At 62.4% G+C, this 67,813-nt stretch overlaps 4 protein-coding genes across 9 annotated transcripts in view; 1 reads left to right on the top strand and 3 right to left on the bottom strand.

The window, feature by feature from the left end:
- Positions 1-230: 230 nt before the first annotated feature.
- Positions 231-38,075, bottom strand: AHNAK2 (AHNAK nucleoprotein 2). Its single transcript, XM_081127678.1, has 12 exons — positions 38,016-38,075; positions 24,179-24,237; positions 23,995-24,093; positions 23,470-23,571; positions 22,235-22,376; positions 21,787-21,971; positions 21,376-21,684; positions 20,173-20,568; positions 19,669-20,121; positions 19,165-19,617; positions 10,114-19,113; positions 231-9,636 (listed from the first exon to the last, which is right to left on the bottom strand). Exons 1-12 carry the CDS (start codon positions 38,068-38,070, stop codon positions 472-474), a joined length of 20,418 nt encoding a protein of 6,805 aa, XP_080983804.1. The 5' UTR covers positions 38,071-38,075; the 3' UTR covers positions 231-471.
- Positions 38,076-44,186: 6,111 nt separating this feature from the next.
- Positions 44,187-49,242, top strand: CLBA1 (clathrin binding box of aftiphilin containing 1; the record flags this gene model as incomplete). The annotated part of the gene is given in 5 exon segments (XM_081127691.1): positions 44,187-44,484; positions 44,487-44,671; positions 45,845-45,987; positions 47,949-48,030; positions 49,117-49,242. Coding segments are annotated over 5 exon segments (834 nt in total).
- Positions 49,243-51,354: 2,112 nt separating this feature from the next.
- CDCA4 (cell division cycle associated 4) lies at positions 51,355-58,767 on the bottom strand. 5 transcript variants are annotated; one of them, XM_081158714.1, is made up of 4 exons: positions 58,710-58,745; positions 55,828-56,016; positions 53,199-53,274; positions 51,355-53,071 (listed from the first exon to the last, which is right to left on the bottom strand). In XM_081158714.1, the coding sequence occupies exons 3-4, from the start codon at positions 53,232-53,234 to the stop codon at positions 52,352-52,354; spliced, it is 756 nt and encodes a 251-aa protein (XP_081014840.1). In that variant the 5' UTR covers positions 53,235-53,274; positions 55,828-56,016; positions 58,710-58,745; the 3' UTR covers positions 51,355-52,351. The 5 variants fall into 5 exon arrangements, with proteins under 5 accessions (XP_081014840.1, XP_081014842.1, XP_081014843.1 ...); XM_081158716.1 differs by lacking the exon at positions 53,199-53,274 and having other exon boundaries at positions 58,710-58,741; XM_081158717.1 differs by lacking the exons at positions 53,199-53,274; positions 55,828-56,016 and having other exon boundaries at positions 58,710-58,767.
- Positions 58,768-64,958: 6,191 nt separating this feature from the next.
- Positions 64,959-67,813, bottom strand: part of GPR132 (G protein-coupled receptor 132) — a 19,354-nt gene continuing 16,499 nt past the window's right edge. For both annotated transcript variants that reach the window (XM_081144984.1, XM_081144983.1), the window contains exon 3: positions 64,959-67,298. In XM_081144984.1, the coding sequence (XP_081001110.1) occupies positions 66,202-67,298 (1,097 nt within the window). In that variant the 3' untranslated portion in view covers positions 64,959-66,201. The remainder of the gene's footprint in view (positions 67,299-67,813) is intronic.

Consider the following 67,813-nt stretch of genomic DNA (forward strand, 5'->3'; position numbering starts at 1 on the left):
TCCTGCGAGCATCTGAGCAGGCCACTGAAGTGCCCAAAGCTTGGCGTGGGCGACAGTCAACAAAGGAGCGAGCTGGTTAAAAGCGCGCAGGAAGCGGGGTCCCCAGGAATACGCGGGACTTGTCCTGAAACAGGGGAGCTCCATCAGCTAGAAAGCAGCAGCAAGGCAGGGCCACGCCCACGCCCACGCCCACGCCCAGGCCCACGCCCACGCCCACTGTTGCCCCCCCCCCAGGGTAGGTCCCTAGAAACCCACTGGATAAGCCCTCCTCCAGCAACGCCTTCAAGGACACGCTACCCAGCGTGGTCCTGAGTCCTTTGCTTGCAGAGTTGGGCCCCATTTTCGGAGGGCTCCGCGAGGGCGGCGGGCTTTCTGCTTGGTTTCCTTTCTGTGAGTCGAGGTGGGCAGTGCCCTCTGTTTTCCGACTTGGTTTGCACCTCTGTCCGCCCCTGAAAAGTCGCGCCTGTGACCTCACTTGGTCTCTGGCCTGGGCGCAGGCTCGGCGCCGGCGTTCCCGCCCTGCTCCCGCCCGGCTAAGTCCGTTCCTGCTGCGGGCACGGCCGTGGGGCTGGGGCCTGGCCCAGCGCCTGCGGCCTCGGCGGGCTCCCAGTCCTCCTTGTCCTCCGCGGAGAAACTTTCTCGGGCATCAAAAAAGGTGACTGCTTCTTCCTGGGGCCTGGGCTCCACCAGGCCCGCCTCATCCCCAGCGCTCTCGCTCTGCTTGCTGGGGGCCGAGGAGAAGCCTAGTCTGGGAAATCGGAACCAGCCTGCCTTCTCCTGCTTCCTGGGCAGCTCTGCCTCGGGGCGGGCCTCGGGCTGCGCGCGGCCCGGAGCAGGCGTCTGCTCACCTTCGGCGGGATCCGCGCCCGCGTCCGCCGCAGAGGAAGAGAAGCCGATGCTGGGAAGCCAAAACCTGAACCGGCCCGAGGGCCGCTTACTCTCTGGTTTCTCCTTGGCAGCCCCGCCTTCGTCTCCGGCGTCCTCGGGGGGGAACTCGAGGATTTCCGCAGGCTCCTCGTCCGAGAAGCTGTCTGCAGCCTGGGGACCAGAGCTCACTTCGAAGGTAAAGGTCTGCGTTCCGGGCACCTGGACGCTGGAAGAGATCACCTCAAACGGTTCTCCGGGGTCGGGCTGGGCTGCTCCAGGAGAGGGCTCAGCTCCCAGGGCCGCTTCTTCGGGAGCCGCCTGGAAGCCCTTCGGAGGCAGCTGGGAGTCCTGAGTGACCACGTGCACCTGAGCCCGCAAGGGGCTCTCCGGGACCTTCCCCTTGAGCAAGGAAAACCCGTAAGAAGGCACCTGGATCTCGGAGGCCGGGATCTCGGATTTCCGCACGATCTGAGTAGAAAAAGCCTCGGATCCTGACAGGTCGGCAAACTCTGTCGTGACCCTGCTGTGTACAGTGACCTCTTGGCTCTCAACCCGAGCACCTTGAATGTGTACTCTGACCTTAGAAATGGGGTGAGCGTCCGCAGGGAGGTCAAGGACCACAGGCTGCTGCCCGGGGACCCCGGCGCCTGCCTTCAGGACGCTCGCACCCCAGACTCCAGGGCGTTCCTTGAACAGGGCCAGGTCAAGGCTGCTGTCTGGGATCCACACCTCTCTCACGGCTGGGACAAAGACGTCGGCCTCGCAGCTGGAGGCCGGGAAGGTGAACCGAGGCACCTTCAGCGCGGGGAACTTGACAGTGATCACAGAATCCTCCCAGAGCTGCCCCATGTCAACCACGGAAATCCGGGCCGGCACGTCCGTCCTCAAGGCCTTCAGTTTGAGGGGGCCTTCGGGTGGGGGAGACGGGGGCTCTGGGCTCCCTGCCCCCCGGGCGGGAGCCTTGTCCGGTTCCCCTGGAGGAGCTTGGGTTTCTGAAATTCTCCCTCCCGGCGTCTGAAGGGGGACAGAGCCTTCGCCTGGGCCGAGCCCGGCCTCTTCAGAAGTGGGAGGACCATCAGGGGACATCCGGGCGGGAGGCCAGTGCAGCTCCAGGCCTTTGCTGTCAAGACTTTGGCTGAGAACTTTGGCCGCATCTGCCTCTGCCTCTGGGGGCGACAAGGACACAGCTGCCTCCGCCTCTGACAAAGGGGCACAGACCCCTGGACTCTTGACTGCAGCTGGGGCCTCTCCTTCCTGCGGGGCCCCCGGCCCCCCGGCCCCACCCCGCTCCTTGGAGGAGCGCCAGAAGCTGGGCAGGCGGAGCGAGGGCATCCGAAACCAGCTGTCCTGCGAGCTGGTCCGAGCGGCGTCCACCGCCACATCCGCCTCCGGGCTTCCCGCCGTTGGGGCTGCAGGGCCCGGTGTTCCACAGGACGCCTGGAGCGGGCCCTCGGGGGAGGGGGCCCCCGGAGCCTGGCTTGCTGAGCCATCCCCAAGCCCGTCCTCTCTCCTGCCGTCTGCAATAGACAGGCCGTGTTTGGGGAGAGGAAGGTGACCTGTGGACTGGCTCACCTCTCCCTGGACCTGGCCAGGTCGGACGTCAGGTTTGGCAAAGCCCACACTGGGAAGGTGGGCCTGTGGCAGGTGGAGGTCCCCGCCCGCTCCTTCTGGGGGCCCAGATGTTGTGCTGGTGCCCCCAGCAGCATCCTCCCTGCTGGCCCCCACTGTGGCCCGAGAGGCCGCCCCTGCTGTGGAGCTAGAGAGGGCAGACTCCGGGTCTCTGGGGGGTAGGCCTGCCCCACCCTGGGAAGCCTGCATTTTGGGGAGTGTCGGTTTCGGCGTTTTCACCCTTCCCTTCTCTCCGTCCTGCTCAGCAGTCACGTCCACGGGGGCCTCCATCTGTGGAGCATGCACTCCAGGCCCACCTGCATCTACAGCTAGGCCATGTCCAGGGTCCCCTCTGGATTCTGTCCCCTTTCTTGGGGACCGCCTGAAGGATGGGAGCCTGAGCCGCCGCATTTTTGAGGGACCTCCTTTCCTGTCATGGTCACTGTCTTCAGCTGGGCCCCCATCTGGAGCCACTGCTGGTGTCCCGGCACTGCCTGTGGGACCTTCGGTCCCCTTGGATGTGGAGACACCTGCAGGGGGCAGTGAAGCACCTGCCCATGTGAACGCTGCGGCGTCCTCAGACTCCAGTGCCCATGCAGGGCTGGGAGAGGACAGGGAGCCCCCTGTGACATGGGACTCCCCCGTGGCCCCTGCTACCTCTGAGACCGAAACCCGGAATTTTGGTCGATGAAATTTAGGAAAAATCACCCGGCTATAAGATGTGTGAATCGGGGGGTCCACTCGGTCAGGGTGGCTGTCGGGTTGGGATGAAGGAACACGCTCCCAGGATGGGAGGTCCCCAGCACCTTGGGCACCGAAGAGGTGAACATCAGCCTCGGACTCAGAGAGGGTTTCCTGAGGCAGCTCCGGAGAAACAGTGGCTCTGGGGAGAGTCACCTGGTATTTTGTAAGCGTGACACCCTCACAAAAGGCAACGGCAGAGGTTTCAGCATGGTGACGACTGATACGAGGCCTGGATGACGAAACACTTGGCCAACCCGGCGGGGGCATCTGCACAGACGGCTCCGCTGTGGCACCTGGCTCCCCGAGAGACATTCCGACGCTCGCCACTGACCCAGTGGCAGAGGAGCTCCCGGGGAGAGGGGCCCCAGGATCCTGGTCGACGGTGATCGAGGCTGTAGCAGATTTCCCTGGAGGAGAGAAGACTTTTGAAATTTTAAAATGCGGTCTCTTAATTTTGCCCTGGTCTACAGGTTTTGTGGGTGATGAGGCCCCATCCACTTCGACCGTAGAAAACTCATCGGCTGGATCAATGACGACACCGACCCTATCAGAAGGCAAGGAACCTTCCGCAACGGAACCAGCATGAACAGGACGGGACACTGAATGAGTCCTACTGGAAGATGATCGGAAAAATGGCATGCTAATCTTGCGCATCTTGACCTTGCTGTCCCTGGTGGCCACATCCATCTCCCCAAGGCTTTGGTCTCCCTGAACCTTGGCACCAGACGCCTGAATGTCCACCTCCACGCTAGGAAGGGACACCTCCACGTCAGGAGGGCTTACCTCCCCTTTGGTGCACTTAAGGTCCAGTTTTGGACCTTTGATGTCCACCTTGGGCATCTTCATGCTGGGCATCTGCACCTTGGGCAGGTGGCCCTTGAACCTGGCCCCGTCTGCTTTGCCCTTCAGCTCGCCCAGCGTCACCTCTCCCTCGGGGAGGGCCACTTCCAGCTCTCCCCCAGGAAGCGGGATTTCAGCAGGTGGCAGTTGGACGCTGCCCTCTGGGGCGCGAATCTCTCCTCCCAGCGAGGGCAAGCTCGCCTCCCCCGTGGCCTTGGGCACAGGCGCGACCACGGACGTTCCCCAGTCCTTGCCTGGAGCCGACATACCAAAGGAAGGCATCTTGAACTTGGGCATCTTGAACTTGCTGTCCTTGGCCGACACCTCCATGTCCCCCAGGCCCATGTCACCCTCCAGCTTGGCGCTTGGAGCCTGGATGTCCACCTCCACGCCGGGCAGCGACACCTCCACCTCGGGGGCGGTCACCTCCCCTTTGGCGCCCTTCAGGTCCAGTTTGGGCCCCTTGATGTCCACCTGGGGGCCCTTGAAGTCTACTTTGGGCATCTTCATGCTGGGCATCTGCACCTTGGGCAGGTGGCCTTTGAGTCCGGCTCCGGCGGCGGGTCCCTGGAGCTCTCCCTCGGGCAGGCGGCCCTCAGGGAGCTTCACGCCCAGCTCGCCTGTCTTGACATCCACTTGAGCAGATGGCAGCTCAATGCTGAGGTCACTGGTCTTGATGTCGGTCTGGACGGAGGGCAGGGACACGTCCGCTGTGGCGTCCACGGACTTGCTTGGTGTAGAAACGCCAAAGGAAGGCATCTTGAACTTGGGCATCTTGAACTTGCTGTCCTTGGCCGCCACCTCCACGTCCCCCAGGCCCATGTCGCCCTCCAGCTTGGCGCTTGGACCCTGGATGTCCACCTCCACTCCTGGCAGTGACACCTCCACCTCGGGGGCGGTCACCTCCCCTTTGGCGCCCTTCAGGTCCAGTTTGGGCCCCTTGATGTCCACCTGGGGGCCCTTGAAGTCTACTTTGGGCATCTTCATGCTGGGCATCTGCACCTTGGGCAGGTGGCCCTTGAACCTGGCCCCGTCTGCTTTGCCCTTCAGCTCGCCCAGCGTCACCTCTCCCTCGGGGAGGGCCACTTCCAGCTCTCCCCCAGGAAGCTGGATTTCAGCAGATGGCAGTTGGACGCTGCCCTCTGGGGCTCGAATCTCTCCGCCCAGCGAGGGCAGGCTCGCCTCCCCCGTGGCCTTGGGCACAGGCGCGTCCACGGACGTTCCCCAGTCCTTGCCTGGCGCCGACATGCCAAACGAAGGCATCTTGAACTTGGGCATCTTGAACTTGCTGTCGCTGGAGGCCACCTCCATGTCCCCCAGGCCCATGTCGCCCTCCAGCTTGGCGCTTGGAGCCTGGATGTCCACCTCCACGCCGGGCAGCGACACCTCCACCTCGGGGGCGGTCACCTCCCCTTTGGCGCCCTTCAGGTCCAGTTTGGGCCCCTTGATGTCCACCTGGGGGCCCTTGAAGTCTACTTTGGGCATCTTCATGCTGGGCATCTGCACCTTGGGCAGGTGGCCTTTGAGTCCGGCTCCGGCGGCGGGTCCCTGGAGCTCTCCCTCGGGCAGGCGGCCCTCAGGGAGCTTCACGCCCAGCTCGCCTGTCTTGACATCCACTTGAGCAGATGGCAGCTCAATGCTGAGGTCACTGGTCTTGATGTCGGTCTGGACGGAGGGCAGGGACACGACCGCTGTGGCGTCCACGGACTTGCTTGGTGTAGAAACACCAAGGGAAGGCATCTTGAACTTGGGCATCTTGAACTTGCTGTCCTTGGCCGCCACCTCCACGTCCCCCAGGCCCATGTCGCCCTCCAGCTTGGCGCTTGGAGCCTGGATGTCCACCTCCACGCCGGGCAGCGACACCTCCACCTCGGGGGCGGTCACCTCCCCTTTGGCGCCCTTCAGGTCCAGTTTGGGCCCCTTGATGTCCACCTGGGGGCCCTTGAAGTCTACTTTGGGCATCTTCATGCTGGGCATCTGCACCTTGGGCAGGTGGCCTTTGAGTCCGGCTCCGGCGGCGGGTCCCTGGAGCTCTCCCTCGGGCAGGCGGCCCTCAGGGAGCTTCACGCCCAGCTCGCCTGTCTTGACATCCACTTGAGCAGATGGCAGCTCAATGCTGAGGTCACTGGTCTTGATGTCGGTCTGGACGGAGGGCAGGGACACGTCCGCTGTGGCGTCCACGGACTTGCTTGGTGTAGAAACGCCAAGGGAAGGCATCTTGAACTTGGGCATCTTGAACTTGCTGTCCTTGGCCGCCACCTCCACGTCCCCCAGGGCCATGTCGCCCTCCAGCTTGGCGCTTGGAGCCTGGATGTCCACCTCCACTCCTGGCAGCGACACCTCCACCTCGGGGGCGGTCACCTCCCCTTTGGCGCCCTTCAGGTCCAGTTTGGGCCCCTTGATGTCCACCTGGGGGCCCTTGAAGTCTACTTTGGGCATCTTCATGCTGGGCATCTGCACCTTGGGCAGGTGGCCTTTGAGTCCGGCTCCGGCGGCGGGTCCCTGGAGCTCTCCCTCGGGCAGGCGGCCCTCAGGGAGCTTCACGCCCAGCTCGCCTGTCTTGACATCCACTTGAGCAGATGGCAGCTCAATGCTGAGGTCACTGGTCTTGATGTCGGTCTGGACGGAGGGCAGGGACACGTCCGCTGTGGCGTCCACGGACTTGCTTGGTGTAGAAACGCCAAAGGAAGGCATCTTGAACTTGGGCATCTTGAACTTGCTGTCCTTGGCCGCCACCTCCACGTCCCCCAGGGCCATGTCGCCCTCCAGCTTGGCGCTTGGAGCCTGGATGTCCACCTCCACTCCTGGCAGCGACACCTCCACCTCGGGGGCGGTCACCTCCCCTTTGGCGCCCTTCAGGTCCAGTTTGGGCCCCTTGATGTCCACCTGGGGGCCCTTGAAGTCTACTTTGGGCATCTTCATGCTGGGCATCTGCACCTTGGGCAGGTGGCCCTTGAACCTAGCCCCGTCTGCTTTGCCCTTCAGCTCGCCCAGCGTCACCTCTCCCTCGGGGAGGGCCACTTCCAGCTCTCCCCCAGGAAGCTGGATTTCAGCAGATGGCAGTTGGACGCTGCCCTCTGGGGCTCGAATCTCTCCGCCCAGCGAGGGCAGGCTCGCCTCCCCCGTGGCCTTGGGCACAGGCGCGTCCACGGACGTTCCCCAGTCCTTGCCTGGCGCCGACATACCAAACGAAGGCATCTTGAACTTGGGCATCTTGAACTTGCTGTCGCTGGAGGCCACCTCCATGTCCCCCAGGCCCATGTCGCCCTCCAGCTTGGCGCTTAGAGCCTGGATGTCCACCTCCACGCCGGGCAGTGACACCTCCACCTCGGGGGCGGTCACCTCCCCTTTGGCGCCCTTCAGGTCCAGTTTGGGCCCCTTGATGTCCACCTGGGGGCCCTTGAAGTCTACTTTGGGCATCTTCATGCTGGGCATCTGCACCTTGGGCAGGTGGCCTTTGAGTCCGGCTCCGGCGGCGGGTCCCTGGAGCTCTCCCTCGGGCAGGCGGCCCTCAGGGAGCTTCACGCCCAGCTCGCCTGTCTTGACATCCACTTGAGCAGATGGCAGCTCAATGCTGAGGTCACTGGTCTTGATGTCGGTCTGGACGGAGGGCAGGGACACGTCCGCTGTGGCGTCCACGGACTTGCTTGGTGTAGAAACGCCAAAGGAAGGCATCTTGAACTTGGGCATCTTGAACTTGCTGTCCTTGGCCGCCACCTCCACGTCCCCCAGGGCCATGTCGCCCTCCAGCTTGGCGCTTGGAGCCTGGATGTCCACCTCCACGCCGGGCAGCGACACCTCCACCTCGGGGGCGGTCACCTCCCCTTTGGCGCCCTTCAGGTCCAGTTTGGGCCCCTTGATGTCCACCTGGGGGCCCTTGAAGTCTACTTTGGGCATCTTCATGCTGGGCATCTGCACCTTGGGCAGGTGGCCTTTGAGTCCGGCTCCGGCGGCGGGTCCCTGGAGCTCTCCCTCGGGCAGGCGGCCCTCAGGGAGCTTCACGCCCAGCTCGCCTGTCTTGACATCCACTTGAGCAGATGGCAGCTCAATGCTGAGGTCACTGGTCTTGATGTCGGTCTGGACGGAGGGCAGGGACACGTCCGCTGTGGCGTCCACGGACTTGCTTGGTGTAGAAACGCCAAAGGAAGGCATCTTGAACTTGGGCATCTTGAACTTGCTGTCCTTGGCCGCCACCTCCACGTCCCCCAGGCCCATGTCGCCCTCCAGCTTGGCGCTTGGACCCTGGATGTCCACCTCCACTCCTGGCAGTGACACCTCCACCTCGGGGGCGGTCACCTCCCCTTTGGCGCCCTTCAGGTCCAGTTTGGGCCCCTTGATGTCCACCTGGGGGCCCTTGAAGTCTACTTTGGGCATCTTCATGCTGGGCATCTGCACCTTGGGCAGGTGGCCCTTGAACCTGGCCCCGTCTGCTTTGCCCTTCAGCTCGCCCAGCGTCACCTCTCCCTCGGGGAGGGCCACTTCCAGCTCTCCCCCAGGAAGCTGGATTTCAGCAGATGGCAGTTGGACGCTGCCCTCTGGGGCTCGAATCTCTCCGCCCAGCGAGGGCAGGCTCGCCTCCCCCGTGGCCTTGGGCACAGGCGCGTCCACGGACGTTCCCCAGTCCTTGCCTGGCGCCGACATACCAAACGAAGGCATCTTGAACTTGGGCATCTTGAACTTGCTGTCGCTGGAGGCCACCTCCATGTCCCCCAGGCCCATGTCGCCCTCCAGCTTGGCGCTTAGAGCCTGGATGTCCACCTCCACGCCGGGCAGTGACACCTCCACCTCGGGGGCGGTCACCTCCCCTTTGGCGCCCTTCAGGTCCAGTTTGGGCCCCTTGATGTCCACCTGGGGGCCCTTGAAGTCTACTTTGGGCATCTTCATGCTGGGCATCTGCACCTTGGGCAGGTGGCCTTTGAGTCCGGCTCCGGCGGCGGGTCCCTGGAGCTCTCCCTCGGGCAGGCGGCCCTCAGGGAGCTTCACGCCCAGCTCGCCTGTCTTGACATCCACTTGAGCAGATGGCAGCTCAATGCTGAGGTCACTGGTCTTGATGTCGGTCTGGACGGAGGGCAGGGACACGTCCGCTGTGGCGTCCACGGACTTGCTTGGTGTAGAAACGCCAAGGGAAGGCATCTTGAACTTGGGCATCTTGAACTTGCTGTCCTTGGCCGCCACCTCCACGTCCCCCAGGGCCATGTCGCCCTCCAGCTTGGCGCTTGGAGCCTGGATGTCCACCTCCACTCCTGGCAGCGACACCTCCACCTCGGGGGCGGTCACCTCCCCTTTGGCGCCCTTCAGGTCCAGTTTGGGCCCCTTGATGTCCACCTGGGGGCCCTTGAAGTCTACTTTGGGCATCTTCATGCTGGGCATCTGCACCTTGGGCAGGTGGCCTTTGAGTCCGGCTCCGGCGGCGGGTCCCTGGAGCTCTCCCTCGGGCAGGCGGCCCTCAGGGAGCTTCACGCCCAGCTCGCCTGTCTTGACATCCACTTGAGCAGATGGCAGCTCAATGCTGAGGTCACTGGTCTTGATGTCGGTCTGGACGGAGGGCAGGGACACGTCCGCTGTGGCGTCCACGGACTTGCTTGGTGTAGAAACGCCAAAGGAAGGCATCTTGAACTTGGGCATCTTGAACTTGCTGTCCTTGGCCGCCACCTCCACGTCCCCCAGGGCCATGTCGCCCTCCAGCTTGGCGCTTGGAGCCTGGATGTCCACCTCCACTCCTGGCAGCGACACCTCCACCTCGGGGGCGGTCACCTCCCCTTTGGCGCCCTTCAGGTCCAGTTTGGGCCCCTTGATGTCCACCTGGGGGCCCTTGAAGTCTACTTTGGGCATCTTCATGCTGGGCATCTGCACCTTGGGCAGGTGGCCCTTGAACCTAGCCCCGTCTGCTTTGCCCTTCAGCTCGCCCAGCGTCACCTCTCCCTCGGGGAGGGCCACTTCCAGCTCTCCCCCAGGAAGCTGGATTTCAGCAGATGGCAGTTGGACGCTGCCCTCTGGGGCTCGAATCTCTCCGCCCAGCGAGGGCAGGCTCGCCTCCCCCGTGGCCTTGGGCACAGGCGCGTCCACGGACGTTCCCCAGTCCTTGCCTGGCGCCGACATACCAAACGAAGGCATCTTGAACTTGGGCATCTTGAACTTGCTGTCGCTGGAGGCCACCTCCATGTCCCCCAGGCCCATGTCGCCCTCCAGCTTGGCGCTTAGAGCCTGGATGTCCACCTCCACGCCGGGCAGTGACACCTCCACCTCGGGGGCGGTCACCTCCCCTTTGGCGCCCTTCAGGTCCAGTTTGGGCCCCTTGATGTCCACCTGGGGGCCCTTGAAGTCTACTTTGGGCATCTTCATGCTGGGCATCTGCACCTTGGGCAGGTGGCCTTTGAGTCCGGCTCCGGCGGCGGGTCCCTGGAGCTCTCCCTCGGGCAGGCGGCCCTCAGGGAGCTTCACGCCCAGCTCGCCTGTCTTGACATCCACTTGAGCAGATGGCAGCTCAATGCTGAGGTCACTGGTCTTGATGTCGGTCTGGACGGAGGGCAGGGACACGTCCGCTGTGGCGTCCACGGACTTGCTTGGTGTAGAAACGCCAAAGGAAGGCATCTTGAACTTGGGCATCTTGAACTTGCTGTCCTTGGCCGCCATCTCCACGTCCCCCAGGGCCATGTCGCCCTCCAGCTTGGCGCTTGGAGCCTGGATGTCCACCTCCACGCCGGGCAGCGACACCTCCACCTCGGGGGCGGTCACCTCCCCTTTGGCGCCCTTCAGGTCCAGTTTGGGCCCCTTGATGTCCACCTGGGGGCCCTTGAAGTCTACTTTGGGCATCTTCATGCTGGGCATCTGCACCTTGGGCAGGTGGCCTTTGAGTCCGGCTCCGGCGGCGGGTCCCTGGAGCTCTCCCTCGGGCAGGCGGCCCTCAGGGAGCTTCACGCCCAGCTCGCCTGTCTTGACATCCACTTGAGCAGATGGCAGCTCAATGCTGAGGTCACTGGTCTTGATGTCGGTCTGGACGGAGGGCAGGGACACGTCCGCTGTGGCGTCCACGGACTTGCTTGGTGTAGAAACGCCAAAGGAAGGCATCTTGAACTTGGGCATCTTGAACTTGCTGTCCTTGGCCGCCACCTCCACGTCCCCCAGGGCCATGTCGCCCTCCAGCTTGGCGCTTGGAGCCTGGATGTCCACCTCCACTCCTGGCAGCGACACCTCCACCTCGGGGGCGGTCACCTCCCCTTTGGCGCCCTTCAGGTCCAGTTTGGGCCCCTTGATGTCCACCTGGGGGCCCTTGAAGTCTACTTTGGGCATCTTCATGCTGGGCATCTGCACCTTGGGCAGGTGGCCCTTGAACCTGGCCCCGTCTGCTTTGCCCTTCAGCTCGCCCAGCGTCACCTCTCCCTCGGGGAGGGCCACTTCCAGCTCTCCCCCAGGAAGCTGGATTTCAGCAGATGGCAGTTGGACGCTGCCCTCTGGGGCTCGAATCTCTCCGCCCAGCGAGGGCAGGCTCGCCTCCCCCGTGGCCTTGGGCACAGGCGCGTCCACGGACGTTCCCCAGTCCTTGCCTGGCGCCGACATGCCAAACGAAGGCATCTTGAACTTGGGCATCTTGAACTTGCTGTCGCTGGAGGCCACCTCCAGGTCCCCCAGGCCCATGTCGCCCTCCAGCTTGGCGCTTGGAGCCTGGATGTCCACCTCCACGCCGGGCAGCGACACCTCCACCTCGGGGGCGGTCACCTCCCCTTTGGCGCCCTTCAGGTCCAGTTTGGGCCCCTTGATGTCCACCTGGGGGCCCTTGAAGTCTACTTTGGGCATCTTCATGCTGGGCATCTGCACCTTGGGCAGGTGGCCTTTGAGTCCGGCTCCGGCGGCGGGTCCCTGGAGCTCTCCCTCGGGCAGGCGGCCCTCAGGGAGCTTCACGCCCAGCTCGCCTGTCTTGACATCCACTTGAGCAGATGGCAGCTCAATGCTGAGGTCACTGGTCTTGATGTCGGTCTGGACGGAGGGCAGGGACACGTCCGCTGTGGCGTCCACGGACTTGCTTGGTGTAGAAACGCCAAAGGAAGGCATCTTGAACTTGGGCATCTTGAACTTGCTGTCCTTGGCCGCCACCTCCACGTCCCCCAGGGCCATGTCGCCCTCCAGCTTGGCGCTTGGAGCCTGGATGTCCACCTCCACGCCGGGCAGCGACACCTCCACCTCGGGGGCGGTCACCTCCCCTTTGGCGCCCTTCAGGTCCAGTTTGGGCCCCTTGATGTCCACCTGGGGGCCCTTGAAGTCTACTTTGGGCATCTTCATGCTGGGCATCTGCACCTTGGGCAGGTGGCCTTTGAGTCCGGCTCCGGCGGCGGGTCCCTGGAGCTCTCCCTCGGGCAGGCGGCCCTCAGGGAGCTTCACGCCCAGCTCGCCTGTCTTGACATCCACTTGAGCAGATGGCAGCTCAATGCTGAGGTCACTGGTCTTGATGTCGGTCTGGACGGAGGGCAGGGACACGTCCGCTGTGGCGTCCACGGACTTGCTTGGTGTAGAAACGCCAAAGGAAGGCATCTTGAACTTGGGCATCTTGAACTTGCTGTCCTTGGCCGCCACCTCCACGTCCCCCAGGGCCATGTCGCCCTCCAGCTTGGCGCTTGGAGCCTGGATGTCCACCTCCACTCCTGGCAGCGACACCTCCACCTCGGGGGCGGTCACCTCCCCTTTGGCGCCCTTCAGGTCCAGTTTGGGCCCCTTGATGTCCACCTGGGGGCCCTTGAAGTCTACTTTGGGCATCTTCATGCTGGGCATCTGCACCTTGGGCAGGTGGCCTTTGAGTCCGGCTCCGGCGGCGGGTCCCTGGAGCTCTCCCTCGGGCAGGCGGCCCTCAGGGAGCTTCACGCCCAGCTCGCCTGTCTTGACATCCACTTGAGCAGATGGCAGCTCAATGCTGAGGTCACTGGTCTTGATGTCGGTCTGGACGGAGGGCAGGGACACGTCCGCTGTGGCGTCCACGGACTTGCTTGGTGTAGAAACGCCAAAGGAAGGCATCTTGAACTTGGGCATCTTGAACTTGCTGTCCTTGGCCGCCACCTCCACGTCCCCCAGGGCCATGTCGCCCTCCAGCTTGGCGCTTGGAGCCTGGATGTCCACCTCCACTCCTGGCAGCGACACCTCCACCTCGGGGGCGGTCACCTCCCCTTTGGCGCCCTTCAGGTCCAGTTTGGGCCCCTTGATGTCCACCTGGGGGCCCTTGAAGTCTACTTTGGGCATCTTCATGCTGGGCATCTGCACCTTGGGCAGGTGGCCTTTGAGTCCGGCTCCGGCGGCGGGTCCCTGGAGCTCTCCCTCGGGCAGGCGGCCCTCAGGGAGCTTCACGCCCAGCTCGCCTGTCTTGACATCCACTTGAGCAGATGGCAGCTCAATGCTGAGGTCACTGGTCTTGATGTCGGTCTGGACGGAGGGCAGGGACACGTCCGCTGTGGCGTCCACGGACTTGCTTGGTGTAGAAACGCCAAAGGAAGGCATCTTGAACTTGGGCATCTTGAACTTGCTGTCCTTGGCCGCCACCTCCACGTCCCCCAGGGCCATGTCGCCCTCCAGCTTGGCGCTTGGAGCCTGGATGTCCACCTCCACTCCTGGCAGCGACACCTCCACCTCGGGGGCGGTCACCTCCCCTTTGGCGCCCTTCAGGTCCAGTTTGGGCCCCTTGATGTCCACCTGGGGGCCCTTGAAGTCTACTTTGGGCATCTTCATGCTGGGCATCTGCACCTTGGGCAGGTGGCCTTTGAGTCCGGCTCCGGCGGCGGGTCCCTGGAGCTCTCCCTCGGGCAGGCGGCCCTCAGGGAGCTTCACGCCCAGCTCGCCTGTCTTGACATCCACTTGAGCAGATGGCAGCTCAATGCTGAGGTCACTGGTCTTGATGTCGGTCTGGACGGAGGGCAGGGACACGTCCGCTGTGGCGTCCACGGACTTGCTTGGTGTAGAAACGCCAAAGGAAGGCATCTTGAACTTGGGCATCTTGAACTTGCTGTCCTTGGCCGCCACCTCCACGTCCCCCAGGGCCATGTCGCCCTCCAGCTTGGCGCTTGGAGCCTGGATGTCCACCTCCACTCCTGGCAGCGACACCTCCACCTCGGGGGCGGTCACCTCCCCTTTGGCGCCCTTCAGGTCCAGTTTGGGCCCCTTGATGTCCACCTGGGGGCCCTTGAAGTCTACTTTGGGCATCTTCATGCTGGGCATCTGCACCTTGGGCAGGTGGCCCTTGAACCTGGCCCCGTCTGCTTTGCCCTTCAGCTCGCCCAGCGTCACCTCTCCCTCGGGGAGGGCCACTTCCAGCTCTCCCCCAGGAAGCTGGATTTCAGCAGATGGCAGTTGGACGCTGCCCTCTGGGGCTCGAATCTCTCCGCCCAGCGAGGGCAGGCTCGCCTCCCCCGTGGCCTTGGGCACAGGCGCGTCCACGGACGTTCCCCAGTCCTTGCCTGGCGCCGACATGCCAAACGAAGGCATCTTGAACTTGGGCATCTTGAACTTGCTGTCGCTGGAGGCCACCTCCAGGTCCCCCAGGCCCATGTCGCCCTCCAGCTTGGCGCTTGGAGCCTGGATGTCCACCTCCACGCCGGGCAGTGACACCTCCACCTCGGGGGTGGTCACCTCCCCTTTGGCGCCCTTCAGGTCCAGTTTGGGCCCCTTGATGTCCACCTGGGGGCCCTTGAAGTCTACTTTGGGCATCTTCATGCTGGGCATCTGCACCTTGGGCAGGTGGCCTTTGAGTCCGGCTCCGGCGGCGGGTCCCTGGAGCTCTCCCTCGGGCAGGCGGCCCTCAGGGAGCTTCACGCCCAGCTCGCCTGTCTTGACATCCACTTGAGCAGATGGCAGCTCAATGCTGAGGTCACTGGTCTTGATGTCGGTCTGGACGGAGGGCAGGGACACGTCCGCTGTGGCGTCCACGGACTTGCTTGGTGTAGAAACGCCAAAGGAAGGCATCTTGAACTTGGGCATCTTGAACTTGCTGTCCTTGGCCGCCACCTCCACGTCCCCCAGGGCCATGTCGCCCTCCAGCTTGGCGCTTGGAGCCTGGATGTCCACCTCCACGCCGGGCAGCGACACCTCCACCTCGGGGGCGGTCACCTCCCCTTTGGCGCCCTTCAGGTCCAGTTTGGGCCCCTTGATGTCCACCTGGGGGCCCTTGAAGTCTACTTTGGGCATCTTCATGCTGGGCATCTGCACCTTGGGCAGGTGGCCTTTGAGTCCGGCTCCGGCGGCGGGTCCCTGGAGCTCTCCCTCGGGCAGGCGGCCCTCAGGGAGCTTCACGCCCAGCTCGCCTGTCTTGACATCCACTTGAGCAGATGGCAGCTCAATGCTGAGGTCACTGGTCTTGATGTCGGTCTGGACGGAGGGCAGGGACACGTCCGCTGTGGCGTCCACGGACTTGCTTGGTGTAGAAACGCCAAAGGAAGGCATCTTGAACTTGGGCATCTTGAACTTGCTGTCCTTGGCCGCCACCTCCACGTCCCCCAGGGCCATGTCGCCCTCCAGCTTGGCGCTTGGAGCCTGGATGTCCACCTCCACTCCTGGCAGCGACACCTCCACCTCGGGGGCGGTCACCTCCCCTTTGGCGCCCTTCAGGTCCAGTTTGGGCCCCTTGATGTCCACCTGGGGGCCCTTGAAGTCTACTTTGGGCATCTTCATGCTGGGCATCTGCACCTTGGGCAGGTGGCCCTTGAACCTGGCCCCGTCTGCTTTGCCCTTCAGCTCGCCCAGCGTCACCTCTCCCTCGGGGAGGGCCACTTCCAGCTCTCCCCCAGGAAGCTGGATTTCAGCAGATGGCAGTTGGACGCTGCCCTCTGGGGCTCGAATCTCTCCGCCCAGCGAGGGCAGGCTCGCCTCCCCCGTGGCCTTGGGCACAGGCGCGTCCACGGACGTTCCCCAGTCCTTGCCTGGCGCCGACATGCCAAACGAAGGCATCTTGAACTTGGGCATCTTGAACTTGCTGTCGCTGGAGGCCACCTCCAGGTCCCCCAGACCCATGTCGCCCTCCAGCTTGGCGCTTGGAGCCTGGATGTCCACCTCCACGCCGGGCAGCGACACCTCCACCTCGGGGGCGGTCACCTCCCCTTTGGCGCCCTTCAGGTCCAGTTTGGGCCCCTTGATGTCCACCTGGGGGCCCTTGAAGTCTACTTTGGGCATCTTCATGCTGGGCATCTGCACCTTGGGCAGGTGGCCTTTGAGTCCGGCTCCGGCGGCGGGTCCCTGGAGCTCTCCCTCGGGCAGGCGGCCCTCAGGGAGCTTCACGCCCAGCTCGCCTGTCTTGACATCCACTTGAGCAGATGGCAGCTCAATGCTGAGGTCACTGGTCTTGATGTCGGTCTGGACGGAGGGCAGGGACACGTCCGCTGTGGCGTCCACGGACTTGCTTGGTGTAGAAACGCCAAAGGAAGGCATCTTGAACTTGGGCATCTTGAACTTGCTGTCCTTGGCCGCCACCTCCACGTCCCCCAGGGCCATGTCGCCCTCCAGCTTGGCGCTTGGAGCCTGGATGTCCACCTCCACTCCTGGCAGCGACACCTCCACCTCGGGGGCGGTCACCTCCCCTTTGGCGCCCTTCAGGTCCAGTTTGGGCCCCTTGATGTCCACCTGGGGGCCCTTGAAGTCTACTTTGGGCATCTTCATGCTGGGCATCTGCACCTTGGGCAGGTGGCCCTTGAACCTGGCCCCGTCTGCTTTGCCCTTCAGCTCGCCCAGCGTCACCTCTCCCTCGGGGAGGGCCACTTCCAGCTCTCCCCCAGGAAGCTGGATTTCAGCAGATGGCAGTTGGACGCTGCCCTCTGGGGCTCGAATCTCTCCGCCCAGCGAGGGCAGGCTCGCCTCCCCCGTGGCCTTGGGCACAGGCGCGTCCACGGACGTTCCCCAGTCCTTGCCTGGCGCTGACATACCAAACGAAGGCATCTTGAACTTGGGCATCTTGAACTTGCTGTCCTTGGCCGCCACCTCCATGTCCCCCAGGCCCATGTCGCCCTCCAGATTGGCGCTTGGAGCCTGGATGTCCACCTCCACGCCAGGCAGCGACACCTCCACCTCGGGGGCGGTCACCTCCCCTTTGGTGCCCTTCAGGTCCAGTTTGGGCCCCTTGATGTCCACCTGGGGGCCCTTGAAGTCTACTTTGGGCATCTTCATGCTGGGCATCTGCACCTTGGGCAGGTGGCCTTTGAGTCCGGCTCCGGCGGCGGGTCCCTGGAGCTCTCCCTCGGGCAGGCGGCCCTCAGGGAGCTTCACGCCCAGCTCGCCTGTCTTGACATCCACTTGAGCAGATGGCAGCTCAATGCTGAGGTCACTGGTCTTGATGTCGGTCTGGACGGAGGGCAGGGACACGTCCGCTGTGGCGTCCACGGACTTGCTTGGTGTAGAAACGCCAAAGGAAGGCATCTTGAACTTGGGCATCTTGAACTTGCTGTCCTTGGCCGCCACCTCCACGTCCCCCAGGGCCATGTCGCCCTCCAGCTTGGCGCTTGGAGCCTGGATGTCCACCTCCACGCCGGGCAGCGACACCTCCACCTCGGGGGCGGTCACCTCCCCTTTGGCGCCCTTCAGGTCCAGTTTGGGCCCCTTGATGTCCACCTGGGGGCCCTTGAAGTCTACTTTGGGCATCTTCATGCTGGGCATCTGCACCTTGGGCAGGTGGCCTTTGAGTCCGGCTCCGGCGGCGGGTCCCTGGAGCTCTCCCTCGGGCAGGCGGCCCTCAGGGAGCTTCACGCCCAGCTCGCCTGTCTTGACATCCACTTGAGCAGATGGCAGCTCAATGCTGAGGTCACTGGTCTTGATGTCGGTCTGGACGGAGGGCAGGGACACGTCCGCTGTGGCGTCCACGGACTTGCTTGGTGTAGAAACGCCAAAGGAAGGCATCTTGAACTTGGGCATCTTGAACTTGCTGTCCTTGGCCGCCACCTCCACGTCCCCCAGGGCCATGTCGCCCTCCAGCTTGGCGCTTGGAGCCTGGATGTCCACCTCCACTCCTGGCAGCGACACCTCCACCTCGGGGGCGGTCACCTCCCCTTTGGCGCCCTTCAGGTCCAGTTTGGGCCCCTTGATGTCCACCTGGGGGCCCTTGAAGTCTACTTTGGGCATCTTCATGCTGGGCATCTGCACCTTGGGCAGGTGGCCCTTGAACCTGGCCCCGTCTGCTTTGCCCTTCAGCTCGCCCAGCGTCACCTCTCCCTCGGGGAGGGCCACTTCCAGCTCTCCCCCAGGAAGCTGGATTTCAGCAGATGGCAGTTGGACGCTGCCCTCTGGGGCTCGAATCTCTCCGCCCAGCGAGGGCAACCTCGCCTCCCCCGTGGCCTTGGGCACAGGCGCGTCCACGGACGTTCCCCAGTCCTTGCCTGGCGCCGACATACCAAACGAAGGCATCTTGAACTTGGGCATCTTGAACTTGCTGTCGCTGGAGGCCACCTCCATGTCCCCAAGGCCCATGTCGCCCTCCAGCTTGGCGCTTGGAGCCTGGATATCCACCTCCACGCCGGGCAGCGACACCTCCACCTCGGGGGCGGTCACCTCCCCTTTGGCGCCCTTCAGGTCCAGTTTGGGCCCCTTGATGTCCACCTGGGGGCCCTTGAAGTCTACTTTGGGCATCTTCATGCTGGGCATCTGCACCTTGGGCAGGTGGCCCTTGAACCTAACCCCGTCTGCTTTGCCCTTCAGCTCGCCCAGCGTCACCTCTCCCTGGGGGATGGCCACTTCCAGCTCTCCCCCAGGAAGCTGGATTTCAGCAGATGGCAGTTGGACGCTGCCCTCTGGGGCTCGAATCTCTCCGCCCAGCGAGGGCAGGCTCGCCTCCCCCGTGGCCTTGGGCACAGGCGCGTCCACGGACGTTCCCCAGTCCTTGCCTGGCGCCGACATACCAAACGAAGGCATCTTGAACTTGGGCATCTTGAACTTGCTGTCGCTGGAGGCCACCTCCACGTCCCCCAGGCCCATGTCGCCCTCCAGCTTGGCGCTTGGAGCCTGGATGTCCACCTCCACGCCGGGCAGCGACACCTCCACCTCGGGGGCGGTCACCTCCCCTTTGGCGCCCTTCAGGTCCAGTTTGGGCCCCTTGATGTCCACCTGGGGGCCCTTGAAGTCTACTTTGGGCATCTTCATGCTGGGCTTCTGCACCTTGGGCAGGTGGCCCTTGAACCTGGCCCCGTCTGCTTTGCCCTTCAGCTCGCCCAGCGTCACCTCTCCCTCGGGGAGGGCCACTTCCAGCTCTCCCCCAGGAAGCTGGATTTCAGCAGATGGCAGTTGGACGCTGCCCTCTGGGGCTCGAATCTCTCCGCCCAGCGAGGGCAGGCTCGCCTCCCCCGTGGCCTTGGGCACAGGCGCGTCCACGGACGTTCCCCAGTCCTTGCCTGGCGCTGACATACCAAACGAAGGCATCTTGAACTTGGGCATCTTGAACTTGCTGTCCTTGGCCGCCACCTCCATGTCCCCCAGGCCCATGTCGCCCTCCAGCTTGGCGCTTGGAGCCTGGATGTCCACCTCCACGCCGGGCAGCGACACCTCCACCTCGGGGGCGGTCACCTCCCCTTTGGCGCCCTTCAGGTCCAGTTTGGGCCCCTTGATGTCCACCTGGGGGCCCTTGAAGTCTACTTTGGGCATCTTCATGCTGGGCATCTGCACCTTGGGCAGGTGGCCCTTGAACCTGGCCCCGTCTGCTTTGCCCTTCCGTTCGCCCAGTGTCACCTCTCCCTCGGGGAGGGCCACTTCCAGCTCTCCCCCAGGAAGCTGGATTTCAGCAGATGGCAGTTGGACGCTGCCCTCTGGGGCTCGAATCTCTCCGCCCAGCGAGGGCAGGCTCGCCTCCCCCGTGGCCTTGGGCACAGGCGCGTCCACGGACGTTCCCCAGTCCTTGCCTGGCGCCGACATACCAAACGAAGGCATCTTGAACTTGGGCATCTTGAACTTGCTGTCGCTGGAGGCCACCTCCATGTCCCCCAGGCCCATGTCGCCCTCCAGCTTGGCGCTTGGAGCCTGGATGTCCACCTCCACGCCAGGCAGCGACACCTCCACCTCCGGGGCGGTCACCTCCCCTTTGGCGCCCTTCAGGTCCAGTTTGGGTCCCTTGATGTCCACCTGGGGGCCCTTGAAGTCTACTTTGGGCATCTTCATGCTGGGCGTCTGCACCTTGGGCAGGTGGCCTTTGAGTCCGGCTCCGGCGGCGGGTCCCTGGAGCTCTCCCTCGGGCAGGTGGCCCTCAGGGAGCTTCACGCCCAGCTCGCCTGTCTTGACATCCACTTGAGCAGATGGCAGCTCAATGCTGAGGTCACTGGTCTTGATGTCGGTCTGGACGGAGGGCAGGGACACCTCCGCTGTAGTCCCCATGGACCTGCCCGTCCCTGACGTGCAGAATGAGGGCATCTTGAACTTGGGCATCTTGAACTTGTCGTCCCTGGCGGCCACCTCAGCACTGCCTGGTCCAATGCTCTCTTCCGTTTCCTGTGCAGTGTCCCTCTCTGCTGTTATCTTTGGTGGGTGTTTCCTCCTTCTTCCATCTTTTCCTTCGGCCTCCTCTGAGTTCATCTGCAAATTGACAACTGTGAAGTGTCTGTGTCTCTTTGTTTCTGGTTCCTGTTCCTGTCTTCCTGTCCCAGACTCTGCCTCCTCTGGGGACCTTCGCAGTGAGGGCGCTCGGATCCCTGGGTTTTTCACATTTCCCCCCCAACCCTCCAAGGCCCTGTCCTTGCCATTACCGTCCTCTCCTGCCAGTCCTGCCTTGCCCCTCTCTGGTCTTGCTTTTGCCCTGTCTGGTCCATGCACTGCAAGGACTCTGTACCCCTGCACTTCTGGGCTCTCGGCACCCTTTTTCCCGGCCGCGGTGGCCAGTCCCTCTCTGGGCCCCAGCTGGCGCACAATCATTCCTCCTTCTGTTCCCAGTACTTTTTCTTTGGAGAAGCTGAACTTGGATGTCTCTAACTTTGGTGTTGGGATCTGGCACTCCCGCTGGCGGCCCTGTGTGAGGCTGTCATCTGCGGGGTCCTGCAAGGACAGCCTGGCAATGCCTGTTTCCAGCTCCACCACTCCCTCCCTGTGGCCCGCCTGGCTTTGTCTCGGGGCTGGGCCTGCCCTGGCTTTCCTCTGGGGCACCATCTCCTCCTGGGCCTTCCCCTCCTTTGTCTTTTTTCGGCGTCTGCTGCAGGCCCCACTCTCCACGGGTCCCTGGCAGGGCTCTGCGGTCCTGTCCTCTCTCTTGCCATGTGCAGCAGCCCCAGGGTCCTGTCGGCTGTCATCCCAGGACCCCGCCTCCTCAAGTTCCCCAGGGTGGACAGTCCCACCTTGTGTCCCTCTGCCCAGGTGCCCCACCAGCAATGGTCCCTTCCCGGAGCCCACCTTGAACCTCAGGTTCGGGAACCTCCACCTTCGCTGGCTGCCTGCTCCTGCTGGGAATGGGGCCTCCGTGTCTGAGCTCGTGGGGGATATGTCAGGGGCCTGCCCCCGCTCGTAGGCCTCTGAGGAGCTGTGTGATCTCCGGGGTCCACGCTTGCTCTTTGTGGTTTGAAATTTGGGCCAGGAGAGCCTCTCCTTCTGGGGCCGCCTGCCCCTCTCCTCCCGGGGCTTGGCGATAAGTCTCTCCTGGTCTCCATCTCTTTCCAGAGTCTTCATGGGTGTGTCTGTGCTCCCCTCGGGGACATCTTTGTCCTGAAACACAGCGAGAGGGAGCCTGTTGGCGCCAGTACAGGGAGTCTGAGACCCTGGGCTCGGGGGCCACCCCAGCCTCCCTGAGGGCCACGGCAGGCTCACCTGCGTCCCTGAACGCCTTGGGGCGCGCTGAGCAGCCCCGGAAGCCCACTCCTCATCCCCTCTGGCAGGAAGTTTCCGTTTGATCTTGAACTGGACCCTGTAGGGCTCTGAGTACTGAAGGATTTTCAGAGCGTCTTCGTAGTTAATGTGGTCAAAGAAGATGGTTGCGCTGAGCAGCTGATCCCCTAGACAAGGACAAAGTGGCCTCGGCCTCAGCTCCCCAGGCACACCCTTGCTGGGATGGGGTGTGTACACGAGGAGCCCACCATGCCCCCAGCCCTCCCCTCTGTGGAGCCCTGGGTGGGCAGGAGTCCCCCGGTGTCACGGGAGAGAAAATTCAGCATGGCGGGCTGTCATCCTGAGCTCCAGGTATGGCCCTGGCCCCCCTCCGGACACCTCCCATCCTGATGGGGACCATGGGGACACCAGGGATGGGTGGCCATCGCACCTTCTTTCAGGCTGAAGAGCTTGGCCGCCGAGGAGTCCTTCAGCACTTGCTTGACAAAGATCCCCTGGTCCCCACCGCCCGTGACACTGTAGCCACTGGCGCCAGCCTCCACTTCGGTCTTCAGCGTCACCTCTGTCGCCTCCTGCAGGGACAGAGCAGAAGCGCACGGCCATGGTGACATACATCCCTCCTGCCGCTAGCAGGGGCTGCCTCCCTGAGGACAGAGACCCCAGGTCCTGCCCACCGTCCAGCCACGCAGGGCAAGGGGAGGGCCTCTGGCCAGGTGTGCATGGGTGGCTGTGTCCAAGCTTTGCAGAGGGCCAGCTGCAGCCGCCTCGGGGGGAGTGGCCACCTCTTTTCCCTGCTCCCACTTGCCAGGACTCAGGGGCAGCCTGTCCACAGCCATTCAGGCCCAGGGGCGCTTGGCCAGCAAAGGGGCGAGGCTTCTGCTCAGCAGCGGTCAGAGCCTTCTTCCATCGCCCCTTGTTCATTCTTTCTATTTTATTTTATTATGTTTTTATTGATTTTAGAGACAGAGAAGAAGGGAGATGGGGAGAAAAATAGAAACATCGATTGGCTGCCTCCTGCACGCCCCCTACTGGGGATCGAGCCCGTAACCCGGGCATGTGCCCTGGCTGGGAATTGAACCAGCGACCTCCTGGTGCAGGGGGCAGGCCAGCCAGTGAGCCACACCAGCCAGGCTGCCCCTTGTTCATTCTGTACATGCTCTGAGCTCCGGTCACCAGCAAGGGAGCTGGGGCTCAAACCACAGAGGGTCACCAATGCCGAGGGAAATACAGTGAACGGGCGCCCAGCCTGGCTTGGGGCATGGCGGGGCCTCAGGGGTGGCAGAGTGTTCGAACTGCCGGGGACACCGATGACCGAACCGGCCACCTCAGGGGCAGCGCCCCCTCCTCACTGGGAGCCCACAGGATCAAGCGCCTTCTGCGGCCTGTGCCACAGACAGCAGCCTTCCCCACATGAGGTCTGAGCACCTAGGTCCCCAGCCAGCGGTCCGGCTCTTCAGGGGAGCACAGGGGTGTCAGGGGAAGCCGGGGCCAGCCTCTGGAATCCCTGCCCCCAGGCTGACAAGGGGGACAGGCAGTCCTTCCACAGGGCACGGGGGCCCCCTTCAGCCTCCCTGCAGCTCTCCTCCTTGCTCTGGCCCCAGCCCCTCTGCTGGAGCCCTTGTGGTGGGGTCCACCTCCCTGACCCCCAGTTCCCACCATACCCACCTCAGAACGACTCATCCTGGAAAATGTCCGTGAGTCCCCAGAATCACGCTTCCACCAGGACCTCCGTCTCCCTGAGGAGCCTTGCCTGCTCGGCGTGTCTTCCTGCAGCCACAGACATTGAGGGTTACCCGCCTGCCCAGCCCGGGGCAACGGGGGTGACTGGGGAGGCCAGGGAGCTCCACCTTCAAGGCCCAGAGCCCCCAGAGGGAGCTGAGCGCCTCAGCTGCGGGGCGCCTTCTGTGCCTCCCCTCCAGAGATGGCACGCAGGCACACAATACCTGTGCCCCGCCGCCCACGGGAGCGTGAGGTCTGCTCCCCCCACAGGTGCCACCTTGACAGCTAACGGGAGGGGTGGGGGAGCAGCGGAGACGGAGAGGACAGCCAGCTGGGCATCGCCGTGGCCGGGGGCGGCAGGGCAGGGCAGGGTGGCTGCACAGACAGGGTGATGCAGGAGGAGAGGCGGCCACGCGGGGCCCCACACCTGAGCCTGCCCTCCGACTGTGGGTGTCTGTCCGGCTGGCTTACCGGGAGTCCAAAGCCGGTCCCCTCGGTCACGTACTCATAGACAGGCGAGGACCCCTGAGGCCGTGGCCGGATGATCTCCCCCACGGGCCCTTCGGTCACCTGGCGGGAGAGAGAGCGGGTCACCCTCGGCCACGCGGGGAAGGGGGGAAGGCGCGAGGGGGCCGCGTCCCCGAGCCTCACGTACAGAGCGGTCCTCCTCGGCCTCTGCCTCTGGGTCCTCGTGCTGAAGCTGGCGTCCAGACTCTGCAGAGAGAGAGGCTGTCAGTGAGCCCTGCCGGTGGGCGGGCCAGGCGGCGTACCTGAGGGTGGGGCCCAGGAGCACCTGCATACACTGGAGGTGGTGTCACCCCATCCAGACGCTGAGTCTAGGTCACAGGGAGGCAGGGGAGGACCCTCAGCCACGGCCCGGAGGTTGTGACCTCAGGTCAGAGGGCAGGGAGCCAGAATGGGTGGGGGGGACGCTCAGGCAAAGTGACAGAATCCACAGATATAGTCAAAGAAAGTCACTAAACACGCAAACAAAGCGATAATCACAACCCCGAGGGGAACCAGAGTCCGGAGGAGCTACAATATGTAGCCAATAAGGTCCAGCATTTGACAGAGATTCCATGACGTGCAAAGAAACACGAAAGCAGGACCTGTACATGGAGGAGCTGGGCAGGGATGGGACTGTCTCGAATGTCCACAGATGCTGTGTTCAGCAGACGTCAAAGCAACTATTATGCATTTGGTCAAAAAGCTAAAGGAAACCATGTTTAAAGAGTTGCTGGAGAACATAGGACATCAGTGAAGGAAGACAGTCGTAAAGAAATAGAAATTATTTTTAGAAAACCAAGTGACAGTCCTGACATTGAAAATTTACCGCAGGGCCCGGCCGGGCGTGGCTCAGCGGTTGAGCGTTGACCTAGGATCCAGGCGATCGGGGTTCGATTCCCAGTCAGGGCACATGCCCGGGTTGCGGGCTCCATCCCCAGTCGGGGGCGTGCAGGAGGCAGCCGATCAATGACTCTCTCATCATGGATGTTTCTCTCTCTCTCCTCTCCCTGCCTCTCTCCAAGATCAATAAAGATATATTTAAAAAAAGAAAGAAAAGAAAATTTACTACAGGAATTTAACAGCAGAACTTAGATAGATGCTAGAAGAATTGAAAAACTTGTAAGTTAATAAGGATTAACCAGTATAAATTGCAATTAACCAAAGAACTTATGTGGGTATAGGGATAACCCATGGACAGACAATAGTGTGGTAAAGGCCTGGGGCGGGGGCGGGGGCGGGGTGGAGGGGGTCAATGGGGGTGGGGAAGGGGGGCATCTGTAATATTTTCAATAATAAAAATAAATTTAATAGTAATAATAATAATAAATAACCAATTTGAAGAACAGAGGGGAAAAAGACTGACGGAAAATGAGCAGAGCCTGCGTGATCAGTGGGACAGCTTTAAGAATGCCAGCACTGAGGTGTGGTGCTGAAGTCCCAGAAGGAAAGCAGAGAGATGAGGCAGGAGGGTGTTTGAAGAAATAATGGTTGAAAGCAACCTACAGACCCCCCAAACTCAACAAACCCCAACAGGAAAAACACAGAGACATCCAGCCCCAGGCACAGCACAGTCAAAATGATTCAGAGACGAGGAAAATGTTGAAAATCACAGGAAATGACCGAGCCCTCGCATTTAAGGGCACAACAATTGTTAACAGCCAATACCATGGGGCTAGAAAAAAGTGGAAGGATACATTCAAACTGTCGAAAGAAAAACACTGCGAACCAAGACTTCTATACCTAGCAAACTGAAATAAAGGCAAAGTAAAGATGTCTGCAAATAAAGCGACTCAGGGAATTCATTGATGTAGACCCGCCTTACAAGAAATGCCAAAGCAAAGGGACTGACTCCAGACACTAACTCAAATCCACAGGCACACATGGAGCGTGGAGAAATGGTAAATATGTGAGCACATATACGGCTCTAGAGAAATATATTTTTCTTCATTCCATCTCTTAACTTCTTTAAGAGACATGAGGGTTTTTTCCTGGCCGGTGTGGCTCAGTTGGTTGGAGCATTGCCTTGTACACTGAGAGGTTGCAGGTTCGATCCCTGGCCCCAGTCGGGGTGCATGTGGGAGGCAACCAATCAATATGTCTCTCTCACGTCGACGTTTCTCTCTCTCCCCCTCTCTCTCTCCCCTGCACGTCCAAATGGAAAACTATTCTTGTCGACCCCACATCACCCACAGAAGTTTGGGTTTCCTGTGGATTGCAGAGCCAAAGGTGATGGCTTAACAATCAAGCTTCCAGAAGATAAATAGAAATGACTCAGGGGGTAGAGAAACAGTCCTTAACTAGGACACAAAAAGTAGCCGGAAAAAAAACACCTAACTAAAGTGAAGAGCTTCTGTTCACCCAAGGACACCTCCGAGGGGGTGAAAAGTCAGGCCGTGGTCCGAACAAAGAGACGCAACACATTTACCAAGCAGGACCTCCTCCCCTGGATGCGCAAATTCCTGCACACTGAAGGGAAAATTCAGACAACCCAACCGAAAAACAGGCAAGGACACATTGGAAAAGCAACTTACAAAGAGACATCCAACTGGCCAGTTGACCCAGGAGAGCTGCTCAGCATCCTTAGTCATCAGGACACTGCCAATTAGGTGAGCACTCGGCCGGCCGAACCCCACCCTGCTGCAGGCCAGGCCGACTGGCTGCCCATCACTTTGGAAGAGTCTGGCAGCACCTCCTCCGTCTAACAGCCCACCTGCAGCCCAGCAGCTCCACGCCAGGCTCTGTCCAGCACAAATGCAGATGTGTGTTTCCCCAAAAGACGGCTACCAAAATGCCCACCTGGCACTACTTCAGTGCCCAGAAACCAGAGAGGCTCCAATGTCCATCAACAGTAGAATGAAAACAAGGGTGAGCCCTGGCTGGCGTGGCTCAGTTGGTTGGGCGTTGCCCTGTGCACCAAAAGGTCGCCGGTTCGATTCCCGGTCAGGGCACATGCCCAGGTTGCAGGCTCGATCCCCAGTAGGGGGCGTGCAGGAGGCAACCGGTCAGTGTTATGCTTTCACATGGATGCTTCTCTCTTCTCCCTTCTTTTCTCTCTAAAAATCAGTTTTTTAAAGAGTCTTTAAAAAAAAAGAAAGAAAACAATGTGGGTATTTTTCGGGTGGAATAGTACAGGGCAAGGCAAGTGACTCAATGACTGCCCAGGGCGGCGTGGATGAAATCCGCCAGCACAGCGCTGAGATAGAGGCTGCTTGTGCCCGGAGCTCCGTCAGGGGCACTGTGCCCCCTTCACATGACCCCGCTTACGTGGGGAGCGCAGGGCCGGGGGGTGGGGCGGCCCTGGTGGTTGTCAACCCGGGCACTGGCTACACTGGTGTGTCCACTTTGGGAAAATGCTACACACTTAAGATCTGTACCCTTTTTCAAGAAAAAGAAATTCCGTTCTACATAAAATTGAAATAAATGTTACGCCGATAAATTTGAAAATTCAGACAAACTGGACACAGTCCTAGAGAAATGCCTGCCAACCGCGCCAGAGAAACAAGCTCAGTGGTTCTGTGATGATTCAACCCTCTAACCCGTATCTACAACCATCCACGCTCCAGCCCGCCCACGCCCCGAACTGGACTAAATATCCCGAGAAGCCGCACAGCACTCACACCAGCCCAGCAGCACACGTTGCCGGTTGGGGTGGGCACTGGACACAGGGCTATCCCCGGGGAGCAAGTCCTGGCCACAGTGCAGGTCTGGCTGCTGCTCTCTGGCCAATTTGCTGTGTGACCCTGAGCCAGCCAGTCCCCTCTCTGAGCCTTGATTTCCCTATAGATGTCCCAGGGCCACTCTGCTCACCCAGAAGAACCAGAAGGGGCTGTGGGGGGCGGGATGGGGGTGGAGAAGCCGTGCGCGGGGGTGCTGCATATGGGAGGGGGACCCTCAGCGGAGGGGTGGCTCTGGGAGAGGACTGAGTCCTGACCCTGATTCTGGCCTTGCAGGGGGCAGGGGTGGAAACTGGAGCCCATCCCTGCAGAGCCTGTTCCCACCCCACCCCCCTGCGCGGACCCCACTCTCTCCGCCTTGGTTTCCTTTCCAGTTTCGCCCAGACCCTCACCCCATCCCCAAAGTGGGTGCACCGTGGGTAGGCGGCGAGGAAACTGAGGCTGGGAGAGGGAGAGCGGCTTGCCCCGGGCCGGGCCAGCGGGGGGGAGCCCGGCTGGGCCGGGGCAGAGGAAGGTCCCCGCCAGCCCAGGGCAAGGGGCGCAGGCAGCCCCAGCGGCGGGGTGGGCGGTCTGGAAGCTCTTGACGCCCAGAAACCCGGCCTTCCTGCCCAGCCTCCGCAGCGTGACTCTGAGTCAGACAGCAAAACAAGCGCCAGTGCCGCCCTCCTGGGCGGGCAGGCAGGCGGCACGGCCGAGGGGCGGCGCCAGCAGGACCCCGCAGGCTCTGGGACCCGGGGCGGGGTGGCCGCCGCGAGCTGGGCTTCAGGCTCCGGGACCCTGCCGGAGGCGCCACGGGGGAAGCCCCCACGAGTGGGGCAGGGCCCCGTCCCTGAGAGGCTGTAGCCCAAACCCGCTCCAGGGAGCATCGTGGGCGACCAGGCCGGGGCAGGAAGGTGTTGACAGCCGGGAGGCAGGGCCACGCCCTGGCTGGGAACGTGAGGTGGCGGAGGCTCCGGCTGCTCCGCTCGGCCCGTCCACCCCCGGTCACCCCCTGGCTGGCGAGGAGCCCTCCACCTCGGGACGAGGGCGGGCTGGGAGGCCTGTGTGGGAAGTTGCCAGGCTGTAGCTTTAAACTCTGGGCCCCTGTGGGCCCCCGAAGGAGAACCCCGGCCTGGCCCGGGCACACCAACAGGAAGGAGGAAATCCTGCCTGCCCTGGCCAGGCTGCTGGGCCGGGTCCAACGTGGCCCCCGCAGCGGGATGCGCACCCCAGGGCCCCAAGCATCACGCTGCCCATCCCCTGTCCGGAGGAGTCACCCCGGTCCCCAGTGCAGGGGAGGCGTCCCATCAGCCTGCCTGACCTGGCCGGTCCCCTCCCCGTGGCCCCACAGACGGGCTCTGGAGACGGCCCAGCTCCAGCAGTCACCTCAAACAATGACTAATCATAATAAGGTCACCAAAGCCCCACTTTACAGAGGACAAGGGGGGGACATGCCTTTCCCCTCTTCATCGCTTAGGGCCATCCAGCCCCAGCCCCAACCCTCTGCGCCTCAAACACTCCAGGGATGGGGACCTGGGAGCTTGGGGAGAGTGGGAGGTGGGTGCAGAAAGCTGCACTCCCAGCAACTGGAATGTTGGAGGGGGTTGGGGGGATCCAGGAAGTGCCTGGGGAGGGGACGGAGCCAAGGCGTCGGGGACCAGGTGAAGGGGGTGCAGAGAAGGGGCCATGCCCAGGATGACTTGCCCACAGGACTCTAGCAATGCCAGCCAAGTGGGAGTTCTGTGGGTGAGGCAATTTTGCTTAAACAAAAACCCAAGTTTGCATCCAAGCAGCCACCCCAGGGCCCAGCACCAGCCTCCGGGTGGGGCCAGGTGTGGTGGGTGCCGTTTGCATGTCACCAGGGCAGTAGTGGGACTGGGGATCGTGAGACTGGTTGGGAGGAGACCTGCCAAGGGAGCCCCAGATGGTGGCCTGAGAGGCCCGTGGGGTGTGTGTGGCCAAGTGTTTCTGGACCTGGGACCCTCCCTCAAGCTCCGGTCGACCATGGGCCAGGCAGAGGTGGAAGTGGGGTCCCTGAGGCAGGCTCACCCCTTAGGGACGCTGCCCTCGGGCCTGCAGCCGGGTGCTCAGGCCTCACCTCATCCTGGAACTCCACGAGGAAAGTGCTGGGCTGGGCTGACTGGTCATGAGACCTTCATACCCAAGGGCCTGCCCACCCCTCCCGATGTGTCTCGAGATAACTGTGGCACGGGGAGGCTGGTGGACTCCCTCATGCCTCCAGGGCTCCAGGAGGGAACCAGCCCCGGTCCCCTAGATCCGGGGTGAGGGCTCACTCCTGTCCCACCTGCAGCTTTCTCACTGCTGCCCCGGCCTCCTGCTTAGGAGGCTTCTCCGCAGCACCCCTCCATAGCTCCCTGCAGCCACCCATGGGTCAGCGTGGCTCAGCAGCACTCACTGCTATTGCCTGCACCCCAGACCTTCCGAGCCGCAGGCCCTCTCCCCCATCTCTGCACTTCTCACACGTCGTTTCCTCTGCCAACTCACAGGCCCACCCGGCCACTCTGTCCTAGCTTCTGGCCACTGCCTGCTCCCTGGTCCCAAAAACACTTCGCAGCACCTGGCACACAGTAGGTGCATAATAAATGCCAGAGCAGGGAGTAGATGCGCAGAAGGGAAGGAGCGGGGCAGATCTCCTGGAACAAGGCAAGTCCTGCCCAGCCTGAGGATGCAGCCAAGTTCCAGGGCTGGGAGGGGCGGCAGGTGGGCCCAGTGCATCTCCTGCATCACCCAGAGAAACTGAGGCACAGGGCAGGCATGTCAGCCCACCAATTCCAAGGGGCCCAACAGCCGAAAGGAGAGGCCCTACACTCCTATCCACCCAGATGGGACCAGCGGCCCACCCGATGGGGTGGCTGAGCACAGCCGGCCCCATAGCCCACCTGGCACCTGCAGGTAAGCAGGCCTGGGATTACTTGAACAGCCCTCCACAACTCCCAGGGTCCCCATCATGCAAGACAAGGACAGTGACCATCACTGAGGGCCCCCCTCCAGGTCCCATGGTCCAACTTTGGGGACGCCCCCCTACCACCCTGTCCCGTGCTGCTGAACCGACAGGCCTCCCTTCCAACAACTGCGGAAGGCTGGGGCTGGGGCTGGACAGAGGGGCAGGGAGATGCCCAGCCCAGTTCTGTCTCCGCCCCTGAGGCCCCCAGCCAGCCCCCACAGACCTGCAGGTGCCCAGGGCTGAACCTGGAAGGGGGCTGGGGGCAGGGGGCAGGGGTGGGTACAGAAGACAGCTGCAGCCACTTACCCAGGTGAGGCCGCTGTCCTCTCAGTTTGCGCAGGAGTGAAGATCCCAGGCCTGTGGCTCGCCCAGCTACCCTCCAAGGTCCCTCCCTCCCTCGCCCCTCCTTCAGGCCTCCTCCCAGGCTGGCCAAGAGCCCCACCCGAGGGAGTGGGCCACCCCCTTACAGGCCCAATCTGGGCCGGGCCCCTCCCCTTCTGTTCCTAAGGGCCAGGACCCGCCCCTCACCCAGAGTGCCCCCCCCCAGCTTGAGCAGCTGACTGGGGGAAGGAAACACCGCCCAGCCTGGGGATATCTGAGTCACCACCACCCACCGGGCCCAGCCCAGCCCAGTTCTGCCCGGTCCAGCCCGGTCCAGTCCTACTATATGGACAGACTCAGATGTTAGACCGGACCCTCCAGGAAGGCTGCACACAGGCCCTCTGCCTCAGTTTCCTGTAGGTGCCCTTGCTACAGGGACCTCAGGCAGGCACAGATCCCTGCTCCACCTGGGACCTCAGGGCAGTAGGGCCCCTCAGGTTGTGCAGAGACCCCTGCCCGGGGCACAGCCAGCCCCTGCAAAAGGCCAGAGCAGGGCTGGACCACGCCCACTCATGTGACCTTGTGGGAAGTGGCCTTGGCCACCACCCACCTTCCTGTGCCCCTGGAGGGCAACCTGGCCCCTCCAGGCCCTTCAGCCCAAACTCAGCAGCCCCTACCACTCCAAGCTGCAGGGCAACTCATGAGCTGGCATTGGTGGGGCCCTGGAACCAGCATTTTTAAGAACTCCACCCAGTCACCTCCATATAAGTGGTGGTGAGGAACACACACCCGAGTGGGAAGACACCAAGTCCCCAGCTCCCCAGAGTTCCGACTGCCTGGCCTGCAACCTCCTGCCCTCTCCCCCAGCCATCCTCCAGGATCCCACCCCCATCCCAGACACAAAAGCTCCTCCCAGCTCCAGGAGCCCTGGCAGGCCCAAAGCCCATCCTGGGCAGGACGGCACAGGCTGTGCTCTGGGAACATCTGCTGGATCCCAGGGCTGTTCCTCCCTGCGCCCCGGGGCCCTGTAGGTGGGGCCCAGCTGGCTGTGGCACCTGCATCCCACAAGCAGGTCAGAGCAGGCCGGCACCGCTGAGGGGCCCAGCCAGGGTTTGAGGGCAGTGAGTGGTCAGGCCCAGCCCCCTACAGGGAGGGCAGTGATGGTGGCTGCAGGCTGGGGGCTCCTGGGGCAGCTGCGGGCAGCAGGCACCCAAAGAAGCTGCTGGAGATGGGCCCCACCCAGACGCAAGAAGCCAGGAGCAGAGGGAGGCGGGGTGGCAGGCAGAGAAGGGCCCCTGGCCACTCAGAGGGCTCCCGGGTGGAAGCTCCAGCCCCGGGCAGGGGGCCCTGGTGGTCAGATGGGGTCAGAGGCCTCTGGGTGTGCCACCAGACCTGGAAGGAGGAAAGGCATCCGGGCTCCTTCTGGCCACCCCCATCCCTAAAAACCTAACGGTCAGAAACAACTTTATTTACAGTGACACAGGAGAGCTGGCCAGGCCCCCCCCCCCCGAGAGTGATCTCACCAACTCCCACAGGCCAGACGGTTCTCACCTGGGAAATGTTTGTTTACAGCCTGATACCCCACCAGACCTTCACCTCCCCCAGGGCAGGGCCCACTGGCTGACTCAGCAGGCCCCAGAGGCTGACCCTAGCTAGAAGCAGGGTGAGGGCTGGCAGGGAGCAGGGTCACCGCACCTCTTCCGGAGCCTGGGGTCCCCCCGCCAATCTAAGCCATGCTCCATCTCCTGAACCCTGCTGCTGCCTCCCTGACCATGGGCCCTGCACCATGGGGATAGCCTTGGTCAGGGCCCCCACCTCAGGAAGCCAGAGGGAGGCACACTACCAACCCCGTCTGCTCTGCGGCCTGTGAGCGGGGACTCTCCCCCACGACAGGCCCTCTCCTGACTCAGGCATGTGCACATGTGGCTTACTCCGCCCAGAGCAGCCTCCCTGCTCGGACCCTGGACTCTCCCCCCAGGTGGCCAGCACCAACAACTGGGCCCAGACTGACAAGGAGGGGTGGGTGGTAGCAGGACCACAGGGAAGCCCAGACACGCCAGGACACTGGGCAGGAAGGGAGGGGCAGGCTGGAAGCACAGGGCGCAGGGTCAAGACCACCGTGACCTTGTAGGGGCACGAGCCAGGGGCTGTCCCTCACATTCGTCCCCTGAGCTGGTTCCAGGCCTGCAGGGGTATAGCTGGCTCCCGGCAGAGAAAGGCTCTGAGCAAGGCCCTGCCCAACCCCAGGCTCCGTGTGGCCAGGCCTGGCGGGCAGGCAGGTTCTGAGCTGCAGCACATGGGTCCTGGGATCCCGTCCCGTCCAGCCTGTGCCCGCGGTGCCCACTGCACAGGTGGCTGTAGCTCAGCACTCCCCAGCCCCAGGCTCCAGCACGGAGTCACCATGGGAACTCCCTGGCAGGGGAGGGCAGAGCCAGGGGCAGCTGATAGTGAATCAGCTGGCAAGTGGGCCAGGCCCGAGCGTGGCATTCTCAGGGGATGTGTCACGAGGAGCCCTCGGGTGCTGGCGCCACCCAGGAGCAAGGCCTGCTGGGAAAGGGGCTGCCCTTGAGGGTCCTACAGCCAGGCCGCTGGAGAAGCCAACCTCTTCCCTCCCCAGAGTCCAGCAAGGCTGGCAGCTCTTGGGAAACGAGGGTACCGGCGGGCCAAGGGCAGGGCGGGAGGGGCAGAGCATCCGGAGCCTGTGGTCTGGCCTCACCTTGCAGGTCTCCAGCAAACAATGGGTCTGAGCCAGCCCATCCACCTACTGTGCCCACGGGAGGCGAGGCCCAGATGCGGGCCCCACCAGGTGTCCTGTCCCCCACCCACTCCTTTCTGGATCTCAGCTGTCCTCTCAGCAGTGGACACCCACATCTGGCACCGTGTCCAGGCAGGAGTGCGGCTGGAGGACCCTCCCCAGGACTCAGCAGCCTTGCGGCAGGTCCATCACCAGCCCTGGGTGGTGTGCTTGCCTGAGGCTGCCTCTCACATACACACCGGGTGAGCAGGGTCTCCTCTGACTCAGGGTCAGCAAGGACCAGAAGAAAGTGAGGGTGCAGGGATGGGGGGGGAGTGCCACCTCCCCACCCTGCCCCACCTCCTAGCTCCTGGGCCCACATCCATTTTTCCATTTTAGAAAGTGCTTCTGACTATTAAATATTCATCCCAGCAAGGCAGACCTTTGGCTCCCAGCCCCAGTGGCTTCCAAAAAAATAAAAACAAAGGGAAATCTGGAGGTACAGGCAAGGGGGTGGGCAGGGCCTGGCAGAGATGCCCCTGAAGGCTCTGGCCAGTCCCCCGGCCAAATGGGCAGCTACCTTGGAGTGGAGATGGGGGAGGCAGCCAGTTCTCACCATGTCTACACCCAGCCGGCTCTGGGCTCACCCCAGCTCCCCGCTCTCAGCCCTCAGCCCTCCATCTTCTCATCCAGCCTCACCCCTTCCCACAGGACCTGCCCTGAAACCCTTTGGAGCTTCCTGGTGCCCTGGACCCAGCCCTCCTTCCTGACAGCCTCGCCCCTGCCTTCTCCCCACCCCACCCCCAGACCTACCTTGTTAAGCCAATTGCTGACCGCACCCCCCCAGCTGACACTCTCTCCAGGCCTCTCACATGTGTGGCTATCCCCATCAGACAGCCCTTCCTCCCTGAAGCCCTCCCAGACTCCATGCCCCTGAGGCTGCACTGACGTTGAAGTTGTGCCTGACTCACCTTTGCTGATTGGAGAGCAGTGAACCCCTGCTCCCTGATATGTGACCTCCCAAGTCCCAGGGCCCTGGGAATGCACAGATGGATGGATGGCTGGGCAAGCATCCCCCTCACAATAGTTCTGAGTGCAGGGCCTGCCTCTTCCCTGGCAGATGACCAAGCTGGGAAGACCTAGGTTTTCACCCCTGAAGTGGGTTGCAGGGCCCCCCAGATGGCCAGTCCACCACCCCACCTGCCTGGGGTTCTTCCTAACACTTCTCCATCCCTAGGCTAAACCTAAAACACAGAAGCTTTCAGCAAAGAGCAGACCTGGAAGGAGACGGAGAGGGTCAGAGCCTGAAGGAGAGAGAGCTGGGGTGGGCTCAGCAATCAGGGGGGTTCCTGGAAGAGGCAGCTCCTAGCTGGGTCCAGGACAGAAGAGCTTGGACAGAGGGAGACAAGGCCACAGAGCATTCCTGCCACAGGTCCCCCCACAATGGGCCCAGGTAGGGTGGGCACACACGCTGCTTTGGCGCACAGGGGAGGCAGGGGCCTTTGGGCACTGGACCTGCCTATCTGCTCCTGGGCCCCACGCCACCCCCTTTCCCCAGGCTGTCCAGCCTCAGTTTCTCCACCACGAAAAGAACTGGAGGTCTTGTTGGGAACACAGATGCCAACACCAGCAGTGGCTTTGAAAGTCCACCTCATTAAGGTGTCCGGAGGGGTGGTGCCTGGCCCAGAATGACCTCTTCCTCCTCCGTGCCCCCCGCCATGAACACTTCTGGCTGCAGAGGGGCACTCGAGGATGCCCTTGCCTGTGGACCCCCTGCCTGATGGGGTGGGGCAGAGCCAGATTGGTCATACATCACTGCATAAAGCATGTGACATGGCTGCTCTGGGCCCTGCAGAGGCCAGAGGGACTCCACGCTGCTCTACGACTCTGTTTCACTGCTCCTAGACTCAGTGTCCATGTCTGCAAAATGGGGACACAGTCCTCCACTAGTGTGGATGGCGCAGAGAATGGCTCTCTGGTGCAGAGCTTGGCCTCCCTGGCTGCACAGCTCTGCCTCTCTGCCTGACCTTGGCCATGGGCAGCTGTGGTAGCTCCTGTTCACAGATGCCAGATCCAGCCCACAGCTTCTGGAATCCAGGGCTGTGCAGAGGCCACCAGCCTGATTAAGGGTGGGGCCACCACAAGGAAGCTCAGCATTGAACTGCTCTTGGGAAAGGCCTTGGCATTCCCATAGCCACCCAGATGTCCCCCCCACACACACACATCATGGTGCAGGACTGCACCTAGGGCCTCCCTGGCACTAATGGGGGCTTCTCGGGGGGGAGGGGGGGTCTCAGGCCAAGCCAGGGGCATGCAGGTATAAGGCAGGCACCTAGGCCAGAGGTCAGGGGACTCTCTTTCAGTCTAGCTGTCCAGGACCCAGCTGTGCCTCTAGAAGGAACCAGTGTGGCCCCTGGGATAGGAAGGGATGTGACCGCTGGGGCCCATCACAGGGTGAAGGAGTTGGTGTCCTGCATGGAGATGGTGCGCCCAGATGGAGCTCCCTTCCCATACTGGAATAGGGAAGGGTCACCTGGGAGGGTAGTATGGGGTGTGGGGCGGGGTGCTGGAGCTGGCCTGGTGCAGTGAGGCTGGGTGGATCCCTGTGCGGGTGTGTTCCCTGCACAGCCACCAGGGGGCAGCCTCTGCATGCAGGTGGGAAGGACACGGCTCTCCCCCTGGGCCTTGGGTAGGGGTGCAAACAGGCTCTGGAGGGGGTCTTAGAGGATCTGCATGGCTGGTGCAGGAGGGCAGGCTTGGACTGGGCAGAGACAAGGGTGTGCAGTCCCTCCTGGCCTGGTAGGAAGGCATTTCGGCTGGAGAAGGCTGGCACCAGTCCCCAGGGGTCCTTATCAGGAACGCATGTTCCGCCTCCTGTGAAGGGGCGCGGAATCCGTATGCTGGACAGCCCCTGCTCTGATGCAGCAGGTCTCCATCGCTGCCCCAAGAGAGTCACTGACCTTGGCCGCTAGGAGCAGATAGTTTTGTAGGCTGGACACTAGGAGGCCAGGGAACCACCGAAGCCAAGCAGACAGTAGTGGCCTCAGATAAGGAGGGGAACCAGGACAGGCCTCTGAGAGGCAGGAGGGTGGGTGAGGTGGGCCCTAGAGCCTGCAGCTGGGGTGGTCTCTGGGCAGAGGCAGAGCAACAGCCCCGCGTCCTTCAGGCTCCCTCTCCTCTCCCTGTGACGTGGTGGATCCCAGCGATGTGGGTTGGGGCCAGCCACAGTCAGGAGGAGGGGGCTGGGGCCCATCGACCTAGAGTGGTTACCGTTCTCCTGCTGGCTGTCCAGAGAAAATCAGGGAGAGGGAGGCCCAAACAGGAGGTCAGCTGGCCCTCAGCGCTCATCAGATAAATGGGGAACAGAAGGGGCCACGGCAGCTCCCGCTGTGGCTGGAGAGGCGTGCCCAGGCCACCGACACCTCAGCCCACTGCACACGCACAGCCATTATCACCATCGAGCTGTTGTCCCTAAGGAGTGGGGTCCAGCCTGCGCCAACGCAGCCGGGTCCAGCCCCCTAGCTGGCAGCGGGCCAGGTGTCCTGGGTGTGGCCAGGCTGCTGCATTACTGACCCTCATCACTGACCTGTGGCTGGAACGGCGCCTCCGCCCCACCCTGCCCTCCAAGATGCTGAGATACCCAGGCCCCGGAACCAGGCCTAGTGCCGAGACAGACGGATGACCAAGTGCACCCGGTTCTCATTCTGAGGCCAGAGGCACACAGGCGGGCGTACTGCCCCATGGGCAACACCCACCTTCCCTTGCCCAATGCTGGGGCCTGAGCTCTGACCCCCTCGGGTCCCTAACCAAGCCCAGACTTCAGGTCCATTCCTGCCACAGCCACCACCGACCCAGCGACCCCGCCACCAAGTAGCCACGCCGCGGACCCGGCCCAGCCTGACGGTCCTGGACCAAGACCAACAAATAGCCCCAACTCCCGCTCATCCCCAAACATGTCAGATGGCAGGCCTGGGGACCCAGGGCCCTCACGCCCCACTCAGACGCGCAGCCCTCCCCAGGCAGCCACCTCTGGGGACAAGACAACTTCCCGAGGGTTACAGCAGGGCGACGGCGACAGACGGACAGACAGACATGGACAGGGAGTGGCAGAGAAAGAGGCAGGGAGCGACAGGGTGAGCGGCAGAGCTGGGTCAGCGACCCGGAGGGACAGTGACGGGGGAGGGGCGCGAGGCAGGGCAGGTAAGAGGTGAGGCCGGGAGGAGGGCGGCAGGGACCCGAGAAGCCCGAGGCCCCCGGCCCGCGGCCCCACCCCGGCGGGCCCCAGGGGAGCGGGCTGCAGGCGGGGGCGCACCGCTGCCGGGGGCTCCGGGCCAGGCGGGCAGCACCACGTGGAAGCAGTCGCACATCGCGGCGGCGGCGGTGCGGACGCGCGGCGGCCCGTCGCGTCCAGTCGCTGGTGCTCCGGGCGCGGCGGCCCGGGCGCGGCGGGCTCCGCGCTCAGCCTCTGCAGCCCCGCGCGGCCGCCGACGGCCGGACTCGGACTGCGGGCCGAGCCCGCGCCCCGCGACCCCGCGCCGCCGGGACCCCGCCCCGCCCCGCCCCGCCCGCCCGCGCCCAGCCACCGCGAGCGAACGCGCCCGCGCCGCCCGCCTCCTTCAGCCCATTGGCTGCGGCGCTACAGGCCCCGCCCCTGCCGCCCAGGCCCCGCCCCACCGCCCAGGCCCCGCCCACCATGGAGGCCCCGCCCCGGCCCCGCCTCCAGCCGGCCCCGCCCCGGGCGCCGCGGGCCCTCGGCTCTGCCCCGCCCCGCCGCACGCCCCCCTTTCTGCGCCCTGAGCGCGGACTGTGCGCCCCGCGGGGCGGGCGTGTCTCCAGGAGCCGCGCTGAGGCTCCAGGACTCCCCCCCGCCGCCTTAGGGTCCAGCCCAGGCTGGGTGCGGGGCGCCCTGGGGGGCAGTAGGGAAGGAGGCTGGGACGCGGTGCGCCCCTGCCCAGGGGCCGGCCTGGGGGCGCGGTGCAGCCGCGGGGCCCAGAAGGCCCGGGCTAAGGGCAGACGGTCTAAGCTGCGACCCCGAGAGCGGAACCGAGGCAGGAGCAGCGTGTGCAGAGGACGGGGCGCCAGACCGCTGGGCCGCCGCGGAACGGCCCGGGGCACCCGGCGCAGTGGGGGCTGGGAGTGTGCCCGGGCGACTGCTGGAGGCCAGGAGACCACCGAGGGGACGGGGGCTGGGCGGGTGCTCCGGCAGAGGGGAGCCGGTGGGAGGGGAGCAGGGCAGTTGGGAGCCACGGGTGCTGTGCAGAGGGAGGCACCTCGAGGTGGGTGGGGAGTGAAGAGGCCCAGGAGAGCTGTTTCCCTGAAAGTAGGGGGTTAGCTGAGGCTCAGGCTGGTGTAGGGCACCTTGGAGATACAAGTCCTGCTGGCGCTGGGGCTGGAGAGCCTGGGCCACAAAAGACCCAGGAGAGCACGGCCACCAAGGAGGACCATTCCTGGGGGCTGCCCGGGAATGGTGCAGGAATGGACAAATGGACACATGGACACAGGCGTACACACGCACACACACACCCCTTTACCTGCAGGTCAGGCTGCAACAAGAGGCCCACTCAGACACGCAGACTTGAAACACAGAGACACACAGACGCACACACTCACCCGGATACACAGACGCTGACCTATGTGGACATGTCCCCATGCCCTCAGAGACAGGCACACTCTCACACACCTGCACCCACTCCCGCCCACCTGCTAGGGCACGCACAGCAGGACAGACAGGTACACACACACAGTACACAGCATCCTGGGCTCACTGGGATGGACGTGCCCGGAGGGCCCAGGTGAGCCTGCTGCTGGATGACTCATGCTCGCAGTTCCCGTTAGCCGGGCTGCAGCCGGGCAGCCTTCCAGCAGCAGGTCAGACAGGCACTCACATCACTGCTGGGAAGAGGCCCTGGCAGCCTTCCGTGTCTCAAGCCCATGGTGTGATGGGACATAGCCCTGTCCTTCAGGTGGGGACATGGGCTTGGGTCTCACCCCTCCTGCCCTGGTGTCTTCTCTCAAGCTGGGTAGCATGCCCTGGGCCAGAGACCCCACTTCCACCTCTCTCCCTGGAGACCTGCTTTGCTCTGCCCGGCTGCCAGTCAAGTCCAGCGTCTGCGCAGGTCTTTCAGGGTCTCAGTCGGCTCGTCTGGCTGTGGGTGCCTGGAAACATGGGGCAGTCTTATGAGACCTTAGGGCACAGCTCTGTGTCCCCATTGGGCATGTGACCTTGGCAAAGTTGTGGGGACCCTGGGTGCCTATCCAAATGAAGTGAGCTCACTCCATGTGACAAAGTGACATATCCTGATTGTCCGGCATAATGCACACGGGGCTACGATGGCTCCCATCAGCTCTGTGGAGAGGAGGGGGAATAGACCCTGGTTGGGGAGGCTGGGGGCTACCCAGACTAAGCAAAGAGGAGGGTCTCACGTGGCCACTGAGCCACACACTGCTGGCCCCCCTTACAGACAGCCCCTGTGCAGTTGAGTGGCCCCTGGGACCCCTGGCTCACCAGGGCCTGGGGGAGGCTGGGGCAGGGACCTTTTCTGGGGCTACTTCTGCCTGTGGCCTTGGAGAGGGCTGGGGGGTTTACACCGTCCTGCTGGGGCCTTGCTTGCTCTGTAGCTGGGGGGTTAACTCAACACTGGCCCCAGATTCAGGATGGTGTGAGCAGGGACTCCCACCCCAGGGCCTGCCCCTTCCCCTCTCCTGCCTGCTCTGAGGGAGGCTTGCATCACCTGCTGTGCTCACCCCCAGTACCCCATGTACCCCCTGGGGCCATGTGGGCCCCATTTTATCTCCAGGAGGCCCTGGCCCCTCAAGCAGTGTACCCCACAGTGTGCAGAGGGAGACTGCCCAGAAGTCGGCCCTTGCCCCCAGGCCAGCCAGACAGGGCCCTGCCTGCACCTGCTGGACCCCTCTTCCCATCCCACCCCTCCTCCCACCTGCAGGGCCCTGGAAGCCCCAGCCCGGTCCCAGGATCACAGGGCCTGACAGGGAAAAAGCTGCCCAGGTGGGACCTAGGAAGCTCATCTGTGGCTCCCCTGCCTGTCCCAAGCCCCAGCCGAAGCCTGGCCATGTGCCTGCCGCAGAAGTCTGTTGCTGCCAAGAGCCGTTGTCATCACACATAGCACCAGCCCTGTCCTGATGTCCCCCTCTGGGGATAGATGCCCTACTTCAGAAGGCCACAGCATCTGGGCATGGCTCAGGAATTGCTGTCCCCCCAAGGCACAGAGACAAGGGCCCAACTCGCACCCTGGCACACACATGGCCCCACACCACCCCTGGGTACCACCCCATGAGGTGGGGGCTGTGGTGGTTCTGTAGTGCTCTCTCCAATTGACACAGGCTCAACCTCCTCCCCAGGACCACCAGGCCAGGGACACTGGGGACCACAGCCAGCCCTGGCCTCGGCCTGATGGTCAGGGGTCCCAGGCTTGCCTGCAGCCTCCCAAGGTTGGGTACATGGGTACCAGGACTGGGATGCAGAGCACAGTTGGAGCCAGGGTGAGGAGCTGGGGCTGCCAGCCTCTGCAGCCTCTGCAGGCCCTGGCTCCTGGGCAGAGCCCCCACCCACCCTGACCGGGTTCTCCGCCTCTCCAGGCAGCAGGGACGCCCACAGCATCAATGATTGATGTTTCTTTGAGGCAGCCGCAGCAGCATAAGCAAAAATAGCTCTTGCCATTGTCCCTGCCCTAGCCCAGCCCAGCCAGAGGGGCACAATGGGGTGGTTGGGGCATCTGGACCTCCACAGCTGCCCCCCACCCTATTTAGCAGTGCTGGGGCTCTGGGATGGACTGAGATGTCCTTTCTGAGAAGGGCCTGGGAGGGCCACATGGGCTCTTTCTCCTGACCACACTGCACCCACCCCCTTCATGGCCTCTTGGGGAGTTGTGGCTTATGTCCTGTACCCCCACTTTAATGGGGACCTACCCCTCTAGCCAGTTCTCCCCGAGCTGATGGAGCCATTTAACCTTGAACAGCTGCCTGCCCTGCCCACCCACGTGGATATCCCATGTCATGATGCTGACCTGAGGAGCCAGGGGCCACCTATCAGCTACCTGGGCGGCCCTCACCCCTCTCCTTCAGCCAGGGCTGAGCACCGAATGTCGGGATCACCTCTGCTGCCACCTCCGAGTCCTGACTCACCCACGGAGCACTTCCTCAGTGGGGTCACCAGGTGTATGAGTGTCCTGTGGCCCCTGTGACAAATAACCACACACACAGTGGTTTAGCCCCACATGCATTCATTCTTTTACAGTCCCAGGGGTGTGTATGGGGTTGGGGGGCTGTGTTCCTTCTGAGGGTTTCAGGGGAGATCCATTCTTTGCTTTTTTCAGCTTCTCGAGGCCGCCTGCATTCCCTGGCTCCTTGCTCCGCATCACTCCAACCTCTGCTTCCGTCCTCCCATCCTCTCTCAGACTCTGACCCCCCTGCCTCCCTCTTTAAAAAAATTTTAATTTTTTAAAATTTATTTTTTTATTGCATTTATTGGGGTGACATTGGTTAGTAAAATTATATAGGTTTCAGGCGTACAATTCTATAAAACATCATCTGTATATTGTATTGTGTGTTCACCACCCCAAGTCAAGCCTCCTTCCATCACCATCTAGCCCCCTTACACACTCTTCCACCCCCATCTCCGTCTGGTAAGGACCCCCGTGGCCACACTGGGCTCAACAGCATAGCCCAGGACCACCTCCCATCTCAAGAGCCTTAATAATGTCTGTGAAATTCCTTTTACCTTGTAAGGTCCCATATTCACGGGTTCTGGGGGTCAGGACGTGGACTTGTCTAGGACACCAGGTAATGCGTGTGCCTGGGTCATTTCACCCTGCACCCTGAGGGCCTCAGTGCTGTCCTCCCCCTCCCCCGAGGTCCAGACAGGGAGTGGGGAACTTCAGAAGAGCGGCTCTGGCGCTGGCGACACTTGTCACTCAGGCCTTTGGGCCTGGGCCTCAGCTGCCCTGCACAGGAGGACAGCACTCCTCCCACCAGCTCCTGCTCCCTGGGCTGAGAAGGCAGCAAGGACGGCGGGTGGACAGCAGGACCACCTGGGGCCGAGGCTGCCCGCGGGTGACATCGAGGCAGGAGCGCGCCAGCTGCGGTCGCCCCTGCAGGGCCGCCCCGGGGCTGCCCCCTGCCGGGCGGGCTGACCGCGCTGCTCACGCGCTGCGGGGCTGGCTGCTGAGCCCGGGAAGCAGGGAGCTGGCAGGAGGCTGCGGTCCCCGGGTCAGCGCATGATCTCATCTGGTCATTTTTTAAAGTCGTACTTTCAGTAGCTTGGCTGAGAAGGACCAGGGGGAGAGGGCGATTCGTGCACACGGGACGGGCCCGGGAAGAGCTCGAGAGGCCAGAGGGCGGGACCCGTGAGCGGGCAGGTGGGCTGCAGCGGGTGCGCACGGGGCTGGCGCCCGGGCAGGCGGAGCGGGGCTCGCTCGCCGCGGCCGACCCGGGGGAAGAGCCTGCGCGGCGCGGGAGGGCGAGGCTGCCCGCGGTGCCCCCGCCCGGGGATGGCGGCGGGCGGGGCTGCTGACCCGGCCGAACGGGGCTCTACGCGGGCTCGGGAGGCGGGACGGAGCCCCTTCCGCGCCGCACGTCGGGAAGGACCGGGCCGGGCTCGGAGAGGGGGCCAGGCAGGCGGCCGCCGTCCCCGGAGCCTGCGGAGGAGGCACCGCAGGGCCCGGCCGCGTGCAGCGCGCGGGGCGGCGGCCGCAGGGCTCGCTGCAGCAGCGGGAGCGGCGTCTGCGAGGCGCGGAGCTGCCGAGCGCCGCAGGGGGCGGGGCCTAACGCGGCCACGCCCCGCGCGGCGCCGGAGCGTGACGTCCCCGTGGCGACGCCGGAAGCGCGGCTGGTGCGCGTCGTTGCCGGGCAACCAGTGCGCGCTGGACCCGGGGCCTGGGAGCGGCGGGCGGCGCTCGCGGGCCCAGGGGCGACGTGGCCTCGGTGGGTGCCGGCCGGAGGCGGGTCCCGGGACCCGTGCGCGCCCGAGCTCGCCCCTCCGGAGCCACAGGCCGGGCCCCGCGGGGGTCTCGGTGGCCGCCCCGTTAGGGACCCCCCGGAGCCCCGACCGCCCCCTCGGGGACTGCGCTGCGTCCTCCCTGGGAGCCCGGACTCTCCCCTGCTCCGGCCGGACTGGGCCTCGCTGGCCCCTGACCGCCGCCCCTCCCCCCCGGGCTCGGGCCGCCCCCTCGGCACCTGGTTGTCTCTAGGACCCGCCCCTGTGCGCGGAGGAGCCCCGGGCAGGAGCCCCGCCACTTTCCCTGGGTGGCCAGGCTGCGTACGTGGCCTGGGTCCGTTCCGCAGCGACACTGGACCCACGCGCGGCCGTCCGCACTCCCGGGAAGCCACCAGCAGCTACGGGGTGGCGGGCGCAGCCCTGGGCCGTCCGGGCGCGGCCGTGCGCGCGTCTCCCGAGCGTCCCGCCCTCGGTGCGGGCTGGAGACGCCCACAGGCAAGGCCCGTGGCGCCGCGGCGAGCGCCTGGCCAGATGCCCCCTCTCAGTGGATCTCCGAGTGACCTCAGACAGGACGCAGGGGGGGTCTCCCTCCACCGGGCTTCCGCGGACGGCGGTGCGAGCGACGCCCCCGGGAGGCAGAGTAGCGCCCGCGGGCGGTGCGCGCGGACCCGCTGCCCGCCGCCCCCGCCGCACGGGGAGGCCCGCACCCCCGGGCGCAGGGAGCGTTTCTCCGCCGGCATCGCTGGTGGCCTGGGCCCCGGGGCGCACATTGGCGCCTGGGGCGAGTTCGAAGGCTTCGGGGAACCTTCGGCCAAGTGCGAGCAGCTCGCTCAGCCCTCTGGGCTCCGGGGAGGCCCGCAGCGCCCGAGCCGCCGGGAGCCGCTTCTGCCCGGGAGCCTGGCTCCCAGCAGGTGGACCCTGGGCGGCGGGCGCCAGCCTCGTCTTTGCTTCAGAGGTGTTTCCAAGGAGCGCGGGGAGCGTTTTATTCGCCCGGAGGCCGCAGGTCTCGGGCCGCGGTGGGCCGGCCGGGGCGGGTCTGCTGCGCGCCGCCTCTGCCCCCTGCCGCGCGGAGCCGGGGGAAATGGGGCGCCCACCCCTCCTGGCTCTGGCCACGTCGCCTCTGCCCCCGCCCCACTCCCACCTACCGGGCTGTGCGGCCCTGGCCCCGGGTCAGGGCGCCTGAGGACTCGGCAAGAGCCCTTCAGCGTGTGCACAGCGACGGGGCGCGGGCCGGGCCGAGGCTCCCACCCCTCGCCCCCCGTGGGACCCGACCGCCCACGTGGTCCCACCCGCGTCGCCGCTGCCTCTGCCCCTCTTTCTCCGCCGTCTCTCCCCAATCGCCGTAAGCGCGGAAGTCAAAGGGAGCCCCCAGGGGAGAGGCGTGGCCGGTTCTGGGGCCCGACGGCCTGTTTTCTGAACCAGGCGGGTTCCCGGGCCTCTGACGAGCTCCCTTTCCCGTCAGCGCGGCGCTCACGCTGGTTTTGAAAACAGGACCCGGGGAAGGCGGGACGCGGCTCCCGCAGTGCGGGGCGCGGGGATGCTACACTGAGCGGGATGCGTGCACGGCGCGGGGGTGCGTGCACCGGGCAGGGATGCGTGCACGGCGCGGGGGTGCATACATCCAGCGGGGATGCTACACTGAGCGGGGTGCGTGCACCGGCAGGGATGCGTGCACGGCGCGGGGGTGCGTGCACGCCGCGGGGATGCGTACATCCAGCGGGGATGCTACACTGAGCGGGGGTGCGTGCACCCACCAGGGATGCGTGCACGGCGCGGGGGTGCGTACACCGCGTTCTCCCAGTCCCCCAGCCTTGCGGTTTCCTACGCCCGCCCCCACCTCGCGCCGTCGGGGCCTGCAGACCTCAGGTCCTTTGCGAGAAGTGCCCCGCTGGTTGTGCGGGTGGATTTCACAGCCAGTTAACACGCGGGAGACGGGGCTAACATGTAACATGGGAGCCTGTCTTTTTTTCCCCGCGTCACTGACCCTAGTCCCCCTTTTCCCATACACTGGTTTTCATCAGCGATTTTGCATAGCTCCGTGATTTTTAGGGATGATCGCGTCATGTGATAGCAGTGGTGACGTACAATCATTCACAAATTTCACTTGTACAGGAATGATGTGTGTGGGACAGGATGACGTCCCACGTGTATTTCTCCTGAGCTTGGTATGTTTTTCTTTTATTTTTCAGCCCATTCTCAGCTATGAGAATATTTTTAGGTTTGCTTTTCAAGAAGTACCAGCCCAGCAGGCGACTGAAGATGTCTCTGCCTTAGACCACTTCCTAGAGATGGGCGGTGAAGGAGCGCCAGGCTGCGGATCTGGGCATAAATGGTAGCCATGAACTGACTTTGAGACTAATGTTTTTACAGCAACTCCCCGTTTATACTTTGGGTTGACAAAACAGACCCACGGGGCATTTTGTTTCTAGCTTTGAAGTGCATGGTCTCTCCCGAGAACTCAGCAGAGGGCCAGGTGGCACGGGGTTGGTGTCCAAGCCCCAGCCCCTCTTTTTGGAGCCATATTTAGCCTCTCCCCAGCTCCCCCTCAAGCTCACTTGAAGCAAAGTGGGCCCGGTGGTGGTGGTGCCAGCTCCTCAGGTCTCAGTGGGAGTGCTGGGGGTGTGGGTGGGACTAGGGGGCCTGGGCAGAGGGCACAGGGGCCTCCTGGGGGACTTGGCCAAGTGATCCTCTGACAGAGAAAACACCCCAGTGCCCTGGAGGGACATTCTCGGCCCCCAGGGACAGCCTGCCTGTGTTCCTCCTGCTGCCTGCAAGGCTGCGGTCCCGGGCCAGTTACCGAGGGGAAATCCCGAACCCTGTGGGTAGGCAGCTGGGAAATGATTCTGGCATTTAGCGCTCTGTCCCCTCCTGTGGTTGTGTGCCTTCCCTTCCCCTCCAGGGGTGGCCTGGCGGCAATGGATGGCACCTAGACATTCACTCGCTCTCCAGTAAGCATTTGTTCTGCTCTCATTTGTGCGATCTTTGTGGCACCAGCATGGGCCTGGGCGTCTGAGACCGTCAGGGAACAAGACCAGGGAAATACCTGGCTGCACGGTGCTTCCTCCCCTTGGAGAGGACACTCGGTTATGAAAATGAGTCATTTGGTGCCAGGGACATGCTGCTCTGTGGAAAGAACAGAGCTGGAGGAAGATGAAGTGCTGGGGTCTGCAGGAGAGTAGATGCTGTTAGAGCAAGCAGACAACGTCCATGGGGCAGTGGGCCCCTCCCAAAAGGGAAGGCTGTTGGCAGGATTCTGAAAGGTCAGGTGCCCTGCACTGCTGCTGTTCAGAAGGCTTTCTAGGTTGCCTTTTAATTCGTGCATCCCTTCCGGCTCTGAATCTAGAAAATTCTGGAGAGCTCTTCAGAATGCAGACAGCACGTCCACTTCCCGATGCCTCTGGAGCGGGTCCTGCAGCCAGGAAACCTTCCTCCTAGTTCTCGGGGTCAGTGCTGCTCAGGTGAGGTAATCTGGGTGGAGATGGAGCCTTGGGGTGCATGGACTTCACAGTGACGGTGCCAGCCACCCTGTGGCCAACGGCCTGCCTCGGAGAGCCATCTGCCCGGGAAACAGTGAGCTGGTCTGCAAGGGCACACCTGCCCCGGGACTTGGAAGACTGAGCCTCCCCAGGGGTGAAGCCGCTGCTCTGTCAGAAGGGTGGGCATCAAGGCCAGGTGGGCAGGGAGTGCAGAGGGGTGCTGGCAGTGGCTGTGGGCACCTACCCTGGGTGCTGGTGAAGGAGGTGGCTGGCTGAAGTGATGCCAAGGGGCCAGGACGAGGAGCTGAGGAGGGTGAGGAGACCCAGGTGACAGCAATCTGGCTCATGCAGACTGCCGAGGGCTGGCCTTCAGCAATTGACTGGGCAAAGGCCTTTCTCCATGTTTAAGTATCACAGAAATTCCCTTACATGGAAAATACAAAAGGGGCAGGCGGCCTGGTGAAGGCGGGGCCTGGAATGGTTGCTACATTGGCTGAGGGGCAACACTGGGCTAGGAGGAGTCAGAGAGGCCCCTGGCTGTGTCTTGGTGCCAGGAAAACAGGACAGGAGGAGGGAGGGGGAAGCGGCCTGACCAGGATGCTGAGGTGGGATGGCTCTGGCCTGGAGGTGGTGAGGTACAGGGGTCACACAGTCCAGCAGGGAGAGGGCAGCGTGAGGCGATGACAGCCCAGGGTCCTCTGAGTCCAGAGCAAACTGCCCTTTCCCTGCAGTGCAGGAGGGCAGGGCAGAGGACTGGAGCGGAAAGGACCCTTTCCTCCCCTGCTGACGGTGCTTTGCGTCCTCAGAACCTTTGCAGGAACCAGGGTCATGTTTCGGAAGGTTCCGAGCTCAAAGAGCCTGAAGAAGTTGGGGTGCGTGGAGCCCTGATCCAGACTAAGGTGAGCCGCAGACAACTCGCTGGCTGCCTGTCTCCACGTTTGAGTCAGTCACTCTTTCGTTTATTAAAATGCATGTTTCCATCATCCAAGGCAGACATGGAGCATTCCCACCCGTGGCACAGCCTGTCACCCGCAAACCCGTGGGGAGGGCTGCAGGGAAAGCAGGACAGGGCTACATGCCCTGCTCACCAGTTTTCTCCACCGTCTGAAGTTCCTGCCGCAGCTGTAGTATCACCTGTCAGGGGGTGGTGGTGGGCTCAAGGCAGAAAGGATGGGCAGGAGAGGGACTTCTTAGAGAAGTCCGCTGGTTAGGGGTCTCCCAGCTGCCCCGACGCAGGTATTAAGGAGGAGCACCATGGCTGGGCCATTCTCCCTTCCAGGAGCATGTGTTGCCCGGGACCCCAGAGCTCTGTACACCCTCCTCCCTGAGGTGGGAGTGGCAGGTGGTGGTGGGTCCACCAGAGGGTCTGCTTTGATGGTGGGTGTGGACAGTGCCCTGTTGGGGAGGGTAGGTATGAAGACTTGATCTCGACTGGGAAGGCGGGAAGGGGACAGCAAGGGTGGGGCCAGATGCACACAGGGGGCTCAGCAGGAGCAAGCCGGGTGTGAACTGGTGCTACCCAGCAGGCAGGTGACAGGTGCCGCGGGGCATGGAGGAAAGGGCCCTCTGTAGGGTGCCCAGCAGGCTGGGTCCATATGCTCTAGGAAAACACCCCAGGGCAGGAGGTAGGTGCAGGGCAGAGGCCACTTTAAAGCAGCGAGACACATGTCCATGTGGCTGTCAGGTGGATGCTGCAGGGCGAGAGCAGGAGGGTGGTGGTGTCCTCCATGGAGGCCAGACCCTGCCCAATGCTGTCCTGGGACCACAGGCCAGGTCACAGAGTCACTTGGGACGAGGCCCAACATACCTCCAGCTGGGGTCCCGTCTGCCCTGGGAGATGTCACAAGCTGTGTCCTGGCGCCTCTGGGTGAGGTTCAGGCACCGCAGGAGAGATGCCGGGGGGAGCACAAGCTGGCAGGGGAGGCGGGTGGCCGGGCTGCGGCACTTCCTGTCGCGTGTGCCCCAGCCTCACGGCGGCCTGTCAGCTCTCAGGAACCCCGGGCGGCAGGCAGGGGCACCTGATCACATACAGCCTGCCTCCCGCAGGAACAGGCAGCACGTCCCAGCGCCACAGAGGAAGAGGGTGTTCAGTCTGCGTGGCCGGAGAATGACAGTTTCACGGTGGCATTTGCTGAGGCAGGTGCACTATGTATCTCCATGAGGAGTTTATGTTTCCTTATTGGTAGCAGATACCAGAGCTGTTTTGGGGGGGTTTCCCAAATCCCAGGTCAGTGTCCCAGGGTCCTTTGGGTAAACCAGTCCTGCGCCCACTGGATCAGTTTAGATGGAGGGTCCTTTGGCAGAGCCAGTCCTCACCAAGAGGCATCAGGGATCCCAGGAGTTGCCCCTAGCCTGACACAAACAAGGTGGCGCCAGAGCCCTCTGCCCTGAGTAGGTGCTGCTGGCCCCTGGGGGTGCCCTCTGAGGAACCCCAGGCCTGCCTGCCTGCACTGCCCGGGGCACCCCTGGGTCCCCACCCAGCAGCCTCTTGCACCCAGAGGGCAAACTTCCCCTAGTTATCAGCTGAAGAAACCCCCCTCTGACAGAGCCAGCAATAAAATTTTATAAAATTTTATTAAATAAAATTGCCTGGATAAGCCGTGTTCTTGCTGATTCACCTGCTCTTTGGGGACTGGTTCCAGAAATCCTGCCACAGCCTTCTCCCCACTCCTCAGGAGGCTGGCGCTCTGAGACTGCAGGGCACCCAGCACCCATGTGGAGGGACCCCAGCCATCACTGTCCCACCAAGGCCAAACCAGAGGCCAGGAGACCACAGTTGGGGGCCAGCCTTAGATGCTAGCACCTTTTACCCAGGTGCCAGACCCAAAGGGTGGCTTAGCAGGGACTACAGTGATGGGCAGGTTTCACCTGCCACTTTGGGGCCCCAGGCCACCCCATCAGGTGCATGTGGTTTGGGGCCCTATGTTAAGGGGTAGCTCCGATGTTCTGGTGCTGCACACCTGGGAAATGTGCATTCATTCTCATTCTAGTCAGAGGCGAGTCTGGGAGCTGCTTTTCTACCATGCTGTTCCTCAACACCTTGGAGACTCCAGGGGCCCTGCCGAGTCTTGCCTCCCTCCCAGACTCAAACTGGGATGGGGATGCTGTCACTTTACCTGTTCCCACAGTGCCTCCCTGCCTCCTCACTATAAGCCACATCCCCATTGTCCAAAACTCAACTCCCCACCCCCCAGCTCTGCCCCTCCAAGCGCCTCTTTCAGTGAATGGTACCACCACCCACCCACCCGGTCCCCAAGCCAGGAGCCATGGCAACCCCCTCACTCCCATCCAGACAGAGCCAAATATGGCTGAGTGTGTCCTGACGTCGGGCCAATCTCCTTGCAGAGGGGGCTTTTGAGAGAAGAGCAACAGGAGGGTGAGGCTGCTGCCAGGGCAGAGAAGCATCTGGGAGCTCAACGGTGTCAGCTGAGTGGGGACCCCAGGGTCCAAGCCAGAACCCACAGGCCTGCCTGGCCCTCCCTGTTCATTTTCTGGATATTTTATATCCAGAAGGCTGGCAAAATAGACCCTGTAGCTACTTCAAAACTGAACAAATAATTTTAAAAGACAGAAATGCTGTAAGACACAAATTACTGATTTAAGTTTATTGCTTCTAAGACACATCCACTTTAAACTACTTTCCACCAGAAGGAAACATTTCAAAACCTGAAGGGAGCAATCATGGTGGCTGAGGGCCACCCCACCCTGCTGTCCCCTGTAGTCACTTCCCGGCCCCTGCCAGGACCAACATCCAGCCTGTGACTGGCTCCTCCCAGGGACAACTCCAGGGATGCCTCTCTTCCTCAGGCCCCAGGGTCCCACTGCCCACCTAACATATCCAGGTGCAATTCCTTCCCCATCTCCACCAGGCGCCTGAACTGGACCAGGAAAAAGACCCATCAAGGAGTGACATAGTGGAAAACCAGCACTCTCCCTGTCTGGTGGAACAATTTTAATAAAGTGAGGTGCACATCCAGGACATTGAAGAACCATCATGTGCCCAAAAGAAACAAACCTTTGTGGCAAAGGGCAGGGAAGGGAGAGAAGCATAAGCAGGAACCATGTGGGGAGAGCAGGCTCCCTTGTAAGCCAGAGAAAAGGCTGCAATGTGGGTGGTGGATGTCCACGCAGGGACACCGGGCAGGCGTAACCCCCACGCAGGGACACCGGGCAGGCGTAACCCCAACCCCACCGTCAATTACCCTTAGATCAGGGGCCACAAATGACACATGTCCACATTTCTTTTAATTGCAGACTTAAATTTAACCTTAACAGTTGGTCCCAGCACATTTACTAGAGCAGGCGTGGGCAGATCTGAGCACACAACTCCACACCAGGGCCCCACAGCCAGGCCATTTAGAGGCACGTGGGGCCCAGATCCAGGCCCTCAGGGGCCACCAGAAACTCCTTAGGTGTCTGAAGATCCACTAGGGCCAGAAAGGTACCTGACCTTCGCCCCAATGACATTTATACATAAATAGCCATAAATTAAACCCTACAAAATCTACACTTATTCTAACAAAGAACAGAATCTACACTTATCCTAACGAATATTGAAGGTCGGCCAGGCCCCCTCAGCAGACCTGGTCACGACTCCAGAACAAAAGGGTCACCCTTCAGTGGCTTCTAACCGTGACAGCACATGGAGACAGTTCCACATAAGTTTATAGTGAGAAGTCAAGGCATGTGTGCACTGCTGCTGACTTGGGGAGTGACACTCGTAAGAAAGAACAAACCTTAAAAAATTAAACACACCAACTGCAAGTGTGAGGTTATAAAAGTTTCTAATTAGCAGCAGAGGATGTTTATAGAAAAAATATACTTTTAAGAAAATAGCTGAAAAAATCTAAAGAGATAAAAGTACAAAAAGTTTACAAAATATATCTTAAGCCAAAATATTGCCCAAAACACATAAAACTTAATTTTTAAAAATTCACCTATTTGAAGTTAAACGAGGCTGATGCAGCTGGCAGCCGTGTCCTCCACGGAGCTGTGTTGGGACTCAGAGTGGAGGAAGGCCCGGGGCTGGTGGCACCTGAGGCAGGTCCAGGGTGACCAACCTGCAGGAAACTGTCCAGCCCCTGGGGGAGGGGGGAGAGCAGCGGGCAGACTGGGCCCTGGTCCGGGACTTCCTTGTAATCACGACAAAGCAGGGCTGACTCCGTGGTAGGTTGGTGCTCTGGGGGTGTCTGTGGCCTGACAATCAAGGGCAGGGCAGCCTCAGGTCTCGACCAAGATCTCCACCACGTGATCCAGCTCGCCCAGGTCCCGCTTGCAGCTGGCGCTGGGGGGCGGGGCGCCCCCGGAAGCCAAGGTCTCAAACCCGTCCCCCGGAACCGACTTGCCGCCCACCATTCCCGTCAGCATGGCGTCCAGGTCGTAGTAGGGGCTGTCCACGTCCGCAAACAGCCCTTCCACCGAGCTGGGGGCTTTACTCTCCAGTGTTTCAAATATCTGATCCAGCGACTTCTGAAAGCTCCCTTTGTTTTCCCGGGGGCTGTCCGCTTCCCACATGCAGCTCTGCGCGCTCCGCGGGGCCTGCGCACCCGGAGCCACAGACAGTTCCGAGCCCAGGTCTGGAGTGGGGCCACCGGCGGAGTCGAGAGCAGGGTGCTCCCCGGGCTGCTCCCACGTGGTGCGACAGAGGATCTCGGTGGAGACGAGGCGGTCCAGCGGCCCCCGCCCCGCAGTCTGGGGTGCCGGCACCCGCCACATCCCATCCTGGGTCATCTCCTCTTGAATCTGCCGGACCGTGTTGGCTATGAGGACCGAGCGGCAGAGATTGGGCTCAACCAGCATGTGGCACAGCTGCAGCTTGACCAGGGACATGTCCAGGAGCGACTGCCGCTGCAGGCTGTAGGAGGGCGCAGCGGGGACGCCCTCCGCGTCCTCATCGCAGTCCGGGCACTTTCTCTTTAACCCTCGGGCAAACATCGTGTCCTGCAGAAACGAGGAAGACACCGTTAGTGGTTTCAGAGACTGAGCCCCTCTGACACTGCCCCAGGGCCCTGGGAGAGGTGGGCAGAGGGGGTGAGCCGGGCAGGCCCTCCCTGGACCCCTAGGCTACCCCAGCTCCCAGGTGGAGTGGCTGCAGTTCCTGCATGCTCAGGGCGGGACCGCTGGCCACGAGTCCTTGCTCTGCTCTGAAAAGCAGAAACAGAGGACCTGATGTTGGGGTTACCAAGCAGAGCACCTTGGGGTGGCGCCTCCCACTCCCCAGGGCTACCCCTTCTAGAAAAGCTACACCATGCTGAGCTAAGTCTCTTCTCAATTCTGTAAAGTAGCTAAACATTTTTACTTCAAATAATTCATTCAAGTTACTCATAAGAGGGTTGGAATCTTTAATATGCAAATTATTGGGTTTCCTTTTTAAAAAATACCAATCCTGTGGCTCCCTGAAGGTGTTGGGGGTGGGGGGGGGAAGGGTGGGGTGGGCAGCCTCTGGGAATGGGGGTCTGCAGTGAAGAGAGAACTGGCTGTGGCCCCCTCCCCAGGAGCCCTTCTCAAGGCCCAGCGTGCCCATCCTCTGAACTTCAACATGCAGACCTCACCTCCCATGGATTTAACACTGTAACAAATTAAGCGGCCTTGGGCATTTATCCCCAGGAAGGAAAACCAACCTTTATGCAAAAACATGTACAAGCATGTCCACAGCAGCTGCACTCAGCTGCAAACCGGGAATAAGCCCACACCCCAGCCTGCCTGAGGTACTGGGGGCCCACACCGCGTCCCACCCCCACCCCAGCAGTGGGGGAGTAGCTAGTGAAACCATGGCACCTGCAAGGACCTCAAGGGAACTGCTACCTGAGAAAGCCAGTCTCAGAGGATGGGTGCGCACCAACCCCATGGCTGTGGCATTCTGAACAGGTATGGAGACAGGGCGGCATGGCCAGCACAGGACTGCAGTGGTGGGTCCACAAGCCATGCACATGCTGAGCGCACAGCCACATGTGTGCACACACATGCCATCTGATTCAGATCTGTGGCCACCCAGGGGAGGTGACCTTTGCCCATGTCTTTGCAACATCCTGTGGATCAATTATTTTGAAATAAAAAATTCTAAAAGCTGAGTGACACAGCCCTGGCTGGTGTGGCTCAGTGGTTCGAGCAGCGGCCCACACACCAAGGGGTCACAGGTTCAATTCCCAGCCCTGGTCAGGATGTGTACAGGAGGCAACCAATCAATGTTTCTTTCTTACATGATGTTTCTCTATCTCCCGCCTTCCTCCCCCCTTCCACTCTTTCTAAAAATCACTGGAAAAAATATCCTCAGGTGAGGATTAACAACAGCAACAAAAAAAGTCACTAGCTTAAAATTGCCAAGTACAGGGTGGGGCAAAAATAGGTTTACAGTTGTCAGTGCGCAAAAGTTGATTCTTGTATTACTACATATTATTGTATTACTTCCTATACGAACAACGGTGAACCTACTTTTGCCCCACCCTATAGACTGAGAATGTAAGATTACGTCAAACTATAAAAAGACACCGTGTGTTGAGAAAAAGGTTAAGTTTCAAGGGTTTTTCTGTGGCAGGTCACTTCATCTCTGGCTTTTAGTAGTATTTTCAATAAAATCTAAAACTCCAACTCTGCCTGAGGACTAATTTAATTTAGGGTCCAAACCAAGGCCACTGGAATAGCACAATCACCCCCTCACCCCCCAGCAGAGGCGAGGGTCTCGGGAGGTCAGGATGCCACGAGGGGCAGTGGGCGGCAGACCTGGTTTGCACTCCAACAGCGCAGGAAGCACGCTGAGCACGCAGTGCCCACTGAACGCCTGCTAGGCTGCAGGAAGTCAGGCCTCTACCTTGAGGAAGAGCTGGACACCAACAACCTCCCTTAACAGCAGGGAGGCTCCCTCAATAACCACTGGCTTCCCTAGCTCTTGACTCACTTCCAGCCTAGGACCCACCAGAGAAAGCCAATGTCCCCAAGCAGTCACGTGGGCCGCCCTGCTTCCCCAGCCCCCATGGATGCCAAGCCCCCTGTTACACCAGGAAGCCCTCCTCCCTCTCCCCTGCCCTGATCTCTGCCAAGCAGGCAGTGGGGACCTCCCACAGTGCTGCCCTCACTGTGACTGATGGGAAGAGGTTCAGAAAGTACAGGAAAACCCCGTCTAGATGGGACCCCTTGTCTCTGGGCTCTCCCCAGCATTTCCTCTAAGCACCTTCTTTCCTGTGGGGTTGAGCTCATTGCAGGCTCTGCCTTCTTGCCTATCATTGTCCCTGTTGGTACAAGTTCACTATCACTTCCAACAGTTGTGTGTTTATCCCACGTACAAACCATTGTAGCGACCCTCATGTAAGGCACTCACACCGTCACCACCTCCCCGGTGACGGTGACAGGGGTTCTACCTTGGGCTGCACTGACAGTCCCAGCACTGGGTTCCTTGGAACATCACCCAGGACAAAGGGAGGGGCAGTTCCAGGCACCTGTTCTCGATCAGGCTGCTCTCTGGGAAGGCAGACCACTTACCTCCACCAGCTTCTCTGCACTGACCTGCCCTTTAGGATTATCCCAGCACTGCAGGTACCCCCCACTGCCCGTTTCCACCAGCCCACCATATGTCATGGGTAAACGGTGCTGCATGTGACAACAGAACACAAGTAGGCCACCACTATCATGATCCAGGCAATGTGCAATGTGATGAATCCCAAAACACGACAAATAAAAAAGCAAGAGCAAAATGTAGGTACCATAGGACTCCGTTTCATGACCCATGGAAGAGGCTAGCAGACTGAAGCTGTGGAACAGCAGAGCGTCTGCAGAGACCAGGTCAGGCGGACGTGGGCCCGCTGAGAACACAGGGCTCCCCAGCGTGTGCGCTGTCAGAATTCAGGGAACTGCGCGCTGGCGTCTGTTCAGTTCACTGTCCTGAATTACACCTGATGGTAATCAAGACAGAAGAACAAGAACACGAGGGGAGCCTCCCATTCACTTAAGTCTAGACCATTCAGACACAGCCCCACTGCGCGCATCAGAGCTCCAATCTCAGGAGCACGCCAGACCAGGTGTGCTCACAGTCATTCTAAATCACCCCTCACACGTTCCAAACCCTCAGCAACTATTCACTTCTGTGACTCAGCAAGAAAGTGCCAGCACAGATTACTCAAAGGCAGTCCATGCAGTCCCACGAGCACATGCGTGGTCACCCCAAGCCATGTTCAGGTAAAGGGGTCAGGCCTGTGAGGTTCACCCTCCTCAGACACTTGTGTTTGGGGCAAAGTCAGCAGTGTGATTCTGAAGGGACCCTGAGAGGTGCTGGGAAGAGGAGGCCCGGGTGGGCCTGGCCCAGCACAGCGCTCTGCGAAGTCCTCACCTAAGGGCCCTTAACCCTTCTAACCAGGGTCACAGGCCCCAAGCTCGGAGGCCAACCTGACTGCAGAGCCCAACTCACTGTTACGTTGTGACTCACTTCCATTTTCTCCGAGACCGGCCAGTTCCTGCCGTGTACCTATTTAAATGCTCAAATCCCACTGCAAACTCTCCCATGTCAAGGTGCACTGCTCTTAGGTGTCCTCCAGACCAGGTGCTGACCAGACAGAGAAGGAGGGAATGACCAAATGAGTTCACATGGGGGGCAGAGCCATGAGGGCACGGTGTGGGCCCACCCAAAGCACCCCCATTGCAGAGGTGACCCAGGCCCACCACATCGATCTCACACAGTGTGGCCAGCCTTGCGTGAGCCGGGTGCAAACGCAGATCCCCAGATTGTGAGCAGGAGGGCTGGCACAGGATGGGCTCTGGCCTGACCTGTCACCATGGCTGTCAGCCACTGCCAGGCACCCCTGGGTTTTTAAGGCAACTCGACACTCTCATTTTGTCACACAATCAGATCTGTGAAATAAATACTTCATCAGAAAGAAACAGGGAGATGAGCCAGCCTGGTCAGGTTTTGGGACCCGTAGTGTGCAAGTCGAGGCACAGGGCCAGCACCCCACCGCTGTGGAGCTGACAGGTCTCATAAGCTGTTGCTACAAAGTGAATTTCGGGCACTTCTGTTACCTGGGATGAAACACACCGACTTTCCTTGCCTGGACACACATATAGTGAGCTGAAGGAACTTGGGTCTTTTAGCAAAACTCCGTTCTGCTGGCACTCTAATGCCTTACAAAACGGCCCCTTTCCCGCAGCCCTGGAGGGCAGTGTTCGGTTAGTGTTCCAACAGGAGCGGAGAGAACTTCTCCGCCCTCCTTCCAAGCCAAAACCTGCAAAGGTCATCACGGACTCTTCATCCTGAATTCCAACTTCAGTTATAAAACATGGCAAAGCTTGAACACAGCACAGTTCTGTGTAGGAAGTTGGTAAGACATTAAACTCAGCATTTCTCTTGGCTCGTTTTAAAAGAACCGTGAACGGGCCCCACACCCCGCGCGTGTGGCACCCCGGCCGCCGGCAGAGGCAAGGCAGCGGGGCAACCCTCCACTTGGGCGACAGCTCCCCCGGCACACCCTCACCTGGGGGGCTCTTCCTGGCAGGCCTATTTTGGGGACAATGAGCCTTTGAGAACGTGGAGCTACGCTGGCCTCGGGCCGTGGAAGCCAGTTCCTGGTACTTTTCCGAGCCGCAGCTGGGCGGCCTCCCAAGCTGGCTACGCAGCGCCGAGGGCCAGTCCCCAGAGCCCACAGCAGATGGTCCTCCCGCCGGCCGGCGGCCCGCCACTGTCCCGTCCCTCCCCCGCCCGGTCGGTCTCCACTGGACCGGGAAGCCCGGGAGGGCCGCGCCCGCGCGTGACCACGGCGGTGGCATCATGGCTGAGGGAAGTCGGGCCACTGCAGCCTGGCGCAGGGAAACCATTGCAAAATACCCCCAGCATTCCTCCGCAAAGCCACCACCCGGGCGGCAGGGGGGCCTGCGCGGGGCACCGCCGGGGGCCGCGCCGCCCTCCGGGCCGGGAGGGGTGCCATCTTGTCCGAGGGCCGGCCGAAGCGAGGTCCGCTCACAGGACCCGGACGAAGCCCCGTGCTCGTGCTGACCGAGGCGGAGGAGCGGGGGCCGGCGGCGGCGGGAGGGGACGGGGGGCAGCGGGGAGGCGGCCCCGGGGCACTCCGGTCAGGGCTGAGCCCGTCGGCGGGACCGGCGTCTGCCCGAGGCGCCCCGGCCGCCCAGGAGGGCCCCGGGGACGAGGAGCCGGCGCCCACCCCGCGCGTCAGCGGGAGACGGGGAGGGGCTCCCCGCGGAGGCCGCCCTCCGCCCGCGGCCCGCGGGCCCGTCTAAGCGCCTCCACCCGAAGGGGCCGCGGGCCCGCCGACGGCCAGGCCGCCGCTGCCGCCCCGGGGCCAGCACGGAGCCGGTTGGCGGGCGCGGCGGCCCGGAGGCGACCAACCCGTGCCGGCCGGACACTCGACCGGCAGGCGGAGGGCAAAAGTCAACAAGGTCGCGCCCCCTCCTCCCGCCGCCCACCGCCCGCCGCCGGCCTCCCGGGCCCCGCAGCCCCCGGGCCGCCGCCTCAGGACCCCGGGCCGCCCTCCCCCGCGTTGTCTCCCCGCCGCCCACGGGACCCGTAGCTCCCCAGGCGGTGAGAGCCGCCCGCGCGCCCGCCAGGCGGAGGAACCGGGGGCCCCGGCCCGACGCTCACCTGGCCGCCCGCCGTCCGCGCCGCCGCCAGCCGCCCAGGGAGGGCGGGGCCGGGGCGGGGCCGCTCTGCTCCCACAAAGGGGCGCCGGGCGCCGGCCGCCCCGCCCGCTGATTGGCTGAGTCCGGGGGCGGGGCCTTCGGTTCAAACCGGGGGCGGGGCCTGTCTCTCCAGTTCCCGCGCGGACGCGTTGGCCGTTGGGCCCGCGCCCTCCGCTGCCCCGCCCCCGCCGGCTCCCAGGTCTCCGCGCGCGGCCCTAGTGCGCCTGCGCGAGCCACCTGGGGGCGGGGAGGGGATTGGAGTGGGAGATGACGCGGAGGGGCGGGGCCTTGGCGGGGCGGGGCCTAGGGGGGGAGGGCGCGCAGGGGGCGGGGCGCCGGCGGGCGGGGCGGGGCCAGGCGGCGGCTCCGGGCACAGCCCTGCGCCCTGCGGGGGCTCCGGGTCCACGCGCAGCGGAGGAAACGGGAAAACCGGGAGGGCGCAGGGGAGGCGTTTGGTGTGCGCGCGTGTCTAACTCCTTAGTGGAAGAGGCCTGCGCCAGGTGGGAAAACCCAAGGACCACTTCTGAGCGCGGGCGAGGCGCAGGTGGCCCCGCGACCCGCGCCCCGCGACCCGCGCCCCGCGACCCGCGCCCCGCGACCCGCGCCCCGCGACCCGCGCTGGGTGCTGGGGGCGTGGCCGTGCGGGTCACACAGGCCTCTGGGAGGCCGGGCGTGGGCGGGACACGCAGGGCAGCGGGGGGAGACCCGCAGGTGCTCTGTAAACGGAAGCAAACCCCGCTCGAGGGGCCAAACGCAGCCTCGCAGCTCGGAGCCCAGGAGAGGGCGCCCGCGGGCGGGACGCGCTCAGCCCCACGGGGCAAAGCGCCGGCGCCGCGAGCACCGCTGGGGTGCGGCCCGCCTCCCAGAGCCCCCGCAGGCTTTCACCCCAAATGCCCAGCATTTGAAGAAATAGATAAGTCACGCCAGGACACAAGAACCAAAAATGTCCCCCCGGGAAACAGAAATGGACTCATCAGGTGGCCCCGATGTTGGAGTTAGATCTTAGTGACAGTGACGGCTGGGAGGGAGAAAGTCAACGACAAGGAGAAGTGGGATCCTCTGGGTGTGTGTTTTAAAAATATGTCTTTGCCCGGCCGGGTGTGGCTCAGCAGCTGAGCCTCAACCTAGGACCAGGCGATGGGGGTTCGATTCCCGGTCGGGGCACAGGCCCGGGGTGCCCGCTCGATGCCCAGTCGGGGGCGTGCAGGAGGCAGCGATCAGTGACTCTCTCATCACTGATGTTTCTCTCTCCCTCTCCTTTCCTCTCTCTGAAATCAATAAAGATTTAAAATATATGTGTATATGTGTCTTTCATTGATTTCAGAGGGAGGGAGACATCAGTGGCGAGAGGGAGAATCGGCACCAACCTTGCTCAGACAGCCAGGCAGGGTCTCTCCCCAGCTGACTCTCGGGGGCCCAGCAGAACCGGGGTGCCAACCCTCAGGAGAGGACAGACAGGGGCAACCCCCACAGGCGTTAAAGCCCCAAACAAGATCGGAGCAGGTCAACGCCAGTGATCTATGAAAAAGAGAGCACCTCCCACCAAGTTAGTTTCCTTCCAGGAACCGGAGGTCGGCTGAACTTTTCAACCAGCCAGTATCACTCGTTATAATCATAACATAAGAGGGAAACGGGAAATCTCAATCGGTGAAGCATCACCTGATAAAAGTTCAACACGCGTTGGTGATAAAAGTCAGGGAGCGGAGCACACAGGTGCAAAGTGAGGACCGGTCCACAAAGATACCCCCACTCCTGACACCCGCTGCAAGCGGCGGGGTCACCGAGACCGCCGCCAGCTTCAGCGATTCGCCAGAAGGACTCGCAGAACTTGAGGAAATGGATAGGCACACGGTTGCGGTTCATTACCGTGAAAGTAAAGAGATTAAAGTCGGCGTGTGGAGCAGCATCGGGGAGGGTTCCAAGCACGGGGCTTCCACACTGGATGGCCCATGGCCCCCACCCTAAACCACATCTTAGACTATGTGGTGTGGCCCCTGTCCCCTGGCAAACAGGCACGACACCCCAAGGGTTTCGAGATCACCTCTCAGGACCCCAAGGGCAAGGACCAGACCTGTCCTTGGGCAGGGATCACTTCTTTTGTGGTTGTGGTGGCTGCTGTTAACCCTCACCTGAGGATTTTCTCCACTGAATTTTAGAGAGAGTGGAAGGGAGGGAGGGAGGTGGGGGGCAGAGAGAGAGGCACAGATGTGAGAGAGACGCGTCAATTGGTTGCCTCCCACACTCACCCCCACTGGGCCAAGGATGAACCTACAACCCAGGTTCATGCCCTTGACCGGGAACCGAGCCTGAGACGCTTTGGTCCGAGGACTGACGCTCTAACCACTGAGCCACACGGGTCAGGGCAGGGATCACTACTGCACAACAAGGGAACTCTTTTCAGTTGAATAAAGTGTATTTACAAAAAAACTTGTAGGAAATAGTAGAATGTGGGGGTGAAAAGAGGGCCACATACCAAATATGACAGCTCAGGGGGAGGTCAGCGTGGGCGGGTCACACCAACCTGGAGACCAAGGTAACCACACAGGAGGGTCTGAACATGAAAATTCCTAACCGCAAGCTGGTCATGGCAGGTAATCCCGTCCTAGGCCTGTAGCTCCCTTGACAAAGGTCAGTCTTTACCTTAAGTGAAACTGCCTGTTGTCTTTTTGCGTCTAAGATGACATTTCTTTGAAATGTCAGAGCATCTCGTTTTCCAGACCCTCAGGGCACAACCTCCCACCAGAGCAGAGGCCACAGAACCCTCCTGTTATTTTGTTCCCAAATACCTCCTCCCTGTGCTGAAAATGTTAACTCCCCTGCACCCACCAATAGAAAAGAAGTGCCTCTCCGTTTTACTTGTGATCCAGTCCCAGAGATTTCCCCGATCTGCTTTCTCCCGCCTCCCTAATCTACCACCGATGGATCCATGTGACCCCCCCTTGTGCCTCATTTGATTCTAATGTATAAAATAAGCTGCAAAACTGCCGTTGTCCCGAACATTTTCTCAGTCCATTGAGATTTTACTTCCCGGCCATTGTCATCACTTTGGCTCAAATAAACTCATAAAAATCCTCCGCAGGTCTGGACGTCTCTTACGTGGACCAGCGCACAGTGAAACAGCGCAATCGTGAGGACGCCATTCTGCGGACTGCGACCAGGAATGAGAGCAAGGTGACCGCCCCACCGCTCCCTCCCAGCCGTGCGCCGGAGGGCCTGGCCGAGGCCAGCAGGCAAGAAAAAGACGCAGCAGGCATGGGACTTGGAAAGAACGAAAACCATTCTTCCCAGAGAGGTTTCAAATGTAGAAACCCAAGGAATCTTGTCTCAGTCGACTCAGGCACCGTAACAAAAAACCCACGGACGTTTATTTCTCACAGTCCTGTCCACGATCGAGCTTCCAATGAGGCTGGGCTTCTGGCGAGAGCTCTCCCCCAGGCTCTCCTCACCCCAGGGTATGTTTAGAGAGAGAGAGAAACAATTAGCTGCCTCCCTTACATGCCCCGACCAGGGATCAAACCCGAAACCTTTTGGTGTGTACTGGCCGATACTCTAACCACCGAGCCATGCGGGCCAGGGCTGAGGCGCCTCTATTCCTAACAGCTCCATTGAGGTGTAATCACACCTACAACTCGCCCTTTGAAGTGTACAGCCAGTGTCCTGGGTGCGCTCACAGAGGCCCACGGCCGCCACCCACCCTGGGAACCCGCCATCACCCAGGAACAACCCTGCGCTCTTACTGTGACCCGTCACCGTCCCTGCAACCCCGGCCCCTGGCACCCGCTGATCACTGTCCAGTCTCCACGGGCGCCCCTGTTCTCACACACGGTGTCCCCGTGATGTGGCCTCTTGTGCCCGGGATCCCTCACGCAGCAGGCGTTCCCGGGGCTCACCCACGAGGCAGGGCGTCCTGCCGGGGGTGCGTGCATGGCTGGGTGGGCATCTGGGCTTCTGGGAGCGTGGGCCCCCCTCTCTTGGGCAGATCCTGAATCGTGGGGTGACTCCGGGTCTGATCACGGGGAGCCCTGGACTGTTCTGCACAGCAGCCTCCCCCAGCGTCGCTGCCCGGTGGTCACAGGGTCTGAATTCCCAGCTCCGGCCGTCTGGCCGTCCAGCATCAGACGAGAAGCCCTCGGCACCTGTGCGGCAGGTGGCGGGTCGCCCCTGCTCCCTGGTCCCATCGCACCCATGGGTGGGCTCCGGGCCCCCTCCCTGCGCTCCCGCCTGCACCCAGCGGGACCTGCGGGTGGGCACTGAGGCCCGGCTGCGGACGGTGTCACTGTCAGGACGGCGTGCCCGGCTGTGCCACCCGGCGGCTCGCGGGTGCGTGGCCCCGGGGCGAGCCCGGCTCCCACGCGCCCGCCGGGCCGCAGCTGGGCCAGCTCTCCGGGGGAACGCTGCCCCCTGGCGGCCGCACCCGGCGCTCGCCCGCTGCCCAGCCGCGCAGCGCCCTCTAGGGGCCGCCGCCGGGACACACGGCCTTCGTGCGAGGACCTTGGGATGGGCAGAGCCGGCGGGAAGCTGCCCCGGGGCCAGGCGCGCCCATCCACCCGGGAGCTTCTTAGCCAGCGCCCCTCTGCGCCGGGCAGGGCTTCAGCGCAGGGCACGCTTGAGCTCAACTAGTGCCCCCGCAGCGCTGCGAGCGGGTACCATGGCCATTCCTAAATTACAGGCGAGGAAACTGAGGCACGGCGGGAGGGGTGAGGTCGCCTGTCCACGGGGAGCTGTCCTGGGGGTTAGAGTAACACCAGGCCACCAGCCAGCTGCTTCCCCACTAGGACCGAGCGCACCCACCAGCGTCCGCACCCCGTGGCCCCAGGCCACCCACCAGTGTGGTTGGTCCCAGCACAGACAGAGCCCCGCGGCCTTCCCTGGAGTGTCCCTCCCGTGGGGTCAGGAGGCATCGCCGCCTGGGTAGTGCCGCCCCTTTGAGACCCACCCAGAGGATGGGAGCCCAGAATTCCCAGCCAAAGTGTTCTGAGCCCACCTCTCGGCTGGGCCGCCTCTCCCCCAGGGGTCCCTCAGGTGTGGGCGGCAGAGGGGGTGAGCCTAGCAGGGGCCGCCCTGCCCAAGATGCACAGATGCACTTGGCAGGTAGGAAGCGGAAGCCCGGGGATCCCGCTGAAGGTCCTTTATGTTGGTTGACAGCTTGTTAAGCACGTGGGCATGTGCGCGCGCTGAGAACACTCAGGAGCCCGGGTGGGTCCCCAGCTGGCACAGGGCTCGTGCCCGTGTGCCGCCAGCTGTCTCCACATCGTGATTCAGGGAACACCGAGGGGCCTACTCGGGCGTGGGTCCTGTCCAGGGAGATGAGAGTTCGGCAGTGAACAAATCGCAGGTGCCCCTTCCCCCAGGAGTCCCCCTGGGGACACGCCTGTGGGAAGAGCCAGGAGTGTGGGGTGGCATGCTCCAGGTGGTGGGGCCACCTGGGGGCTCTCAGGGCTCCCTCCTTGGCTCCTGTCTCCCTGCATGGACCCCACAGCTTTGAGGTGCCTGCCTCCTCCCCACCTCTGGTCCCCAGAGAGGGGACAGATGTTAGAGGGTAAATGAACCGGAGAGAATATGAGAGAGTGAGAGGGAGGGAGGAGAGGGAGGGAAGATGTCACACGAGGGCTGCCAGGTTTCCATAAGCAACGTGAGTCAGAAGAAAAGGCCAAAGGTTTGTGGTAAGCGACTGTGAGACAGTCATGGCGTGGGGGTGGCCCATGGTGCCCACACAATGGGGTACACAGATGACATCTTAGAGAACTGCGCCTGAAACTTACCCTCTTATTAACCAATGTCACCTGGAAAACTTAATTTAAATAAATGGAAGAGACAGAGGCTCAGAGGAGGCCACAGAGGGCCGGCAGCCCCAGAGCCGGGAGGGGCCTGGCACAGGCTACCCCTGAGCCTCCAGAAGGAGCCAGCACCGTGACATCTTGATCTCAGGCTTCCTGCCCCAGAACTATGAGAGATAACCCACTTTAATAACCCGTAAATAGATAGAGCAGCCCCAGGAAACTCACACGCAATCCACCTTTGGAACATCACATGGTCCCCCGCGCTGTCTTGACTCTCCCCCCCAGACTGTTCTGGGGCCCCCACCCACCAGAGAGCCCAGGGTGCACGCCCCTCTCCCGGGCCTGGCCTCCAGGGAAGCCCTAGAGGGAAATGTTCACTAGAAAAGGGGAAATGACATTATTTCATTTAAAGAGGAAGCTGAGGCTGACATGGATTCATTGCATTTTTATCTCAAAGGAATTTTCCAAATGTGTCTTCTCAATGCCTCCCACGGTGAAGACCGACAGTCAGGGCTGCCTTACAGAAACGAAAGCTAATCGAGCACACCGTCCACGCAGTTTCCCAGGAAACAAACGCCCCAGACGTGCAGGGAGCCTGGGCCCGGCCCCGGCTGCTGGGAGGTGCCTGAGGTGGAGGTAGTGGGTCAGACTCCTACACTGACCAGGTGAGGTAGGTGTCACTGGCCCTGTTGCAGATGGGGAAACTGAGGCAGTGGTGTGGCTTGTCAGGGGCAGAGCCTGGGTCAGACACTGAGCTGTGTGGTTTCCAGGGAGCCCACTTTCTTTCGACCACCCGCCACCCCTGTCCTGCGCTCCGTCTGTGCCTGGTGAGGGGCCGGAGGCCGAGGGGCCATCACCTGCCTGCTCCTGATCTGGCCTGTCCCAGCCCTCGGCCGGCTTCTCTCCTGACCATGAACCCAGGAAGCCTGGAAGTGAAGGAATTCCAGCCATCTCTGAGCCTTGCTGGCAGTGCTAACCATTCCCGGAGTCCACTGGCATTTCCAGCCGACATGAGCACCTGGGGCTACCTGCAGATGACATGTGGCACCCGCCCCCCAGCTCCCCTGAGGGGGTGGTACATGCAGCCTCCCCCATTAGACCTGCTCGGCACAGAGCCCACCCCAGCCGAGGGCCACTGGGGCTGGGCTCCTGCCCTACCCCCCAGGTCCTAGGCACCATGAGAAGGTGCTCTGTGCACATGGCCCACAGTGAACTGTCATGGTCATCCAAGCAACAGAAAAGCCCAGAAATAAAGTCATCACTGTGGATGCCCACGGGGCACCTCCGCCGTGCCCAGCATGTGCCAGCTGCCAGCAGCACCAGGCAGGCACGTGGCCTCTGCCAGCAGCCCTGCTGTTTGCTAATAGCCCAGCGAGCGAGGGCAAACTGTGGACGGAGAGGCCCTCCTGCCTGCCACGTGCTGCCTGGGTGCCTGCCCTGGGTACAGTTGCCCTCACCTTGGGCCCTGTGGGGCCCAGTGGGAGAGCCTTGGGGGCTGGGTCCTGAGGGGAAGAGGCTCACAGAGGGCATGGCTCCAGGAATAAGAAATTGGTGGCATGACTTCCAGAGGGGCTTCATGAAGTGGACACTGGCTGGTGGGTTCTGTGGACAAGGAAGCCACCCAGCTGGCGCTGGACTCCCAGGCCAGCCGGCCTACCCTGTAGGACACTGGGCTCAGCAGGACTCCTTCCTCAGCCTCTCCAGGGCACCCAGAGAGACCCACGTGGCCCGCTGTGACCCGGGGGGCTGGAAAGGCCTGGGGAACATGCCACTGTTGGGGAGCGACACGGGCGACCGCCTCTCCTCCGAGTCCTTCGAACACGTGAGTTTGGTGACCTCTATCTTGGTGGACCACTTTTTCCACTTCCTGTGGGTTCTGGACACTTCTTGCCATGAATGGTTCGTGGCCAGCAAGTAGATGATGGGGTCAGCCACGCTGTTCACCGTGGACAGGCACAGGAATACCATGGAGGCCGTGTAGAGCTTGACCTCCAAGGCGCACACGGAGCCCGGGTTGCCGCCGTAGTAGGAGAAGGCCACGGCTTTCATGAGCAGCACCAGGTGGTAGGGGGCAAAGCAGGCCAGGAAAATGACCACGACCGCGGTGGCCGTGTGCCTCACCTTGGCCTTCTGCGCGGCGCTCAGGCCCTCGCTCCGCTTGATGCTCCTGAAGATGCGGTGGTTCGTGAAGGCGATGACACACAGCGGGAGCACGAAGCCCACGGCGAACCGCAAGTAGTAGTAGTAGGCGGTCCTGCTGTTCATGGGCACCGTCTCGAAGCACCGCCCTCTCTCCTCCGTCTGGAACACCGGGTAGTGAACCAGCCCCACCAGGAGGAACACGGCCGCCGAGATGAGGACGGCGGTCCTCCGGCGCCGGCGGCCGCGGCTCTCCAGCGCGTACACCACGGCCACGAAGCGGTCGCAGGAGATGCAGCACAGGAACAGGATGCTGACATACAGGTTGCAGAAGAAGACGTAGGCGGTCACCCTGCAGGCCCACAGCCCCAGGGTCCAGCTGTGCTCGTTCTGGACGTAGATGACCCACAGCGGCAGGGTGCTGGCGTAGAGCAGCTCGCACACGGCCAGGCCGAACAGGTAGACGGCCAGCACGCTGCCCTGGAGCGCCTGCAGCAGCGTCAGCCAGGCCGTCAGGCAGTTGGCCGGCAGCCCCAGCGCGCACACGGCGCTGTAGGTCACCACCAGGAACACCCGGCTCTCCTGGAAGGGCACCGTGCAGTTGTCCTGGCGGGCCTCCTGCGGGGGGCTTCCTGTGGGAGAGACAGCGTGGGGATGGGCCGTAGAGCCTCTCCAGAGCCGCTAAGAAACGTCACGGTCTGTGGTGACTCCGGACTAGACGCACCAGGGCCTAATCATCTCCGAACGGGGTTCTCCACGCGACCCCGAGACCCTCGGCCTGCGGCCCGGTGGTACTGCGGTCGGAGACCTGGGGCCACGCCACGTAAGGCCAGTGGCCCACCCAGGTCGCTTTCCTAAAGGGTGGTTTGTATGGAAGAGAAAGTGATTCTCTCCCTGCCCGCCGAGCCCTCTGCTGAGCACAGTCTCCGCGGAGTCTAAGGGTAGGAGAGGGGGGACACCTGTCTCTGCCTGAGCTGTCCCCGCCCGCCAGGCTCTCCCAACCCGCACCCACCCTGCTGTGCAAAGCCTCCTTGGAGCCTGCCCTCCCCCACCCTGGCACCCCCAAAACAGCCCTGTCTCCATCCCAGCTTGGTGGCTCAGCACTGGGTCTGCTCCAAGAAATGGGCACAATGTGAGGCCCAGACAG

This window comes from Miniopterus schreibersii (assembly GCF_964146895.1).
Source record: "Miniopterus schreibersii genome assembly, chromosome: 1".
In the NCBI taxonomy this organism is placed as follows: domain Eukaryota; kingdom Metazoa; phylum Chordata; class Mammalia; order Chiroptera; family Miniopteridae; genus Miniopterus; species Miniopterus schreibersii.

Bases quoted from the DNA above. Each gene is read 5' to 3' on its own strand.
- CDCA4 (XM_081158714.1), bottom strand. From the start codon at position 53,234: ATGCAGGAACTGCAGCCACTCCACCTGGGAGCTGGG. The intron at 53,072-53,198 runs GTAGCCTAGGGG...TCGTTTCTGCAG, and splicing joins CACTCCACCTGGGAGCTGGG to GACACGATGTTTGCCCGAGG.
- AHNAK2 (XM_081127678.1), bottom strand. From the start codon at position 38,070: ATGTGCGACTGCTTCCACGTGGTGCTGCCCGCCTGGCCCGGAGCCCCC. The intron at 20,569-21,375 runs GTGGGCTCCGGG...GTCAATTTGCAG, and splicing joins TCCCGAACCTGAGGTTCAAG to ATGAACTCAGAGGAGGCCGA. The intron at 20,122-20,172 runs GTGCAGACGCCC...AAGGGCCCCCAG, and splicing joins TCAAAGGCCACCTGCCCAAG to GTGGACATCAAGGGACCCAA.